The sequence below is a fragment of the Panulirus ornatus genome, chromosome 38 (assembly GCF_036320965.1).
Source record: "Panulirus ornatus isolate Po-2019 chromosome 38, ASM3632096v1, whole genome shotgun sequence".
Taxonomy (NCBI): Eukaryota; Metazoa; Arthropoda; class Malacostraca; order Decapoda; family Palinuridae; genus Panulirus; species Panulirus ornatus.
In genome coordinates, this window is record NC_092261.1 from 25,430,076 (window position 1) to 25,502,164 (window position 72,089).

Sequence of the window (72,089 nt, forward strand, 5' to 3'; positions counted from 1 at the left end):
GACAATCTACACAGGAGAACTGGGAAGAGCCATCGCTTGTCACAGACATTTAATTCTTTTATTTCTAAAACCAGTGACCGACGTTGGCTTACATGGGGAATAAGGCTTCTCCGCGTTGTACTTTGTTGTGAAGCTGCTTGTAGAGGTCTTTGTTGTGGCTGTTCAACGCTCGATTTCTCTGCTACATAAGTCGCTTGATGCAGTGGGTGATCCAGGGAGCGTCGGTCGCATGTAGTGTTACCTTCTTCTGGGGAGGAAAGTGTTGGTAGCCCTGGTTGTAGTGTTACCTTCTTCTGGGGAGGGAAGTGTTGGTAGTCCTGGTTGCAGGTCTCATGACGCTCCTCCCACATCGTCTTCATTGGTCACCTCCGTCCAGTGATGAGGAGTTGTCCAACAACCAAAAGTTCTGTTCATCAGGTCAGTAAGTGGCCAGCTTGTGCTGGGAGATGCTGAGGCCCAGGAGCGGGGGGCAGTAACATTGATAAATGAGGACTGTGTGTGTGTGTGTGTGTGTGTGTGTGTGTGTGTGTGTGTGCCCTGAATTTCTAACTTAATGTTATGATCATTCTCCACACACTTGTCAACCATAACACATATGTTCTACATGACGTATGCCTTAAACACTCTTCTTGACATGTGCAAAAATAGACATCAGCCCTGATATGTGTTTCTCTATTTGCACGTTGCATGTGCCCCCAGTATCTCTGCCATCACTACCTGCTTTAACAGTGACACATACATCCCACGCGCGAGGCAAGGATCGCTCAGCACCACACATCACTATAATTAGCCCACTTTACCAACTTCATCACTGCTCAACCATGCGTCATTATTTGGCTGTCACCATTGACAGGTACACCCAGACCTCTCATCATTAATCAGAAAATAATGAGTTGAATATTTACTGATGTCGAACTAGAGGGTTAACCACTTTATCGCTGGCACTCGTGTTACGCCGTCACAACTAGGGCGTCACATCAGTGCTTCCTGCTGTGGGTTGTTGGGACGTGACGTATGGGGAGGAAGGACAGAGCAGGTCAGATCAATTTGGGCTAAATTTCACGTATTATTTTGAATTAAGTAAGTAAGATAGTTCATGAAATATACAGGAGGAGGAGGAGGATGTGAGGGCAAGTTTTTATATCTTGTTCCTCATCTGTGAGGCATCACAGTGATCGGACACAGAAGGTTTGCTTACATAGTGTGTTGCTTGTGTACAAGTGAGGATATGATAATGCAAAAACATGATATTCAAGTCAATTCATTATATAAACAAGATACAATGTAAGATGTTTAGAATCATTAACAAGACGAGGAGGAATGGTAAGAAAAATATATGAAAACTATATCGTCCTCTATAGGTTGAAATATATGTGAAAAAAAAACTATGAGAGAATTATTTAGATCCATATCCTTCTCTGTGGGTTATATATATATATATATATATATATATATATATATATATATATATATATATATATATATATATATATATATATATTCTTATCTATTTATTTATTTATTTATTTTGCTTTGTCGCTGTCTCCTGCGTTAGGGAGGTAGCGCAAGGAAACAGACGAAAAAATGGCCCAACTCGCCCACATACACATGTATATACATACACGTCCACGCACGCAAATATACATACCTATACATCTCAACGTATACATATACACACACACACACAGACATATACATATATACACATGTACATAATTCATCCTGCCTGCCTTTATTCCTTCCCATCGCCACCTCGTCACACATGAAATAACAACCCCCTCCCCCCAAATGTGTGCGAGGTAGCACTAGGAAAAGACAACAAAGGCCACATTCGTTCACACTCAGTCTCTAGCTGTCATGAAATAATGCACCGAAACCACAGCTCCCTTTCCACATCCAGGCCCCACAGAACTTTCCATGGTTTACCCCAGACGCTTCACATGCCCTGGTTCCATCCACTGACAGCACGTCGACCCCGGTATACCACATCGTTCGTATTCACTCTACTCCTTGCACGCCTTTCACCCTTCTGCATGTTCAGGCCCCGATCACTCAAAATCTTTTTCACTCCATCTTTCCACCTCCAATTTGGTCTCCCACTTCTCCTCCTTTGACACATATATCCTCTTGGTCAATCTTTCCTCACTCATTCTCTCCATGTGACCAAACCATTTCAAAACACCCTCTTCTGCTCTCTCAACCACACTCTTTTTAATTCCTCACATCTATCTTACCCTATCATTACTTACTCGATCAAACCACCTCACACCACATATTGTCCTCAAACATCTCATTTCCAGCACATCCACCCTCCTCCGCACAACTCTATCCATAGCCCACGCCTCGCAACTATATAACATTGTTGGAACCACTATTCCTTCAAACATCCATTTTTGGTTTCCGAGATAATGTTCTCGACTTCCACACATTCTTCAACGCTCCCAGAATTTTCGCCCCCCTCCCCCACCCTATGATTCACTTCCGCTTCCATGGTTCCATCCGCTGCCAAATCCACTCCCAGATATCTAAAACACTTCACTTCCTCCAGTTTTTCTCCATTCAAACTCACCTCCCAATTGACTTGACCCTCAACCCTACTGTACCTAATAACCTTGCTCTTATTCACATTTTCTCTCAAGTTTCTTCTTTCACACACTTTACCAAACTCAGTCGCTAGCTTCTGCAGTTTCACACATGAATCAGCCACCAGCTCTGTATCATCAGCGAACAACAACTGACTCACTTCCCAAGCTCTCTCATCCACAACAGACTGCATACTTGCTCCTCTTTCCAAAACCCTTGCATTCACCTCCCTAACAACCCCATCCATAAACAAATTAAACAACCATGGAGACATTACACATCCCTGCCGCAGACCTACATTCACAGATAACCAAACACTTTCCTCTCCTCCTACACGTACACAAGCCTTACATCCTCGATAAAAGCTTTTCACCGCTTCTAACAACTTGCCTCCCACACCATATATTCTTAAAACCTTCCACAGAGCATCTCTATCAACTCTATCATATGCCTTCTCCAGATCCATAAAGCTACATACAAATCCATTTGCTTTTCTAAGCATTTCTCACATACACACACACATATATATATACATATATATATATATATATATATATATATATATATATATATATATATATATATATATATATATATATATATATATATATATATATATATATATATATATATATATATATATATATATGACATGACCCTCAACCCTACTGTACCTAATAATTGGGAGGTGAGTTTGAATGGAGAAAAACTGGAGGAAGTGAAGTGTTTTAGATATCTGGGAGTGGATCTGGCAGCGGATGGAACCATGGAAGCGGAAGTGGATCATAGGGTGGGGGAGGGGGCGAAAATTTTGGGAGTCTTGAAAAATGTGTGGAAGTCGAGAACATTATCTCGGAAAGCAAAAATGGGTATGTTTGAAGGAATAGTGGTTCCAACAATGTTGTATGGTTGCGAGGCGTGGGCTATGGATAGAGTTGTGCGCAGGAGGATGGATGTGCTGGAAATGAGATGTTTGAGGACAATGTGTGGTGTGAGGTGGTTTGATCGAGTAAGTAACGTAAGGGTAAGAGAGATGTGTGGAAATAAAAAGAGCGTGGTTGAGAGAGCAGAAGAGGGTGTTTTGAAATGGTTTGGGCACATGGAGAGAATGAGTGAGGAAAGATTGACCAAGAGGATATATGTGTCGGAGGTGGAGGGAACGAGGAGAAGAGGGAGACCAAATTGGAGGTGGAAAGATGGAGTGAAAAAGATTTTGTGTGATCGGGGCCTGAACATGCAGGAGGGTGAAAGGAGGGCAAGGAATAGAGTGAATTGGAGCGATGTGGTAAACAGGGGTTGACGTGCTGTCAGTGGATTGAGTCAAGGCATGTGAAGCGTCTGGGGTAAACCATGGAAAGCTGTGTAGGTATGTATATTTGCGTGTGTGGACGTGTGTATGTGCATGTGTATGGGGGGGGTTGGGCCATTTCTTTCGTCTGTTTCCTTGCGCTACCTCGCAAACGCGGGAGACAGCGACAAAGTATAAAAAAAAAAAAAAAAAAAAAAAAAAAAAAAAAATATATATATATATATAGTGGTCCTACATATAAATGCTCCACTAGGGTAATTACCAGACGCGACAGTGATCAAAATATTCTATATACGTAAACGTCCCACAATAAACTTCATTTTTTTTCCTAAGAGATTAATTACTCCTGCACAGGCTGTGTTGGTTGCATGATATACAGCTAGTGTTCTGGCTAATAATTAAAACTTCACAGTAAGTTTCAGAATAAAATTATTACGCAGCTCTTTTAATTTTCATTTATTGTGTCGAGTTCCATATTTACTTCTCGAACTGAATATCAAGAAAAGTGGTAAGTCTTTTTGGCACAAGGAACACAAATTCTTTAGGCTTGTGTTACTTGGATATATTCACAGTGGAGAGAGTATGTGTCACTGTTCCATGTTACCAGACACACAGTCTCCCGCCTGCAAACTCAACGTACCTGCTTGACGGATATCGTAGTCTCCAACAAGACCCAGCAAAATCCGTATTGCTTAAACCTACATCCAACATCACAGCTCAAACATCTTCCTGACGTCAGGCGATGTTTCACTGCATCTTCCAGGCTCCAGCATCATAAGAAATTGCGTGTCAGTCACTCCCTTGCTGGATTTTTGCTTTCATGACGAATTTATGAGTGGGAATCAGATTTTGAATTTAGATGAATGTCTTCAGAGTTCTGTTTACAGAGTGACGCTGCCGCCCTCTGCTTGTGATTTTAAGATTCAGAATCTTCGTCAAAAATACCTTCTCGGGTGTGGCACTCAGCACACACCACTATGTTGTCCTGGTCTTCAGTGGATGCTGTAGGCAGTAGACATTGCTCTACTGAAATTCCTCCTCCAACATCTTGCTTCACTCCAGGGAAGTCTCGGGAAATTTCCCAGAGGTCTGGCAATGACTTGCCAACATCAAAGAAGCATTTTGACTGCTTTTTCATGTTGGAAAATAACATACTCCTGCCCCACCTTCCCTCCCTCCTGTCGTGGTTCCCTCTGTGCCGTGGCTCGACTTGTATAACGACACCACACAACGTAGTGGATGCTCACTTTTTATGATGTACGATTACCTGCTAATTCCTGCTGACTCAGCAGATCTAGAGCAGGAACTGGGGTCAAAGTTGGGGGTTGAAATCGTGGGTTAAACGCTAGGATTTGAGGTCACTATGGAATACTGTAAGGGCGCCTTCACCCTGAGCCTCTCTCCCTACCGCCCCTCCCCTTCCCTGCTTTAGCATTCCCTCTTCAATCTGGAGCTGGGAGGTTGGGGGTATGGAGGGTTGGTTGGTGGGGGGTAGGCTGACGGGAGTAGTAGAGGTGTCTTTTAGCTGGTGGTGGTTCCCCTGAGCCTGGGATGGGGGAGGCCTTCCACCTCATCCAGGGATTATGGGGCCAAGAAGGTATCTGAAGCCTGGACCTTCCTCCCCCCTGGGACTACAGGTAGATTACCGAGCTGGGAGCTGTAGAGGTGGGCAGAGACCCTCCACCCATTACGGGATTATGGGTACGAGATGGAGGTGACAGAGGCTCTCTCCTTCCCTACATCGTGGGACCGCGTCGACGGAAGCTGTGGGGAACTAAGTCTTCGCTCCGCTCTGAGACAGCGGAACTGGAGGAGGACGAGGCCAGAGGGAATTCAAAGACCTCACTGTCATCCCAGGACTGTGAGGCTAGAGAAAGATGAGGGATATATAGTGTCTGGGGGGAGAAGGGTCTATTCATCACAGCTAATCTTGGAGTGCGAGGCCAGAATTGATGGGTTGGAGGTAGGAAGCATAGTCCTGGAAACCTTCCTCGGGGAGAAGTCCCCTCTCTCCCCATGGTTTCGAACACCATTAGATCCCGGATGTCCCCATCTCCATTTTATAAATTCATTACTGGGGAGGCGTATCCTCCCCACTTTGAGACTGTCAGGCTGGAGGGGGTATCTTCCCTCACCCTGGAACTGGGGAGTTCATTGGGGAGTAGAGGGTAGAAATGCTCGACCATATTTTGAGGCTTTACGTTCCATAAGAAACCCAACCTGTGGCCCGTCCTTGTAACGGCTGACTGCTGAGCAAGTGTGAGGCAAGACGATCAGGGAAACCCTCTCCATGTTAGTCGGGTCGATCCTAGTGTTGGTCTTCTGTCCCCCACAACACTTGGTTATGATCCCTGGCTGGTCTTTCTCTCCCCAGCCAAGACTCCTGACTCGCTTGTGGTGATGGTCAACGTGTTATCATATATATATATTGTTGCCAGTATGTTTATTATATACAACTAATGTTTAACTTGAGGCCTTTACAATAGGTTGTGTCATTGTTTCAAGCGATTAGTACATTCAGACACATCTGACCTGTGTTCCTGTATCGTACATGTATCAGCAGCGGTGCTCTGACCTCTCTGTTCTGAAAATCGTGCTGTCTGTCGCCATTCATGTATGATACAGGTGTAATGAAAGTGCTACCGAAAAATATTGGCTGCTGTGAAGCCTGCCATATCCTGGGAAATCTAACTGAAAAATCTTTCAGTTATTGACGACTCGTTCACCTGTGTCTCCCTGCGTATTCATCAGACTTAATCATTTTATTACACGTGACGCGTCTGTCACTTGTCAAGTGTAACGTCAAAATCACTTTTACAATATCTAAACATCCATGAAATACCACAAGTCACGTTATGTATTGTGTACCACGCCTAAACGAGCTGTAACTGTATCCTTGAAGGATTCTGTAGCAGTTTTACCGCATTTTGAAACTTCGGTATGAAAAGGCTATTCTGTTTATGGCATCAGAACACAATACATCCAAAATGATCAAAATCATACGTATTTCATCTGAAATATGATACTAAATGAAAAAAGTTATAAATTTCCAAATATTTTTAAAGTGAGATTTTTCATCTTCAGATTTCTGTCTTAACTGCTTTTCAATTTAATAGAAAACGCGTAAGTGGTGTGTACACTTGCGTCAGCTGTGTGACACAGGGTTGAGCCACCGGTATAAATAAGCGTGAATAAACGACCTTACCGCCTGTCGTCGTTGTTTCGCCATGCGTCATCATTTGCTTGCTATTATTGCCAGATACAACCAGACCTTTCATCATCAATCTCAAAATAATGATATGAAAATTTATTAACGTCGAATTTCTGGGTTATTACCACTGGCTATTGTCCTCTCTAGTTTGTGACGCCGTTAATAGCCCATCATATTTTGACACTGAGTAATAGTCAATAATGATCAATAATTACGATTACTCGTATGCCTCGATAATTGCTAATTACATTCAAGCGAGGTGTATTTACCGATGTAATTAGCGTAACGTATACGATGTAATTCATGGTGTTTTTTTTTGTAAAGCATTACATAAGTTTATGTGCCTTCTTTATGTACTTTTGAGGCTGGAGGACAGAAGGAAAATCAGAGAGAGAGAGAGAGAGAGAGAGAGAGAGAGAGAGAGAGAGAGAGAGAGAGAGAGAGAGAGAGAGAGAGAGAGAGAGAGAGAAAGTAAAATATGAAAAGTAGGAATAGAGAAGAGAGGAAAATGAGAGGAAAAGAGAGGAAAATGAGTAATATGAACTTACAGAAGAAGAAGCAGTGATGGCATGAGTGAACAGACCAGTGAAATAAAAGGGACAGAAACGAAAAGAGGAAGTGAGTAGATGAGAAGTGATATGAAGAATAAAAGATATGGAATAAGGCGAAAAACACAGTATGTCAAACAAGGATGGGAATGGAAGAAAGTGAGTGAGATAGATGGTTAGGTAGACAGGAGAGAGAGAGAGAGAGAGAGAGAGAGAGAGAGAGAGAGAGAGAGAGAGAGAGAGAGAGAGAGAGAGAGGCAGACAGACAGACAGACAGACAGACAGACAGACAGAGAGCAGTTGACAACTATATCAGGAATGTTAAACAATACCAGGATGTCGTTTGAAGAGATTAAACGAGTAAACAAGACGTGTTCATAACTCTCTCTGTACTTCAGTTAAGGTCCGGACTTGATGTGGACTCTTGTCTGTGACTGAAACCTTCATCATAAAGTAAAAAGTTAAGATGTAAAGAGAGAAAGGTAAGGAGAGGTTACGTGATTAAGAGAGTGGGAGATGGTATATTAGCTTTCCCTCACATGATCCTGAAACCCTTTCGTAACAAATAGGTTACCAGTTCTTTCATTAATCCCCAAAACTGAACATGTCTGCCCAAATACCAGCGAGCGGTCTGGAAACACTGCGGGTCATTTTGATAATTCCACCAGAATACTGTGAAATGCTTTACCCAATAACCAACCAATCATGAACTGAATATAGACAGACATTTCACTTAATATTTTGATTATTCTTTTTTATTATACCTAAACGCCGTCTCCCGCGTTAGCGAGGTAGCACAAGGAAACAGACGAAAGAATAGCCCAACCTACTCACATACACTTGTATATACATAAACCCCCACGCAAGCACATATATACACCTACATATTTCAACGTATACGTATATATACACACACAGACATATACATATATGCACATGTGCATATTCATACTTGCTGCTTTGATCCATTCCCGTAGCCACCCCGCCACACATAAAATAGCATCCACCCCCTCCCCCCCTCTGCGCGCGCGAGGTAGCGAGAACAAAAGACACTCAGGCTCTAACTGTCATGTGTAATGCGCCGAAACCACAGCTCCCTTTCCACATCCAGGCCCCACAAAACTTTCCATGCGTTACCCCAGATGCTTCACATGCCCTGGTTCAATCCACTGACATATATATATATATATATATATATATATATATATATATATATGTATATATATATATATATATATATATATATATATATATATATATATATATATATATATATATATATATATATATATATACATATATATATATATATATATATATATATATATATATATATATATATATATATATATTTTCTTTTCTTTCATACTATTCGCCATTTCCCGCATTAGCGAGGTAGCGTTGAGAACAGAGGACTAGGCCCTTGAGGGAATATCCTCACCTGGGCCCCTTCTCTGTTCCCTCTTTTGGAAAAAAAAAAAAAAAAAAAAAAAAAAAAAAAATATATATATATACATCTATATATATATATATATATATATATATATATATATATATATATATATATATATATATATATATATATACATAATATATGATATATATATGAGCGTAGAATTGAGAACGACAGCATATTTAGAGTTATTAATCTTTCTTATATTGTCTGATTTTATCAGTATTATTCCACCATTATTCAATCTTTCGTCTTCACGTAGGCATCATCAGGAATCTACAAAAAGAGAAAAACCTGCGTAACAAATCTTGTATATAATATGCATTACAAAAAAATATTAAAAACGCTCGGAATAAACACAGAACCTAGCACATAAAAGTAAAGGAAAACACTAAAAGCGAAACGAATTTATATCATGAAAGTTAGTATGAGTTACAATCTAAATACAACATATGGAAACAGGAATACAGAAAATCTTATATTTCTTTTCCATATGTTGTATTTAGATTGTAACTCATACTAACTTTCATGATATTGAAAATCTGGTTTGCTTCTAGTGTTTTTCCTTACATTTTTGTTCTGTGTTTTATCCGAGTGTTTTCTCCATTTTGTTTGCGTTATATATATATATATATATATATATATATATATATATATATATATATATATATATATATATATATATATATATTTTTTTTTTTTTTTTTTTTTTTTATACTTTGTCGCTGTCTCCCGCGTTTGCGAGGTAGCGCAAGGAAACAGACGAAAGAAATGGCCCAACCCCCCCCATACACATGTATATACATACGTCCACACACGCAAATATACATACCTACACAGCCTTCCATGGTTTTCCCCAGACGCTTCACATGCCTTGATTCAATCCACTGCCAGCACGTTAACCACGGTATACCACATCGCTCCAATTCACTCTATTCCTTGCCCTCCTTTCACCCTCCTGCATGTTCAGGCCCCGATCACACAAAATCTTTTTCACTCCATCTTTCCACCTCCAATTTGGTCTCCCTCTTCTCCTCGTTCCCTCCACCTCCGACACATATATCCTCTTGGTCAATCTTTCCTCACTCATTCTCTCCATGTGCCCAAACCACTTCAAAACACCCTCCTCTGCTCTCTCAACCACGCTCTTTTTATTTCCACACATTTCTCTTACCCTTACGTTACTCACTCGATCAAACCACCTCACACCACACATTGTCCTCAAACATCTCATTTCCAGCACATCCATCCCTCTGCGCACAACTCTATCCATAGCCCACGCCTCGCAACCATACAACATTGTTGGAACCACTATTCCTTCAAACATACCCATTTTTGCTTTCCGAGATAATGTTCTCGACTTCCACACATTCTTCAAGGCCCCCAGAATTTTCGCCCCCTCCCCCACCCTATGATCCACTTCCGCTTCCATGGTTCCATCCGCTGCCAGATCCACTCCCAGATATCTAAAACACTTCACTTCCTCCAGTTTTTCTCCATTCAAACTCACCTCCCAATTGACTTGACCCTCAACCCTACTGTACCTAATAACCTTGCTCTTATTCACATTTACTCTTAACTTTCTTCTTCCACACACTTTACCAAACTCAGTCACCAGCTTCTGCAGTTTCTCACATGAATCAGCCACCAGCGCTGTATCATCAGCGAACAACAACTGACTCACTTCCCAAGCTCTCTCATCCCCAACAGACTTCATACTTGCCCCTCTTTCCAAAACTCTTGCATTTACCTCCCTAACAACCCCATCCATAAACAAATTGAACAACCATGGAGACATCACACACCCCTGCCGCAAACCTACATTCACTGAGAACCAATCACTTTCCTCTCTTCCTACACGTACACATGCCTTACATCCTCGATAAAAACTTTTCACTGCTTCTAACAACTTGCCTCCCACACCATATATTCTTAATACCTTCCACAGAGCATCTCTATCAACTCTATCATATGCCTTCTCCAGATCCATAAATGCTACATACAAATCCATTTGCTTTTCTAAGTATTTCTCACATACATATATATATATATATATATATATATATATATATATTTTCTTATTTTTTTTTTTTTCTATTTTGCTTTGTCGCTGTCTCCCGCGTTTGCGAGGTAGGGCAAGGAAACAGACGAAAGAAATGGCCCAACCCACCCCCATACACATGTACACACATACACGTCCACACACGCAAATACACACACCTATACATCTCAATGTGCACATATATATACACACACAGACACACACATATACCCATGCACACAATTCACACTGTCTGCCTTTATTCATTCCCATCGCCACCTCGCCACACATGGAATACCATCCCCCTCCCCCCTCATATGTGCGAGGTAGCGCTAGGAAAAAACAACAAAGGCCCCATTCGTTCAAACTCAGTCTCTAGCTGTCATGCAATAATGCCCGAAAACCACAGCTCCCTTTCCACATCCAGGCCCCAAACTACTTTCCATGGTTTACCCCAGACGCTTCACATGCCTTGATTCAATCCACTGACAGCACGTCAACCCCGGTATACCACATCGAATCAATTCACTCTATTCCTTGCCCGCCTTTCACCCTCCTGCATGTTCAGGCCCCGATCACTCAAAATCTTTTTCACTCCATCTTTCCACCTCCAATTTGGTCTCCCACTTCTCCTCGTTCCCTCCACCTCCGACACATATATCCTCTTGGTCAATCTTTCCTCACTCATTCTCTCCATGTGCCCAAACCATTTCAAAACACCCTCTTCTGCACTCTCAACCACGCCCTTTTTATTTCCACACATCTCTCTTACCCTTACATTACTTACTCAATCAAACCACCTCACACCACACATTGTCCTCAAACATCTCATTTCCAGCGTATCAACCCTCCTGCGCACAACTCTATCCATAGCCCACGCCTCGTAACCATACAACATTGTTGGAACCACTATTCCTTCAAACATACCCATTTTTGCTTTCCGAGATAATGTTCTCGACATCCACACATTCTTCAAGGCTCCCAGGATTTTCGCCCCCTCCCCCAACCTATGATTCACTTCCGCTTCCATGGTGCCATCCGCTGCCAGATCCACTCCCAGATATCTAAAACACTTCACTTCCTTCAGTTTTTCTCCATTCAAACTTACCTCCCAATCGACTTGACCCTAAACCCTACTTTACCTAATAACCTTGCTCTTATTCACATTTACTCTCAACTTTCTTCTTTCACACACTTTACCAAACTCAGTCACCAGCTTCTGCAGTTTCTCACATGAATCAGCCACCAGCGCTGTATCATCAGCGAACAACAACTGACTCACTTCCCAAGCTCTCTCATTCACAACAGACTTCATACTTGCCCCTCTTTCCAAAACTCTTGCATTCACCTCCCTAACAACCCCATCCATAAACAAATTAAACAACCATGGAGACATCACACACCCCTGCCGCAAACCTACATTCACTGAGAACCAATCACTTTCCTCTCTTCCTACACGTACACATGCCTTACATCCTCGATAAAAACTTTTCACTGCTTCTAACAACTTGCCTCCCATACCATATATTCTTAATACCTTCCACAGAGCATCTCTATCAACTCTATCATATGCCTTTTCCAGATCCATAAATGCTGCATACAAATCCATTTGCTTTTCTAAGTATTTCTCCTTTCCAATATATATATATACATATATATATATATATATATATATATATATATATATATATATATATATATATATATATATATTTTTTTTTTTTTTTTATACTTTGTCGCTGTCTCCCGCGTTTGCGAGGTAGCGCAAGGAAACAGACGAAAGAAATGGCCCAACCCCCCCCCCCATACATATGTACATACACACGTCCACACACGCAAATATACATACCTACACAGCTTTCCATGGTTTACCCCAGACGCTTCACATGCCTTGATTCAATCCACTGACAGCACGTCAACCCCTGTATACCAAATCGCTCCAATTCACTCTATTCCTTGCCCTCCTTTCACCCTCCTGCATGTTCAGGCCCCGATCACACAAAATCTTTTTCACTCCATCTTTCCACCTCCAATTTGGTCTCCCTCTTCTCCTCGTTCCCTCCACCTCCGACACATATATCCTCTTGGTCAATCTTTCCTCACTCATTCTTTCCATGTGCCCAAACCATTTCAAAACACCCTCTTCTACTCTCTCAACCACGCTCTTTTTATTTCCACACATCTCTCTTACCCTTACGTTACTTACTCGATCAAACCACCTCACAGCACACATTTTCCTCAAACATCTCATTTCCAGCACATCCATCCTCCTGCGCACATCTCTATCCATAGCCCACGCCTCGCAACCATACAACATTGTTGGAACCACTATTCCTTCAAACATACCCATTTTTGCTTTCCGAGATAATGTTCTCGACTTCCACACATTTTTCAAGGCTCCCAAAATTTTCGCCCCCTCCCCCACCCTATGATCCACTTCCGCTTCCATGGTTCCATCCGCTGCCAGATCCACTCCCAGATATCTAAAACACTTCACTTCCTCCAGTTTTTCTCCATTCAAACTCACCTCCCAATTGACTTGACCCTCACCCCTACTGTACCTAATAACCTTGCTCTTATTCACATTTACTCTTAACTTTCTTCTTCCACACACTTTACCAAACTCAGTCACCAGCTTCTGCAGTTTCTCATATATATATATATATATATATATATATATATATATATATATATATATATATATATATATATATATATATATATATATATATATATATATATATATATATATATATCTTTTCTTTCTTTTCTTTTAAACTATTCGCCATTTCCCGCGTTAGCGAGGTAGCATTAAGAACAGAGGACTGGGCCTTTGAGGGAATACCCTCACCTGGCCCAATTCTCTGTTCCTTCTTTTGGAAAATTAAAAAAAAAAAAAAACGAGAGGGGAGGATTTCCAGCCCCCCGCTCCCTCCCCTTTTAGTCGCCTTCTACGACACGCAGGGAATACGTGGAAGTATTCTTAATCCCCTATCCCCAGGGATAATATATATATATATATATATATATATATATATATATATATATATATATATATATATATATATATATATATATATATATACTTAGAAAAGCAAATATATATATATGTATACATATATATTGGAAAGGATCACAATTTTGCGCGTGATCAAGATGTTCCTATGAGTCCATGGGGAAAATGAAACACAATAAGTTCCCAAGTGCACTTTCGTGTAATAATCACATCATCAGGGGAGACACAAGAGAGAAATATAAGTCAGTTGATATACATCGAAGAGACGAAGCTAGGACGCCATTTGGTAAACATGTGATTCGCCATTTCCCGCGCGTTAGCGAGGTAGCGTTAAGAACAGAGGACTGAGCCTTTGAGAGCATATCCTCTCTTAGCCCCCTTCTCTGTTTCTTCTTTTGGAAAATCAAAATCGAGAGGGGAGGATTTCTAGCCCCCCGCTCCCTTCCCTTTTAGTCGCCTTCTACGATACGCAGGGAATACGTGGAAAATATTCTTTCTCCCCTATCCCCAGGGATAATATGTATATATATATATATATATATATATATATATATATATATATATATATATATATATATATATATGTAAAGTATTAGAATAGTCTTTTCTCTATTAGGATGATCATATCCTAGCGGTAGCGCTCCCACCTGCTACGCAGGGGTCCCGGGATCGATCCTGCCTGTTGGAGGTATATATATATATATATATATATATATATATATATATAGTGAAACAGGTGAAATATTTTCTGCATTACATTGTTTGATGAAGGCAAGTTCATATCTAACATTAACCTTTTTTTTCATTTTTCTCCGCATTAGTTCATCACATAAAGTGTGAATCAAATGACATTTATTTCAAGTCCGGTGAAACAAGAGTTGAGGTGAGAGAACGATAATGTGTATACCAGGATGATCATATAGAGATACGTTGATAAGCACATAAATAGAATCAGTCTGAATTCTAGCTAGCCAATCCTTACTATAATATGACCAATCAGGCATTTCTATCTTGTGAGCACATTAAGTCATTTTTTTCTCGTGGGTCTGTTTACTATGGAGAGTAGTGGAGACAGGGGAGGTCCTTCTGTTTGGCTCTTCCCTTTCAACCATTTTGAGGTTTTTAGTATTGAGGACTAATTGCCTCGAACGACCCCTTGAGTCTTCGATATCAAAAGATATAAGTAATTCCGTGTAACAAATCCCCCTACAGCGCAGCCTATCCAAATATTCATGTGTAAGGGATCAAATGTCATGCATGTTTTTCAAGAAAGGTGACAGAGAAGACACACAGAGGTACCTGCTGGTATCCCTGACTTACATGGAAACATCACTTTGATCTTGATGTCTTTATTGTAACTTGCTTGTAAGATGATAACAGACGCCTGATACCCGGACTGGGAATATTGCCTTAAGGATCACCAACAATTATGTTCACCACACACATATGGCTCTCAGGATATTGCTCGTTTTCTATGAAACTATGAGTGAAAGGCTATTCATTTATTTACCAGTTTTTTATGGGATTTCTTTTTTATCTGAATTAGGTTTTTATATATAATATTTCAGTCTTCAATAAAATTCCGTCAGCAATTTTTGACAGTGAAGGAAATTGCTTAATCATATCGTTATTTCTGGGCACTGCGTCATTACCTCTGGTGAAAAATGATATATTTTTTACTGTAAGTTTTGATGGTATTTCCCTCTTTAAAAAGAATCCGTTTTCTTATTACAATTATGTATCATTGTTAATGGTTCAGTCTATATTTTTCCCCAGATTTAGTTAATGAAGTATAATACGTAATCAGCATAATGGTTGGGTTGTTCTAGATTCACAGTTAAGTGTTCTTCGTGTTCACCGGAGGTTTGTCCTGCTCAGCCCAGTGCAGCATGTCCTCTGATGTGCTCCAGTGAACGCCCTGGACTGGTCAGTATATTCTAAATATCATATTGTAAACATTTTGTGAATTTGTCATTTTCATCAAATGATGAATGTGATAAATCTCTTAAATGTTAAGAAAAACACTCAATGATGAAGCAACAGTCAAAATATTGCAAGTATACATTTGTCATCGTGTGAAGAACGTAATACTGAACAATAGACATTATATCATGTATAGATGGTGAATGTAGAATCGTCAGTGAATGATGAATGAGGAGCTGGTGATGAGAGATGACTGACAACCTCACACAAGAGAAACCAATAACCACATACCTCAGGCGTCCCTCTCTGTGTCCAGCCAACAAGCCATTTAGTTCTATATCAAATGTTACAGCCACCAGAGTACGACGCGACGGTACGACCCTTGGGCACGACGGCACGACCCTTGGGCACGGCGGTGCGACCCTTAAGCACGACGGTGCGAGTCTTAGGCACGACGGCACGACTCTTGGGCACAACGGTACGACCCTTGGGCACGGCGGTGCGACCCTTGAGCACGACGGTGCGAACCCTTGGGCACGACGGCACGACTCTTGGGCACAACGGTACGACCCTTGGGCAGGACGGTACGAGTCTTGGGCATGATCGCCTGACCTTAAGGGTCAGGTCATTGGACATCTTATCATCGTCAAGGGTCATCACGTCATCAAGAGGTTCAGGTGGTCACTGCAGGTCAGGTCGCAAGTCTGCCTGTGTGATCGATTCCTCATACATCTCATATTGTGGCCGGGAACCCAAGATGGAGTATCAGTCTCTCCGGGAAAATTGGGAAGATAAAATATACATAGAAGTATATATACACAGTTCCTCAGTTTGTGTATTCTTTGCTTCTTGCTTTATTAGTTATGTTAATTTCTATCTTATTCAGCGTAAAGACGTATCATAATGTGACTGTGAAGCCAGTAATATACTCTGCCAATATGAGGATAGTTAGGGAGAGAATCTTACCTCTTCCTAGGTCCTATCTGTACTTACTTGTCTTACCATTCTGAGATATGTTCAAGATATGAGTAGGCAGACGTAGACGTAAGTCATCCTTAGATGTAGAAGGGTGAATAGCTTCAAACAGGTTGTACTCACTCCATTTTGTGCAACTATGATTTATACACTACATGTACACGTACATGTACACATCATCGTATAATCTTTACCAACTGGAAAATAGAAAAAGGATAAAGGATATTAATTCTACTAAAAGCATCATCAGATCCTCCTTACACGAAGTAGCAAAACGCCAGAGAGGTTAAGTACGTTTGTGAGCGCCCGGGTTTGTCTTAAGCTATACATACAGACTTTCATGATCCCCTCACACACAACGACCTTTGGGTATGATGGTCTGGCCTTTGACCTGATCCTTCAAGATCAGGTCAAAAGCCAGGTCATCATACCCAAGGATCGGACCATCGTATTCAAGAAGGTAAATGTGCGTCTTATCTTATCATTGTCGAGGGATACCAACAATGGTAGTCATTTGTTTACTTTCTGGTCAATACACAAATGTTTGATCTATGATCTGACTTTCCGCGTTCACTGATAAAAGATTAATACTGATAACATTTAGATATTCTTGTTCAATATTTCCCCGGCTGGTGTATGGATGTTCAGGCAATTATACTGATAATTCTTGGCTTCAGTTGTGCCTTCGTCATTATGTAAATGTTTTGGAAACCTTGATATTAAGATATTTCGTTAATTTCACTCTTTATATAATTTTTGTATGAGGCTGTAACAACATCCTAACGTATTCCTACGCACGATTGTTAGTTGTTTGGTGAGGAAGTGTTAGGGAATGGGGATTTAGGTAAGGGTTGGGGAGGGGGAAAGAGAGCGGCAGGAGGTGTACGAGTTGGAGTCTGATTGTAGTTTCGGAGGAGGAGGAGGAGGAGGAGGAGGAGGAGGAGGAGGAGGCTAGGGTAGGGAAGGGGGAAATTCCCCCACGTAGCCTGGCAGGCCATTCCCGTGTGACCCCGGTAGAGTGACGGTCTTGGGGACATTTCCAGGGGGGAAAATGGGACGGCAATTTCTGGCGAGGATTACGCGGAAAATGTCAAATATTTGTGTAGTTGGCCGACCTTTGTTGGGAGGAGAGAGGGACAAATGCCCTTTGTTGGGGGGGAGAGGCTTGCTGGAGAGAGGCAGGAGGGTAAGAGTTGCGGGTCTTACGGAATGTTTAGTGGGGAGAGAGAGAGAGAGAGAGAGAGAGAGAGAGAGAGAGAGAGAGAGAGAGAGAGAGAGAGAGAGAGAGAGAGAGAGAGAGTGTACATTGATAACATGGAGTAGATAATATACAGCCATCTATCTTATAACGAGGTTGTCTGCTGAGGGAATTGTGGACATATATCTTGGTTTCTTCAGACATCTTTTGTTTCTACTGCAATAATGATGCTGGTAGACGGCCTACATACATCTCAGTGTTCACTGACGACCACGCTGTAAAGGTCTTTTTTTCTAACTTATCTGAGACGGCACGGACGGCTGAGGCCTTAATCAAGAAATGGTAGAGGATGTGTGGATCAGGTGTTTGCTTTGAAGAATGTATGTGAGAAATACTTAGAAAAACAAACGGATTTGTATGTAGCATTTATGGATCTGGAGAAGGCATTTGATAGAGTTGATAGAGATGCTCTGTGGAAGGTATTAAGAATATATGGTGTGGAAGGCAAGGTGCTTGCAGCAGTGAAAAGTTTTTATCGAGGATGTAAGGCATGTGTAAGAGTAGGAAGAGAGGAGAGTGATTGGTTCTCAGTGAATGTCGGTTTGCGGCAGGCGTGCGTGATGTCTCCATGGTTGTTTAATTTGTTTATGGATGGAGGTTGTTAGGGAGGTAAATGCAAGAGGTTTGGAAAGAGGGGCAGGTATGAAGTCTGTTGTGGATGAGAGGGCTTAGAAAGTGAGTCAGTTGTTGTTCGCTGATGATATATCGCTGGTGGATGATTCGGGTGAGAAACTGTAGAAATTGATGACTGAGTTTGGTAAAGTGTGTGAAAGAGGAAAGCTGAGAGTAAATGTGAATAAGAGCAGTTGTTAGGTACAGTAGGGTTGAAGGACAAGTCAATTGGGAGGTAAGTTTGAATGGAGAAAAAACTAGTAAGTGAAGTGTTTTAGATATCTGGGAATGGATTTGGCAGCGGATGGAACCATGGAAGCGGAAGTGAGTCACAGGGTGAGGGAGGGAGCGTAGAAAAATGGGTGGAAGGCGAGAACATTATTTCGGAGAGCAAAAATAGGTATGTTTGAATGAATAGTGGTTCCAAATCCACTCCCAGATATCTAAAACAATTCACTTCCTCCAGTTTTTCACCATTCAAACTTACCTCCCAATTGACTTGTCCCTCAACCCTACTGTACCTAACAACTTTGCTCTTATTTGCATTTACTCTCAGCGTCCTTCTTTCACACACGTTACCAAACTCAGTCACCAGCTTCTGCAGTTTCTCACCCGAATCAGCCACCAGCGTTGTATCATCAGCGAAGAGCAACTGACCTACTTCCCAAGCCCTCTCATCCACAACAGATTGCATACATGCCCCTCTCTCCAAAACTCTCGCATTCACCTCCCTAACTACCCCATCCGTAAACAAGTCAAACAACCATGGAGACATCACGCAATCCTGCCGCAAGCCGACATTTATTACGAACCAATTACTTTCTTCTCTTCCCACTAGTACACATCCCTTACATCCTCAATAGAAACTTTTCACAGCTTCCAGCAACTTGCCTCCCACACCATATACTCTTAATACCTACCACAGAGCTTCTATATCAACTCTATCATATGCCTTCTCCAGATCCATAAATGCTACACGGACGTTATAACTGTCCTCTAGCAGCAGACACCTCGCCCTAGACTGTTAGGGTCTCATGTCACTCAGCTCTCCCGTGCTCCCCTCCTTCAGTAGATAACTTCGTCACGGACCATGAAGCCGTATGTTATCTGTGATACACCAATCCTCACGTGATACACCAGGCCTCACGTAACACACCAGGCCTCACGTGATACACCAAGCCTCACGTGATACACCAGGCCTCACGTGATACAAGAGGCCTCACGTGATACACCAGGCCTCACGTGATACACCAGGCCTCACGTAACACACCAGGCCTCAGGCGATACACCAGTCCTCACGTGATACACCAAGCTTCACGTGATACACCAGGCTTCACATGATACACCAGGTCTCACGTGATACACCAGGCTTCACGTGATACACCAGGCCTCACGTGATACACCAAGCCTCACGTGATACACCAGGCTCACGTAATACACCAGGCCTCACGTGATACACCAGGCCTCACGTGATACACTAAGCCTCATGTGATACACCAGGCTTCACTTGATACACCAGGTCTCACGTGATACACCAGGCCTCACGTGATACACCAGGCCTCACGTGATACACCAAGCCTCACGTGATACACCAGGCCTCACGTGATACACCAGGTCTCACGTGATACATCAGGCCTCACGTGATACACCAGACCTCACGTGATACACCAGGCCTTACGTGATACACCAGGCCTCACGTGATACACCAGGCCTCACGTGATACACCAGGTCTCACGTGATACACCAGGCCTCACGTGATACACCAGGCTCACGTGATACACCAGGCCTCACGTGATACACCAGGCCTCACGTGATACACCAGGCCTCACGTGATACACCAGGTCTCACGTGATACACCAGGCCTCACGTGATACACCAGGTCTCACGTGATACACCAGGCCTCACGTGATACACCAGGCCTCACGTGATACACCAGGTCTCACGTGATACACCAGGCCTCACGTGATACACCAGGCCTCACGTGATACACCAGGCCTCACGTGATACACCAGGTCTCATGTGATACACCAGGCCTTACGTGATACACCAGGCCTCACGTGATACACCAGGCCTCACGTGATACACCAGGCCTCACGTGATACACCAGGCCTCACGTAAGGCGCAGATCCAGCAGACACAAGAGAGTGACGCCTGTCGTTCTGATCACTTCAGCAACGCCGCTAATGAGGTTTCCGGCTGGCCTGTTAAAGCCCAATTTACCCGGGCGTGTGTGTGTGTGTGTGTGTGTGTGTGTGTCCGCTGAAAATAGGCTGCCAGTGATTAAGAAGTTGGGGCTGCGCGTGGGAGTTAGCGCGGTAATTTCTCCCCCGCTTATAAACCATATCTCTCGTGACTCATAAAACAGCCTTGTCTCCTCATAATGCATGCAGACTCTAAGCGGCTGGAGAGCATATTTACATAATGGCCATTTCACGAGTCTCCCAGGCAGAGCCCAGTACAGCTAATGACCATCGGCAGACTTACGAAGGATGGGAAGGAAATTGTTTTACCAAGTTAACGGATGAGAACAAGACGAGGCCCAGCGCTCACCTGGCCTCTTGTGGACTCGTAAGAATAATCACTTTTGTTTCACTTACAAAAAATGTTATTATATATCAATAGATTCTTTGGAAATTTGGTGATTGAAATTGTAGATGAATAAAGACACGATTATCAAGAATGTGTCGAAGAAGATAATAAATGTCAAATTTGAAGAGTGATATAAAAGAAAAAGTTGATATCTTTAACTTCACATGAGTGATATATGAAATATGAGTAGCTCATTTGCATATCTGTACCAGTGTACGTTATGCATGCATGTGTAGATTAAGGTGAGATAAGAGACAGATAAGACTTCAGGCAAACACGTAAATAAAACAGACTTGACTACAATAGATGTGTGAACCCAGGCCAGGAACATATCATCCCCGAACCATAACATCAACCAGGCGAGAACCAGACGACCAGACACGACCATCATGACCAACACCTGACTCAGTGTGGTGCTACACTCACCACAGTGGTGGGTATGATCAGTGTGGTGCTACACTCACCACAGTGGTGGATATGTTCAGTGTGGTGCTACACTCACCACAGTGGTGGGTATGTTCAGTGTGGTGCTACACTCACAACAGTGGTGGATATGTTCAGTATGGTGCTACACTCACCACAGTGGTGGGTATGTTCAGTGTGGTGCTACACTCACCACAGTGGTGGATATGTTCAGTGTGGTGCTACACTCACCACAGTGGTGGGTATGTTCAGTGTAGTGCTACACTCACCACAGTGGTGGATATGTTCAGTGTGGTGCTACACTCACCACAGTGGTGGATATGTTCAGTGTGGTGCTACACTCACCACAGTGGTGGGTATGTTCAGTGTGGTGCTACACTCACCACAGTGGTGGATATGTTCAGTATGGTGCTACACTCACCACAGTGGTGGATATGTTCAGTGTGGTGCTACACTCACCACAGTGGTGGGTATGTTCAGTATGGTGCTACACTCACCACATTGGTGGATATGTTCAGTGTGGTGCTACACTCACCACAGTGGTGGATATGTTCAGTGTGGTGCTACACTCACCACAGTGGTGGGTATGTTCAGTGTGGTGCTACACTCACCACAGTGGTGGGTATGTTCAGTGTGGTGCTACACTCACCACAGTGGTGGATATGTTCAGTGTGGTGCTACACCTGCCACTGTGGTGGATATGTTCAGTGTGGTGCTACACTCACCACAGTGGTGGATATGTTCAGTGTGGTGCTACACTCACCACAGTGGTGGATATGTTCAGTGTGGTGCTACACCTGCCACTGTGGTGGATATGTTCAGTGTGGTGCTACACTCACCACAGTGGTGGATATGTTCAGTGTGGTGCTACACTCACCACAGTGGTGGATATGTTCAGTGTGGTGCTACACTCACCACAGTGGTGGATATGTTCAGTGTAGTGCTACACTCACCACAGTGGTGGATATGTTCAGTGTGGTGCTACACTCACCACAGTGGTGGATATGTTCAGTGTGGTGCTACACTCACCACAGTGGTGGGTATGTTCAGTGTGGTGCTACACTCACCACAGTGGTGGGTATGTTCAGTGTGGTGCTACACTCACCACAGTGGTGGATATGTTCAGTGTGGTGCTACACTCACCACAGTGGTGGATATGTTCAGTGTGGTGCTACACTCACCACAGTGGTGGATATGTTCAGTGTAGTGCTACACTCACCACAGTGGTGGATATGTTCAGTGTGGTGCTACACTCACCACAGTGGTGGATATGTTCAGTGTGGTGCTACACTCACCACAGTGGTGGATATGTTCAGTGTGGTGCTACACTCACCACAGTGGTGGGTATGTTCAGTGTGGTGCTACACTCACCACAGTGGTGGATATGTTCAGTGTGGTGCTACACTCACCACAGTGGTGGATATGTTCAGTGTGGTGCTACACTCACCACAGTGGTGGATATGTTCAGTGTGGTGCTACACTCACCACAGTGGTGGATATGTTCAGTGTGGTGCTACACTCACCACAGTGGTGGATATGTTCAGTGTGGTGCTACACTCACCACTGTGGTGGATATGTTCAGTGTGGTGCTACACTCACCACAGTGGTGGATATGTTCAGTGTGGTGCTACACTCACCACAGTGGTGGATATGTTCAGTGTGGTGCTACACCTGCCACTGTGGTGGAAATTTTAGATTCAATTTCATGAATTTTGAGTCATCTGTAGCAATTCTTGATATAGCAAAGGCAATTTTATATGTACTGTTTTCATTAGTGTTCAGTTATCCATCTTTGGTAAAGAAAATATTTTGAACAGATCAAAATGTTCAAATAATTGAACGTGATGTGCACATCTGTATAGTAGTATATACCCGCTTGCTTCTCAGTCAGCAACAATGTATAATACAGAAACTTTAGGTGAAGAATTACTTGTTCAATTGCAGACGCTGGACACAGAGAGCGATGTAAACTGAATTTGAAATACTACCTTTACTGTTTCACTGTAATTAACATTAACCCTTACTCTTTGACCACAGTACCTTCCCGTGTGTATATATAAAACCGCTCGAACATAATAATATGATAAACCAGACTGGCTAATTACGAAACCCACTGGTCTGTACACACAGAGGACATATGTACTTTTATGAACGTTATCTGTGTACATATTTGGTGCGTATCCACCACTGGATGTGTCGACCAGTTACTGACAGCGGAAAGATAACATTTGACTATGATAACCACAGGATCCGTTATCATGCCTCATAGTAAGATAGTTATCTTCTGTGAAGACAACAGAGTAACTCGAGAAAGATCAAGCATTTCATTGATACAGTGATACAGTGTTACAATTGTACGTTAATGCGGTTTTACCCTACCATACTGATGTAGAGTTACAGTAGTATACTGTTACAGTATTTCAATTGTACATTGTTACATAACTACAGTGTTTCAGTAGGACAACTAAGTACACTAACACAATATTACAGTATAACTCTGATACATTGTTACATTAATACAGTAATACAGTAATAAACTGAAACAGTTTTACGGTACTACGTTGTTACATTGTTACACAGTTACACTGATACAGTTTTACAATACTGTGTCAGTACTTTGTTACATAATTACACTGATGCAGTTATACACCACTACAATTTACCTTGTTATAGTATTAGATTGATTCATTGTTAAGATACTAATACAATAATGATACAATACCAATTTGATGCAATGATTATAATGATTAACCAAATATATGGCAGAAGATGTAAACACCACATCAAAGTCAGAGGTTCATTAACTTAGATTAATATGAGGAAATATATTAGAAGGTATATATAGATGACACTATACGTTACTGACCATCACATACTTGGAAAAATAAACTTACGATGTATCAAATATATAAAAAACATGGCGAAGAATAGAAACATAGAAATAATGTCTATAGGGACATAATATAAGAAAATGTGAGTCATTGAAACATAGACGAAAATGGTAAATTGATAATGAAAAGTTGGATTAAGAGAATGTCTCAATATACTTTCTTTAAACCTGAGTAAGATTAATGATAGTATTATGTTCCAGGGTAAACTAATTAAGGAACTAATACAGTAACGAAACCAAATGAGAATCATTGGTGTACATTATAAAGATAAACTATGAACGACGGGAAAAAAGACGTGAATTTCAGAAAGATGAGAAAAGATCAACTGCTAGAGAGAGAGAGAGAGAGAGAGAGAGAGAGAGAGAGAGAGAGAGAGAGAGAGAGAGAGAGAGAGAGAGAGGCAGACAGACAGACAGACAGAGATGACCTGCACAGAACCGTGAAACAGATAGTGTATTTGTTATTACTACAAAAATCAGTGCCACCCTTTTTATCTATCTATTATAGACAAAACACTTTTAAAAACAGAAAACTTTCTCTTTTCTGTAGACATCATCATCACATGCCGAATTCTTTTGTCATTTAAGAAGAACATTGTGACCTTCTATATCTCTGTGTCTAGCAAGACTCACTGCTTCATCTCGAGTCAGTCATAACTGTTAAATCATCAGACTCATTCTGCCTGGAATTAAACTACTGCCTGGCCCCAAAATGATAATACTGGATGCTGATGGCCTAACACAATGGAATCTAAAAAAGAATATATACATCTGAATTCTGAAACCTTATATTTTGTGGACTTTTGTGTGTGCTAATGTATAATTCACACTAATTTCTTGTAAAGATAAGATACGCATATTTGCTCAAATTTCACGGAATCTCTCTCTCTCTCTCTCTCTCTCTCTCTCTCTCTCTCTCTCTCTCTCTCTCTCTCTCTCTCTCTCTCTCTCTCTCTCTCTCTCTCACCCAGAAAAGACCCGTGGAAATATCGTCTACCATAAAGCTGCCTCGAACTACTGCCCGCATCACTCAGTTGGCAGACCAATAAAACAAAATGTTATTGAGTTTGGGGATTTTTCGTCACTCAAAAAAATATACGGACAATAAACTATGACCCGGAAGAGGGGAGGGAGGGTGGATGAGAGAGAGAGAGAGAGAGAGAGAGAGAGAGAGAGAGAGAGAGAGAGAGAGAGAGAGAGAGAGAGAGAGAGAGAGAGAGAGAGAGAGAGAGAGAGTTGCAATATAGGCTGTGTTTATGACGTCTTTAGATATATATTTCTTTCTCTCCCATTGTTCATCATCGTCGTTGCGTGTTGTTGACTCCCGACTGAATGAGGAACGCCATTAAACATTTGCATTTATGAATTTTGCTTATCATAGCCAATCCGGCGGCATAATTTTCATCTTTGCTTTTATGATGATGAAATGCGCCAAATATACCGCATCTGCTCTCCGCCCGAAGTCCTCCTCGTCCCAGCGTCTTTTATCATACTTTCTTTGCTTAGACAGAGTTTCTTGCTGTCTTTGTTCGTTTGTGTAGATCTTATCTTGTCTTGGCGTGTGTCTGTTCGTGCGACAATACAACGTCACTTGTTTTATTCTTCCTTTTCTTAGCTGTGTTGTGTCTTTCCTGTTGAGATTGCTTCTCTTTATTGTTTCCTTTGATCTTATGTTCTTGTTATCTTCTGTTCTTGTGTTGTATCTTTGTCTAGCGTGAAGCCACATTTACTCAGCTGCTGTAAAAAGACTACGTTTGTTTGTATGTATCTTCTGAACGTCTTTACAATCTGAAGTGTTTGAAGTATAACTTTTTTAATCAGTCTTTTCATGTGATGTATTACCTGACTTATGCTTTTGATCTATTGGATATTAGTCTCAATATAAGACCACGTATGTCTACCCTTTTTCTATGTTTTAATGATTTGATCTAAAGTTTGCTTCAAGAGAAGTTAGTCCTGAGTTCAGTAAAAGAGTTGACAGCTACTCTTGTTTTACTCCATGGGAATTAATCTGCCTCAAAGTTTCCCATCTGCCAGTGTTGACATGGGCCACTAGGGTGGAATAAAAGCTCAAATTACCCATGTATTTCATTTCATATAACTGTATATTCATAGGTTTTTATGTTTCCAGCTGCTGTACGTACAAAAGGAAACAGACAGGAACGAAACTGGACCAAAAAAAACATTTAAAACTTTCGACGTTATTTGTCAGTGCGGTACAAGCGCAACTCGATAGCCAGACAGGATATCACTGGACATATTGGCACACGCTATATTGCCACCAGCAAACTGTCAGGGAATAATGTGTCTCAGTACAAAGTGTCTCAAATAAATGCACGAGTTGCCATAGTGGTATACGTCCTTGTGCTACCGGCGATACGACGGTACGATCACTCAGCACGACGGTACGACCACTCAGCACGACGGTACGATCACTCAACACGACGGTACGACCACTCAACACGACGGTACGATCACTCAGCACAACGGTACGACCACTCAACACGACGGTACGACCACTCAGCACGACGGTACGATTACTCAGCACGACGGTACGACCACTCAGCACGACGGTACGATCACTCAGCACGACGGTACGACCACTCAGCACAACGGTACGACCACTCAACACGACGGTACGATCACTCAACACGACGGTACGACCACTCAGCACGACGGTACGACCACTCAGCACGACGGTACGATCACTCAGCACGACGGTACGACCACTCAGCACGACGGTACGATTACTCAGCACGACGGTACGACCACTCAGCACGACGTTACGATCACTCAGCACGACGGTACGACCACTCAGCACAACGGTACGATCACTCAGCACGACGGTACGACCACTCAGCACGACGGTACGATTACTCAGCACGACGGTACGATCACTCAGCACGACGTTACGATCACTCAGCACGACGGTACGACCACTCAGCACGACGGTACGATCACTCAGCACGACGGTACGACCACTCAGCACGACGGTACGATTACTCAGCACGACGGTACGACCACTCAGCACGACGTTACGATCACTCAGCACGACGGTACGACCACTCAGCACAACGGTACGATCACTCAGCACGACGGTACGACCACTCAGCACAACGGTACGATCACTCAGCACGGCGGTGCGACCATTGAGTATGTAAGCATCATCTATGACCCCATCTTTCAAGGTCAGGTCGAAAGTCACACCATCACTCCTATGGGTCGTACGAACATGCTTAAGGATTATAGTGTTATGCTCATCCGTTCTATTGTTATGATCATAAGTCGTATTGTTATGATCATAGTTCGTATTGTTATGATCATAGGTCGTATTGTTATGATCATAGTTCGTATTGTTATGATCATAAGTCGTATTGTTATGATCATAAGTCGTATTGTTATGATCATAGTTCGTATTGTTATGATCATAAGTCGTATTGTTATGATCATAGTTCGTATTGTTATGATCATAAGTCGTATTGTTATGATCATAAGTCGTATTGTTATGATCATAGTTCGTATTGTTATGATCATAAGTCGTATTGTTATGATCATAGTTCGTATTGTTATGATCATAAGTCGTATTGTTATGATCATAGTTCGTATTGTTATGATCATAAGTCGTATTGTTATGATCATAGGTCGTATTGTTATGATCATAAGTCGTATTGTTATGATCATAGGTCGTATTGTTATGATCATAGTTCGTATTGTTATGATCATAAGTCGTATTGTTATGATCATAGTTCGTATTGTTATGATCATAGTTCGTATTGTTATGATCATAAGTCGTATTGTTATGATCATAGGTCGTATTGTTATGATCATAGTTCGTATTGTTATGATCATAGTTCGTATTGTTATGATCATAAGTCGTATTGTTATGATCATAGGTCGTATTGTTATGATCATAGTTCGTATTGTTATGATCATAAGTCGTATTGTTATGATCATAGGTCGTACTGTTATGATCATAGGTCGTATTGTTATGATCATAGTTCGTATTGTTATGATCATAAGTCGTATTGTTATGATCATAGTTCGTATTGTTATGATCATAAGTCGTATTGTTATGATCATAGGTCGTATTGTTATGATCATAGGTCGTATTGTTATGATCATAGTTCGTATTGTTATGATCATAAGTCGTATTGTTATGATCATAGGTCGTATTGTTATGATCATAGTTCGTATTGTTATGATCATAAGTCGTATTGTTATGATCATAGGTCGTATTGTTATGATCATAGGTCGTATTGTTATGATCATAGTTCGTATTGTTATGATCATAGGTCGTATTGTTATGATCATAGGTCGTATTGTTATGATCATAGTTCGTATTGTTATGATCATAAGTCGTATTGTTATGATCATAGTTCGTATTGTTATGATCATAAGTCGTATTGTTATGATCATAGTTCGTATTGTTATGATCATAAGTCGTATTGTTATGATCATAGGTCGTATTGTTATGATCATAGTTCGTATTGTTATGATCATAAGTCGTATTGTTATGATCATAGTTCGTATTGTTATGATCATAGTTCGTATTGTTATGATCATAAGTCGTATTGTTATGATCATAGGTCGTATTGTTATGATCATAGTTCGTATTGTTATGATCATAGTTCGTATTGTTATGATCATAAGTCGTATTGTTATGATCATAGGTCGTATTGTTATGATCATAGTTCGTATTGTTATGATCATAAGTCGTATTGTTATGATCATAGGTCGTACTGTTATGATCATAGGTCGTATTGTTATGATCATAGTTCGTATTGTTATGATCATAAGTCGTATTGTTATGATCATAGTTCGTATTGTTATGATCATAAGTCGTATTGTTATGATCATAGGTCGTATTGTTATGATCATAGGTCGTATTGTTATGATCATAGTTCGTATTGTTATGATCATAAGTCGTATTGTTATGATCATAGGTCGTATTGTTATGATCATAGTTCGTATTGTTATGATCATAAGTCGTATTGTTATGATCATAGGTCGTATTGTTATGATCATAGTTCGTATTGTTATGATCATAAGTCGTATTGTTATGATCATAGGTCGTATTGTTATGATCATAGGTCGTATTGTTATGATCATAGTTCGTATTGTTATGATCATAAGTCGTATTGTTATGATCATAGGTCGTACTGTTATGATCATAGGTCGTGCTATCATACTCAGAAGTTATTTTCAGTCGCTCGATCATATCAAAAGTAACATCTTAATTGTATGACAGTTTCTTGTTCACAACTACAGTGTACACGCAACACTTCCTGACACGACAACACCACTCCACATTACAGTATCATACTGAGCAGATGCATTTGTAGTGGACTAATGCGTTCTGTATAGAGATCTAACATTACCACAACTGCCTCCATCAATTTTATCAGATTTGAATTAACTTCATACACGCGATTTCTATATAAACCAGAAATTGCTAATTGATAGATATTTTCTTGATATGTTTCGCTGCGTTGGGAAAACTTATGGCATATCGTTCTTATATATGAAACTGAGTCGAAGGAAAGTGTTCATATGTATTCGAGAATAATAGATATAGTTTATATTGTAAATGATCAGGGTAGAAATAAGGCATCTTGGTCTACCCAGATGTCCAAGTACCTCACACACACACACACACACACACACACACACACACACACACACACACACACACACACACACACACACACACACAAAGTACATAGAAAAGTGCAACTATTACTAGGTAAAACATATTCAAACAATTCTAGCCATAAGACAACACTGTCAGTTGATGTGATATACATTCTCCATATAAGACATATTATATGTGGGACCAAAAGCCACATTTCCATTATCATCATTAGTTTATGGGAACAGTCTAAGATCTTCACTACTGCTTGATCCAAGAAAATTGACGCACTCAAGGAAAGCAAGTAAATCAACCAGGGTTAGATCGACCTGCCATCATAGAAAGCGATACTGATGAAAGACTTTTCAGTATTGAACTGTATATTGATCAGGCATGAATTCCAGCAGTAGTGAACATCGAGATCAGTCAGTTGTGAGAGATCTACAACGGTGAGACAAGTGGAAGAAATTAAGGATGAATCACCAGAGAACAAAAGTCTAGAGATGTTATATGAAATTATGAAAAAATGAAATCAAAAGTTAATAGAACTCGAGAAAGAAACAATGAAACTGACGTATCTATAAATACATCATGAAAGGTGTCGTATGATGAGAGAGGACATCCAGGGATTAGCAATTAGAGCAAATTGGTATGAACACAGATTTGCGTCAGTTGAGGAGTTTCAGAAGATACAGAATCAAAGCAAAGAAAGTAGTACGATTAGAGAGCAGGAGAGCATCTGAGGGGGGTTATGTACATATCACAGAGGCTGTTGTATGGGGGGTAATGCCTCTAAACCAGAGTGGGGGAACCGCGATAATAGTGGGCAGGGAGGGAGGGAGGAGGAGCAGCTTCAGGGGTTGGTCAGGAGGCTGATGCAGTGGGCACAGGAACCTGGAGACGTTGTAAAAGAGGTCCCCAGGAGGGTGCGTGAATCACTGGATGGAATAACATGTACTGTTAAGGAAGGAAGAATCAAGAAAATTCATGGTCAGGTTGATGAAAAGTTTAGAGAAGCAAAGAGCATCCAATATCGGTGCTAGGCAGCAAAAATGGAGATTAGAAAGAAAGGCGGAGACATCAAAGCAGATAAATCAACACTGATGGACTAAGCCGTACAAGTAGATGGCATAACAGAATCAGAGAGATTAGAAAACCAGTAGGTTGATGGACTGGATGACGATCATACATCCGATGAAGGAGGAAGTGGAAAGATGGGAGAAATGCCCATTAACAGACTACTGATGGTGATAAGATTCTGTCATAAAAGATTAAGAACTAGTGGTTATAATCACGACATAAGAGAACGACCAGTTACTGTTATGACTGCTGTGGTTTCATCTTACCAAGAGATACTTGGGTAGGCTAGGGAACTTACAGACAAGATAGCAGTCAGCGAGATATTCAACAGCTTTGATAGACCGTGAAGAGAGTACAAAAATGTAAAGAATACAGTCGGACGGCAAACAACGGGAGACACCAAATTAGGCAAGAGACGGAACGCCACACCAACACCATACACACGACAAGAAGGTTAGATGATGATCATGTCAGACTCAAAGTTATGTATGCTAATGTTGAGTAATAGTAATGATAATAGTAATCGTAAATGGCAAAGCGCTGGAATTAAAGGATCATATAAGATAAAATGCACCTGATATTGTTGGAGTTGTAGAAACAAAGATTACTTAAAAGATAAGACCTCACCTTCTCTGTCCAGAAGTGTACATGATAGTAACGAGGGAGAAAGAAGAACAAATCAGTAGGGGAATTGACACTCCAAATGAAAGATGAACTTAAGTTTCAAGACTTAATTGTAGTATATGACCCAATCAGACAATATATAATGGGAAGAGATAACTGTTTGAAAGAAGTGTATGATGATGTTGATATTTTATGATCCTCCAAAAAATTCTAACGATCCAGAGCCAATCTACAGTGATAACAAGGAAAGAACATTGATGATGAGATATGAAGCAGTAAAACATACACCTCACAGAAAAGGTAAAGTACTGATGATGGGGAATTTTGATTACAAAGAGATACACTGGGGGAGTTTGGATTCGCGTGGTGACAGAGAATCATAGACACAAGATATTATAGTGAGTAAAGGAGAATTTCTGTAGAATGAGAGGTAGTTTTGCACCATTATTATCAGATCACAACATCACACGTACCAGCATGCATATTGAGACTATCATACATGAAACACCAAATGGAAAGTTATCGTGTAATGGTGAAGTTTGATAATGAGGTACTTGAGGAAGTTAATGAAGCACAAATGCGACAAGTCTTAATGAGAAGTGATCCTGAAAACTAAACTTTTTTTTAAAGTTAGCTGAGACGGCACGGGTAACTGAGGCCCTGATCAAGACCATCCCATTCACATTACATATACCCTAGCCTGAGCCAGATACCCATTTCATCGACCAACACCTAAGGTTGGATGAACAATAAGGTTGACTGTGGACCGACTACCGCAACCAGGATTCGAACCTATGCGCTCAACCCAGAGTGGCCCGTGAATGCTATCCACTACACCAAGGGAGTCCACAATACTTAATTTCCATTTTAACGCAAATTGGGAAATGGAGTTCGGTAGCCATGAAACCTCAGTATTGTTGTGGGTAGTTCTGTAAAATTTGCAATGATGGAGGAGGAAGGGGGCACTTTTTGCCTGACGTAAAGGGTAAGTTAAGAAAGAGGAATGATCCAGCAGAGGATTTGAAGAGGCAAAGGACCTTCGAGATGGGCTGCAACGAGACTATGGGTGGGGCTCAAGTTAACTAGCATTTGTAGGATGTTAGAGAGCAAGAAAAAAGTAGAGGGGGAGGAGAGAGAAGCAACAAAGAAACTTCAGAAGTATATTTTGAACAAGTTAAGATCAAATCCAAAACTTTTCCATAATGTCAGATGATAGAATAAGCGATTCAGATGGAAGAGTTATAGAGGAAAATGTAAGGATGTATGAAGTGCTGAATGACTAGTTCTATGGTGTTTTCACAAAGGAAAACACTGTAGCGCTAATAACTAATGATGTGGAATGAGAAGGTCTTTCAGAGCAATGAGATATCTAATAAAGACTTTGGAAGAACACTAATAATCTTGACTCAAACAAGGCTCATGGTTCTGATGAGATTTCACCCTATGTACTGTAAATGTGTACAGGTACACAAGACAGATCTATATAAGCACTGTCTAAGGTGTCGTGCGAGACAGACATATGGATAAGGGAGTGGAAATGGGCAGATGTCAAACCTGTATTAAAGAATGAACACAGGAAGAGACGCTGAAATGCAAACTGGTCTTACTAACGACTGTGATGTGTGATTCACTTGAAAAGATAGTCAGAGAGCAAATGGAGGAGAACTTACCTTAGTGAGAGACATCATGGTGTTCAGAGGTTTTCAGTCAATCTTATGACCTCACAGAGACACAACTCCAATCTGCAACGTCTCGTCACCTTACATGGTCAATTACACCTATCCAACAAAATACCAGCTATTCTGGACATCACGTTCGACACACACACGACAGTTATTCCCACACCACAATTATCAACATAAGAGCAAGAAAAAACTAAGTCCCTTAGAATATTAACTGGCACAAGGTTTGGACAAGACAGCGAATCTAAGTATCCTTAATAAGCAATTCATCCTCCCTACATTAAACTCCTTACCTGCGTTTTCACCAACCTTATCAAATGCAAGTACAACAAACTGCAAATCACACATAACAGAGCAATCACACAAAAACCAAAAGTAGTTGCCTCGTAACCACGAGCACTCAGCACCAAAACAACTAAACAAAAATCCTTCCTATTCAATCTCACTTCATTATGCTCGGCATTCAGTGCCTTGTAACAGTACTAAACCCTTCCCAAATAAACATTCTTAAACTAACCCCCAACCACAGTGTAGAAATTTAAAGGTTACCCCCACTCACACTTAAGCAATACTTACAGATCTCCTCCACCCCTAACAAACAAAACACTGGAAAAAATATAAAGACAAAGAAGTGACCAGATAAACACTAAACAAACGTCCTCCCATCTTAGTGTTGAACACCACCCAAGCAGTCAGTCGCTCACATTCACTTGTCATAAACTGTACATGTTATCTTAGACAGAGGGTTCAGTCCACAGTCAAGTCCCAAAGACGTTTTCATAGTTTCTCTTCACTACTTCAGATCCCTTTGTTCAGCGCCTTGTAGCACATCACCTCCTGCATTTAACATCGCACACACACATTCGCACACACGACGCGCGTACGCAAACACACACACACACACACACACACACACACACACGACGCTCGCGCGCGCACACACACACACACACACACACACACACACACTACGCACGCACACACACACACACATAACACACACACACACACACAACGCGCACACATACACACACACCATTTCTTTCTATCCCACATGTTCAAGGCCCGACAGTTCAAAGCCTTATTTACTTCATATTTCCATCTTCTCGGTCTCCCCTCTCTCTTGCTTTCTCCTCTTCTGATACATACATCCTCTTAATCAGTCACCCTTCCTTCATCCTTTCCATATGGCCAAACCATTTCAGCATACAATTTTCAATTTTCTCCGTCATTCTTGCTTATTACTACACTTCTTTATTTCATTTCCTTACTCGATCAAACCCCCCCTCATCCCACAAATTGTCATCACCTATTTCGTTTCCAACACATCCACTGTCTTTCGTTTACTGGATTGGCATTAAAGGCTCACGACTCTTCTGTATCACAATTTTGGACCTCAGCTACCACCCACCCAGCCCCCATCCGGAATGTACCGAAATCAGAGTTCCCAGTACACGACCAGGCCCCACAGACCTTTCCATAGTTTACTCTGGACACTTCAAATGCCCTGATTCAATCCATTGAGAGCAAGTCAACTTGAGTATACCACATTGTTCCAATTCGCTGTATCCCGTGCGCACCTTTCACCCTCCTGCATGTTCAGGTCCCGATCGCTCAAAATCTTTTCACTCCATCCTTCAATCTCCTAATTTGTCTCCCAGGTCTTTCTCCCTATTTTTCTGACATGTATTTCCTATTTGTCAACCTAACCTCACTTATTCTCTCCATGCCTCGCATCCAAATGATATTACTGGGACTAGTATACCTTCAGACATGCCCATTTCTGCCCTTCCAGATAATGTTTTCTCTTTCCACACATTTTTCATCGCTCCCGAAACCTAAGCCCCTCATCCCACCTTTTGCACACTTCAGCATACATGGTTCCTCTCGCTGCCATTGTCACTCGCAGATATCTAAAACACTTCACCTCCTCCATGGGCATGTGAAACGCCTAGGGTAAACAATGAAGAGGTCTGTGGGGTCCTGGATGTGGTGAGGAAGTTGTGGTTTCGGTGCATTACACATGACAGCTAGAGACTGAGTGTGAAAGAATGTGGCCTTTGTTATTTGATTTCCTGGCGCTACCTCGCTGAAGGAGAGGGTAGCGATGCTGTTTCCTGTGGGGCGGGGTGGCGCCAGGAATGGATGAAGGAGAACAAGTATGAATATGTACATGTGTATATAAGTATATGTCTATGTATGTGTATGTATATGTATGTGTATGTGTCCATACTGATGTGTATATGTATGTATATGTACGTGTATGGGAGTATATATGAATGAATGGGCCTTTCTTTGTCTGTTTCCTGGCGCTACCTCGTTCACGCGGAAAACAGCGGTTAAGTATAATAACGATATATATATGTATATATATATATATATATATATATATATATATATATATATATATATATATATATATATATATATATATATATATATATATATATATATATATTTTTTTTTTTTTTTTTTTGCTTTGTCGCTGTCTCCCGCGTTTGCGAGGTAGCGCAGGGAAACAGAAATGGCCCAACCCACCCCCATACACATGTATATACATACGTCCACACACGCAAATATACATACCTACACAGCTTTCCATGGTTTACCCAAGACGCTTCACATGCCCTGATTCAACCCACTGACAGCACGTCAACCCCGGTATACCACATCGATCCAATTCACTCTATTCCTTGCCCTCCTTTCACCCTCTAGCATGTTCAGGCCCCGATCACACAAAATCTTTTTCACTCCATCTTTCCACCTCCAATTTGGTCTCCCTCTTCTCCTCGTTCACTCCACCTCCGACACATATATCCTCTTGGTCAATCTTTCCTCACTCATTCTCTCCATGTGCCCAAACCATTTCAAAACACCCTCTTCTACTCTCTCAACCACGCTCTTTTTATTTCCACACATCTCTCTTTCCCTTACGTTACTTACTCGATCAAACTACCTCACACCACACATTGTCCTCAAACATCTCATTTCTAGCACATCCATCCTCCTGCGCACAACTCTATCCATAGCCCACGCCTCGCAACCATACAACATTGTTGGAACCACTATTCCTTCAAACATACCCATTTTTGCTTTCCGAGATAATGCTCTCGACTTCCACACATTCTTCAAGGCTCCCAGAATTTTCGCTCCCTCCCCCACCCTATGATCCACTTCCGCTTCCATGGTTCCATCCGCTGCCAGATCCACTCCCAGATATCTGAAACACTTTACTTCCTCCAGTTTTTCTCCATTCAAACTTACCTCCCAATTGACTTGACCCTCAACCCTACTGTACCTAATAACCTTGCTCTTATTCACATTTACGCTTAACTTTCTTCTTTCACACACTTTACCAAACTCAGTCACCAGCTTCAGCAGTTTCTCACATGAATCAGCCACCAGCACTGTATCATCAGCGAACAACAGCTGACTCATATATATATATATATATATATATATATATATATATATATATATATATATATATATATATATATATATATATATATATATATATATATATATATATATATATATACATATATATATATATATGTATATATATATATATATATATATATATATATATATATATATATATATATATATATATATATATATATATATATATATATATATATATATATATATATATATACATATATATATATATATGTATATATATATATATATATATATATATATATATATATATATATATATATATATATATATATATAAATATATATATAAATATATAAATATATATATATATATATATATATATATATTTATATATCATACTTTGTCGCCGTCTTCCGCGTTAGCGAGGTAGCGCAAGGAAACAGAAGAAGAAAATGGCCCAACCCACCCACATACACATGTATATAGATACACTTCCACACACGCACATATACATACCTATACATTTCAACCTATACATACATATACATTCACAGACATATACATATACAACCATGTTAATGTTCATACTTGCTGCCTCTATCCGTTCTCGTCGCCACCCCGCCACACAAAACAGCATCCCCTCCCCCCGAGCGCGCGCACGAGGTAGCGTTAGGAAAAGACAACAAAGGCCACATTCGTTCATACTCTGTCTCTAACTGTCATGTGTGATGCACCGAAACCACAGCTCCCTTTCCACAACCAGGCCCCACAAAACTTTTCATGGTTTACCCCATACCCTTCACATGCCCTGGTTCAATCCAATTACAGCACGTCGACCACGGTATACCACATCGTCCCAATTCACTCTATTCCTTGCACGCCTTTCACCCTCCAGCATGTTCAGGCCCCGATCACTCATAATCTTTTTCACTCCATTCTTTTACCTCCAATATGGTCTCCCACTTCTCGTTTCCTCCACCTCTGACACATATATCCTCTGCCAATCTTTCCTCACTCATTCTCTCCATGTGACCAAACTGTTTCAATACACCCTCTTCTGCTCTCTCAACCACACTCTTTATTACCACACATCTCTCTTACCCTTTCATTACTTATTTGATCAAACCACCTCACACCACATATTGTCACCAAACATCTCATTTCCGACACATCCACCCTCCTCCACACAACTTTTTCTATATCCCATGCCTCGCAACCATATAACATTGTTGGAACCACTATTCCTTCAAACATACCCATTTTTGCTCTCCGAGATAACGTTCTCGCCTTCCACACATTCTTCAACGTTCCCAGAGCCCTACCCTATGATTCACTTCCGCTTCCATCCAAAACACTTTACTTTATATATTTTTTTTTTTTTCATACTATTCGCCATTTCCCGCATTAGCGAGGTAGCGTTGAGAACAGAGGACTGGGCCCTTGAGGGAATATCCTCACCTGGGCCCCTTCTCTGTTCCCTCTTTTGGTTATATATATGGTTTGATCGAGTAAGTAATAATAGAGTAAGAGAGATGTGTGGTAATAAAAAGAGTGTGGTTGAGAGAACAGATGAGGGTGTTTTGAAATGGTTTGGTCGCATGGAGAGAATGAGTGAGGAAAGATTGACCAAGAGGATATGTGTGTCAGAGGTGGAGGGAACGAGAAGTGGGAGACCAAATTGGGGGTGGAAAGATGAAGTGAAAAAGATTTTAAGTGATCGGGGCCTGAACATGCAGGAGGGTGAAAGGCGTGCAAGGAATAGAGTGAATTGGAACGATGTGGTATGCCTGGGTCGACGTGCTGTCAATGGATTGAACCAGGGCAGGTGAAGCGTCTGGGGTAAACCATGGAAAGTCTGTGGGGCCTGGATGTGGAAAAGGAGCTGTGGTTTCAGTGCATTACTACATGGCAGCTAGAGACTGAGTGTGAACGAATGGGGCCTTTGTTGTCTTTTCCAGGCGCTACCCCGCACACATGAGGGGGTAGGGTGTTTTTATTCCATGTGTAACGGGGTGGCGATGGGAATGAATAGAGGCAGTCAGTATGAATTATGTACATGGGTATATATGTATATGTCTGTGTGGGTATATATATGTATACGATGAGATGTATAGGTATGTATATGTATATGCATATGTATGTATATGTGTATGTATATGTATATGTATGTGCTGTGTGTGGACGTGTATGTATATACATGTTTACGTGGGTCGGTTGGGCCATTCTCGCATCCGTTTCCTTGCGCTACCTCGCTAACGCGGGAGACAGCGGCAAAGTATAATATATAATAGAATAGAATATATATATATATATATATATATATATATATATATATATATATATATATATATATATATTTCAATTTGTGTATTGAAGTTTACGTTTTGGGCATAATGAGGGAAGAAAGTGTTTTATACAATCTTACTTAATTAACTGAAAACTACTCAGATTTAAAAAGGAAAAAATATATTTTTTTCTCAATTTTGTTTTTATCTCAAAAACAAAACTTAGCTTAAAATCATGTGTAAATTTACTTGAACAGCGGTAACGTATCTGTACAATGACGGTTCTGCAACACAGGGTGGGACGGACGCTGACCCTAACGCCGACACGGAGGCAGACGTACGTACGTACGGACGACGGGGACGTACAGGGGTCGTAACTGTTCTCACAGTTGTCAAGGTAAGAAGGAGAGCATCTTCCATGTCGTACCTTGTGGTGTATGTTTCCTCGGTGGCTATAGAGTGAGGGACTGCAGACCAGCCTGTGAGAGACGTATGTTACTACTGTATTGTGTTAACAAGGATAATGTGAATGAAATTTAGATATTGATGAAGGACGGAGTTCATAGGAACTTAGAGTGAGAAATATGGAAGGAATTTGTGAGGAGTATTTATCATATTGATGTTTACAAGATGAAGGCCAGGGGAGGGCGTAACGTGTGAGTGGGCGGGTCTAGGGCAACACGAGGCGCCAGATTGAGTACAACTTTAAATATTGAATATGACCGCTGCTCCAGCCACCTGTTGCTGCCTGGCCCTGGTCTTCTGGCAACACACTTACCATGAAGGAGTTTAAAGTAAGGTTATCACAGGTTGTAGTCATACGATGAGCCCCAGCAGCAAGTGTCGTTAAGTTTGGAATGAACAGAAAAGCAACAAGTGTTGTAACAAGTTGTCTAATGTTCATTATGTTGTTTAAAAGAATCGTCCTTCGTTGTGAATTTAAAGCAGCGTTGTCATATGGTGTAGAGATGCTCTGTGTAAATGTTAAAGAAGAGTTGTCTTTGGTCTTAAAGTCAGAACATTGGTCTATGTTTTGCCGAATGAGGTTATAAAGGAATGGTCATTGCCACTAAAACTATAGATAGTGAAGCTGAGTCTGGCTCACCAATTTATTTGTGTATTATAACCATTGAGTTGTCACAACGTGTGAACCATCATCCATACCTGTGTTGGTCAGTACATCAGGAGTTTCCATGCACGTATTACTGCAGAGTTGCTGTGATTTCATCACTGCAATATAGCCATGAAAGCATCACAACATATCCGTCATTTACGACTGAAAACTCAATGATTAATGGAAAATTACCATGAACCATTATTACAGACCTGACACGAGAGTATCATTGTAGGATTGAAAGGGTTGAGCCAAACGTTGTTACTATTCATGGAATTTGTAGAGTTATTGAGACTTTGTTGCTCTGTATGTGGCATAACTCATTTACCAGAGTTTCACCACATTTGACAGACTATTGATAACTGAAGTTCAAACTCATTTATTTCACAAAGATATGATGTTTCTTCTTCCTGATCCCATCTCTCTGGTCAACAGAACAATAAGATTATTCTGTAACAACCTGATGTATGACTGAGGCAAATGAATTTGTTTTTCCATTGATTGATTTATTGATCTGTTCATCTGAATGATGGACAGAGCACACCATACATGTATGTAGTCTGCCTCTAAGTTGTAAACGTCCAAAATGATGCCCAATTATAAGCTTTTGTGCCAAACGTATTACTTGTGATCAAAGGTCCTTCAAGACAAAGTAAACTCATGTTGCAGTTTGCTCACGTATCATAACTTGTTGGAAAGAGGAAAACTAATCTAGTGTAACACACGTAAATGACCATGAAATGCCCCATGGTTAAGGTAGGTAAATACAAAAAAAATAGCAGATCATCTCTGTATCAAACGTACGAATGAGAGAGACGTTTTCTAGCACAACACACACGAACGACCACGAATGACCTCCATGTCTCATGCTGGTCATTGTCCTGTTGCCTCAATGATCAGTAATACCAGAGTGAGTCTGTGTGAGCAGCATGATGGCTGCTCTTAACGTCTGTATTACACTCCATATCATGACACACTGGTTCGATACCCAGGCTGGAGGTCACTCAAGAGCACATGTGAAATTCCCTCATGACGGAGTTGTGATTAGCCTCTTGAACACGAGGGAACGACCCTTAGATATGATTGCCTCTGACCTGATCTTTGAGAGCTAGGTTAAAGGTCAGGCCATCGTGCCCAAAGGTCGTACGTTCGTGTTCAAGGATCGTACCATCATTCAAGAAGGGGTTAAGGTTATTAGAGTTGTAACTGTTTGCTTAAGGTTACGATTGGTAGTTGTGCCTCAGGCTATACAAGAGCTCAGCTGACTACCTACACACCTTTATTATTTGTCCAAACAAGTCACTTGACAGCTCAAGCGTCACGCGATACGTGCGTTCGTTTTCTGAACGTTCTTAGCGACGGTAAAACCTGTGTTTATGATCGCCACAAAGATGCCGGGTCTCTGATTCCTGGCTTGTGATCTTGGCCAGTGTGGTGGTCTTGGTCTGTTTGTCGTATCTGAGTGTCGTTTTGGTTGTTTTGTGGCTACGTCGCTTTGTGGTCGTGTTTTGACTGTGGTCTTGATCTTGTGGTGTTTGGTAGTTTGTGATCTTGGTCAGCGTGAGCCTAGCCTATGTGTGACGTTAGTGTGTTTGTGATGATGATGTTGGTGTGTTGTCTGGTGTATGTTGGTGGGTGCGTGAGGCACATCCTGGTCGGCTCCTGATGCTGGTCCATCTGTGATCCTTGTGAGCATGAGCGATGCCAGAGAAGGTCGTCAGGACACACTAACGACCACCAGCTCCTTCAGATGGTTTACTTCATTGCTCTTCATCCTTTACGTCCTGGCTGACCACACTGGTCCCTCCACCCAGTATGAGGTAATTTTATATGATTTTTGATCAGAGTCGTTAAGGCCCGCCATTGTATCACTTGATAATAACATCTGGCGCTCTATAATTTTTGCCAACTTTCACAATGATTTGATATTTTTTCCGACCAAGATGGAAGGAATTATCTGATTTTTTCCCCAGAGTTTTGACTGATGTCGCTGTAAAAACTTTTCTACTTTTGCAGACGATTTTACAAATGAAATAGAAAAGAAATATCAATTACCTGCGTCCAGGATTCTGGTGTAAACATCTGTGTTGGTGGAACACAGCGTCCCAACACGGGTCCAGCCAGCAGGGCACTGGTGAAGCTGGTCAGCGTTCCCACCTGTACAGCTGGTGGGGGCAGGTGGTCAGTGTTATGTACCTGTGATCGTATGTCGTGCAATACACGATGAAATTGTTGATTACAGAGTGTTGTGAGCTTACATCACAGCACTGCTGTAAGAAGGTAGCTTCTCAACTTTCATTTGAAATATATTCTCAAAATGACAAGTGGGTTTTTACGTCTATCATTTCTCTATCTACTTCTGTCTGTCGGGTAAATGATTTAGGAGTTCACTCCTCCGTCAGGATCAATAAGCTACGCTCTTGAGCACAACGATACGACACTTGACCACAACAGTACGAACTCTGGCGGTACGACGCTTCATTGCGAAGGCACGACCCGTCACCATAGCGTTACGACCTTTGATCGCAGAGATACGCGACCTTCATTACGACCCAAGCACAACCCTTGGGCATGAACATACGACCCTTACATATGATCACGTGATACATCTATCGTCGTGATCAACACTCGCACCGTCGTGATCAACACGCGCACTGTCGTGATCAACACTCGCACCGTCATGATCAACACTCGCACAGCCGTGATCAACACTCGCACCGTCATGATCAACACTCGCACAGCCGTGATCAACACTCGTACCGTCGTGCTCAACACTTGCTCCGTCGTGCTCAAAACTCGCACCGTCGTGATCAACACTCGCACCGTCGTGGTCATCACTCGTATCGTCGTGCTCAACACTCGCACCGTCGTGATCAACACTCGCACCGTCGTGATCAACACTCGCACCGTCGTGGTCATCACTCGTATCGTCGTGATCAACACTCGCACCGTCGTGATCAACACTCGCACCGTCGTGATCAACACTCGCACCGTCGTGATCAACACTCGCACCGTCGTGGTCATCACTCGTATCGTCGTGATCAACACTCGTACCGTCGTGCTCAACACTCGCACCGTCGTGATCAACACTCGCACCGTCGTGATCAACACTCGCACCGTCGTGGTCATCACTCGTATCGTCGTGCTCAACACTCGCACCGTCGTGATCAACACTCGCACCGTCGTGATCAACACTCGCACCGTCGTGATCAACACTCGTACCATAGTGCACAAATGATTAAAGGATTCGAACCCATCTGAGGAAACAGAACACGTCCACCTCCAGTCCAAGGACGGAGGCGCCTCTCAGGCTCCCAGGGAGTGTGTGTACGTACGTACGTGACGTCATGTGTGTCATATCAAGAGTTAATTCATCCTTGTGTGGAATTTTCATTAGCGTAATGACCTCCAACGTTTCCTCTCATTTACGTAAAATGAGCATTTAGCTGTACAGTCACTAATGGGATTAATCTACGAACTCAACATTTAGTCATATATATAAAGATGTTTATGGTTTTTATGGAGGAAATTAACATTAACATTTTTACCTCATATGTCAAGGTAATGTACACATGCCATGATATTTATCTCTATATATTTACTCCAAATGTGAGTCGTCCAGCGTCAGGAATGATGAACTAAAAATGCGGTCCTGACATAAGAATGATACGTGCACATCTTACGTCAATGAAGTTTTATGTCTTATGAAAACAACAGTGCACAAGAACTGGGTTATGCATCTAGTATCCTGGAGACACATGTCTCGTGCAAACGCTGTGTTCCCGCTACTGAAGTCTGTGCTGTAAATAAAACTTGACACGACCAATCATCACATGAGTCACGTGGAAGGTCAGGACGCGTGAGTGAGGAAGACAAGGTGAGTGTACACGAGGAATCAAGAAGATAAATAAGCATATAAAGGAAAATGAGGAGGGTGTACGAGGAAGATCAAAAACCAAGAACGAATGAGAGATTCAAGAAAAAAGAAAAGGAATTATAGGAACATGTTTGGCAAGATAATAAAAAGGAGTGAGTGAAGAGAGATGGAAGGGAATGTGGTAAGAAACATGCCTGAAGCCGAACCAGCAGGATGCAGAAGGTGAGGACATGTGAGCAAGGAGGATGATGAAGGACGGAGAGCGAGAGAGAGACACGAACACACGACCAACTAATGAAGAAAACGAACATGAAGAGTGGAGTCATGGTAGAAAATAGGGAAATAGGAACAGAGAACGAAGAGAAGAAAGAATAAATGTTGAGAATGGAGGTGAAAGAGAGAAAGAATACGTGAGAAATATAAGGGATGGAAGAAAACACGAGAAACAGAGAGAGAGAGAGAGAGAGATGGAACCTGGTGCCACAGGAAGAGACCAAGATGAGATACAAGGGAGCGGATGAAAGAGTAAACCTGGTGGCTGAGCCGGGGGGAGCGTACCCAGGATCCGGCAGGAGAGACAAGACCAATAGAAGGAGAGCGACAGAGTCGTTGACGAAGTGGGAACTCCTCCAGGAAACGACCCTCAATAAACCCAAGAAAACCAGAAAATATATGTAGACAACTTTACCCCAGCGTCTCTGGTATATACTTACAATATCATGATTCTGAAGACTTTCTTTACAGATGAAGATCCGAGTCTCTATATGTCGAGGCCATCTTGCTTCAAGGTATATTTACACGAATATCTTGCTCTAGGATTCAATTTTTCATACTCTTCAAGTCATTCATACTAAGCTGTCAAAATTAAAGCTTATATATATATATATATATATATATATATATATATATATATATATATATATATATATATATATATATATATATATATATATATATATATATGTATATATATATATATATTCCTATGAGTCCGCGGGGAAAATGAAACACGAAAAGTTCCCAAGTGCACTTTCGTGTAATAATCACATCATCTGGGGAGACACAAAAGAGAAATATAACAGTCATTTGATATACATCGATGAGACGAAGCTAGGACGCCATTTGGTAAACATGTGATTGTCCAAAACATACAACGAGCGTTCATAAACTTATCATTTTACAAATTTTATCAACAATAAAGTTATCTAATTTGTATAGACATTCACTAATATTAAGATTATAATTCTTTGTGTATTCAATAATAGAAGATTCAATGATATTTCTCTTTGTAATAGAGTTGGAGTTAATAACTGAGATGGCGTTACTCCAGTCAATATAATGATCATAGTTTTTAACGTGATTAAACAAGGCATTTGATTATTGTCCCGTTCTTATACTATATTTATGTTGCTTAAGTCTAACAGAAAGATCCTTATCAGTCTGATCAACATAAAATTTATCACAGTTTCCACAAGGCACTTTATACATGCATCCAAGAGAATTTTGTGGTGAATTCCTGATCAAGATATTCTTTATAGTATTATTGTTGCTAAAGGCAACATTTACATTAAAGGATTTAAGCAACATGGGAAGCAAAGTGAAATTATTATCAAAATGGAGAACTAAAAGATTCTTGGTGTCAATAGGTGGTTTGGGCTCAACTCTATAAAATGATTTCTTTGCTAACTTAAGGGATTTATCAATGAAAGATCTAGGGTACTTTAACTTAGATCCAATAGAATATATCTTCTCAAACTCATCATCAATAAACTCTGGACTGCAAATACGTAATGCCCTAAGGAACATAGATTGAAATGATGATAACTTAACTCTGTCATGTTGAGATGAGTAATAATGGATATATGAGTATACATTGGTGGGTTTTCTGTATATGCTAAACTTAAACTCGTTTCCTTGTCTATGGATCATGCAATCTAAAAATGGTAGCATACCATTATTTTCATTTTCTACAGTAAATTTGATGGAAGGTACTAAATTGTTAAGTAAAGGGAGAAATATTTGTAAATTTACATTTGTTGGCCAAACACAAAGAGCATCATCTACATACCTAAACCAAATTGTATTAGAAGGTAAGATATCCTTTTGTAATCTTGTTTCAAAAAATTCCATATAAAGATTACCTGTAATAAGTAATCTTTAGAATATATATATATACATGTGTATATATCTTTTTTTATACTATTCCCCATTTCCAGCGTTAGCGAGGTAGCGCTAAGAACAGAGAACTGAGCCTTTGAAGGAATATCCTCACTTGGTCCCCTTCTCTGTTGCTTCGCTTGGAAAATTAAAAACGGCAAGGGAGGACTTCCAGCCTCCCGCTCCCTCCCCTTTTAGTCGCCTTCAAAGACACACAGCGAATACGTTGGAAGTATTCTTTCTCCCCATCCCCAGGGATGATATATATATACATATGTATATATATATGTATATATATATATATATATATATATATATATATATATATATATATATATATATATATATATATATATATATATATATATATGTATATATATATATATATATATATATATATATATATATATATATATATATATATATATATATATATATATATATATATATATATATATATATATGAGTGAGGAAAGATTGGCCAAGAGGATATATGTGTCGGAGGTGGAGGGAACGAGGAGAAGAGGGAGACCAAATTGGAGGTGGAAAGATGGAGTGAAAAAGATTTTGTGTGATCGGGGCCTGAACATGCAGGAGGGTGAAAGGAGGGCAAGGTATAGAGTGAATTGGAGCGATGTGGCATACCGGGGTTGACGTGCTGTCAGTGGATTGAATCAAGGCATGTGTATGGGGGTGGGTTGGGCCATTTCTTTCGTCTGTTTCCTTGCGCTACCTCGCAAACGCGGGAGACAGCGACAAAGCAAAAATATATATATATATATATATATATATATATATATATATATATATATATATATATATATATATATATATATATATATATATATATATATATATATATATATGGATTTGTATGTAGCATTTATGGATCTGGAGAAGGCATATGATAGAGTTGATAGAGATGCTCTGTGGAAGGTATTAAGAATATATGGTGTGGGAGGAAAGTTGTTAGGAGCAGTGAAAAGTTTTTATCGAGGATGTAAGGCATGTGTACTTGTAGGAAGAGAGGAAAGTGATTGGTTCTCAGTGAATGTAGGTTTGCGGCAGGGGTGTGTGATGTCTCCATGGTTGTTTAATTTGTTTATGGATGGGGTTGTTAGGGAGGTAAATGCAAGAGTTTTGGAAAGAGGGGCAAGTATGAAGTCTGTTGGGGATGAGAGAGCTTGGGAAGTGAGTCAGTTGTTGTTCGCTGATGATACAGCGCTGATGGCTGATTCATGTGAGAAACTGCAGAAGCTGGTGACTGAGTTTGGAAAAGTGTGTGGAAGAAGAAAGTTAAGAGTAAATGTGAATAAGAGCAAGGTTATTAGGTACAGTAGGGTTGAGGGTCAAGTCAATTGGGAGGTGAGTTTGAATGGAGAAAAACTGGAGGAAGTGAAGTGTTTTAGACATCTGGGAGTGGATCTGGCAGCGGATGGAACCATGGAAGCGGAGGTGGATCATAGGGTGGGGGAGGGGGCGAAAATCCTGGGGGCCTTGAAGAATGTGTGGAAGTCGAGAACATTATCTCGGAAAGCAAAAATGGGTATGTTTGAAGGAATAGTAGTTCCAACAATGTTGTATGGTTGCGAGGCGTGGGCTATGGATAGAGTTGTGCGCAGGAGGATGGATGTGCTGGAAATGAGATGTTTGAGGACAATGTGTGGTGTGAGGTGGTTTGATCGAGTGAGCAACGTAAGGGTAAGAGAGATGTGTGGAAATAAAAAGAGCGTGGTTGAGAGAGCAGAAGAGGGTGTTTTGAAGTGGTTTGAGCATATGGAGAGGATGAGTGAGGAAAAATTGACCAAGAGGATATATGTGTCGGAGGTGGAGGGAACAAGGAGAAGAGGGAGACCAAATTGGAGGTGGAAAGATTGAGTGAAAAAGATTTTGTGTGATCGGGGCCTGAACATGCAGGAGGGTGAAAGGAGGGCAAGGAATAGAGTGAATTGGAGCGATGTGGTATACCGGGGTTGACGTGCTGGCAGTGGATTGAATCAAGGCATGTGAAGCGTCTGGGGTAAACCATGGAAAGCTGTGTAGGTATGTATATTTGCGTGTGTGGGCGTATGTATATACATGTGTATGGGGTGGGGTTGGGCCATTTCTTTCGTCTGTTTCCTTGCGCTACCTCGCAAACGCGGGAGACAGCGACAAAGTATAATAAAAAAAAAAAATATATATATATATATATATATATATATATATATATATATATATATATATATATTTTTTTTTTTTTTTTTTATACTTTGTCGCTGTCTCCCGCGTTTGCGAGGTAGCGCAAGGAAACAGACGAAAGAAATGGCCCAACCCCCCCCCCATACACATGTACATACACACGTCCACACACGCAAATATACATACCTACACAGCTTTCCATGGTTTACCCCAGACGCTTCACATGCCTTGATTCAATCCACTGACAGCACGTCAACCCCTGTACACCACATCGCTCCAATTCACTCTACTCCTTGCCCTCCTTTCACCCTCCTGCATGTTCAGGCCCCGATCACACAAAATCTTTTTCACTCCATCTTTCCACCTCCAATTTGGTCTCCCTCTTCTCCTCGTTCCCTCCACCTCCGACACATATATCCTCTTGGTCAATCTTTCCTCACTCATTCTCTCCATGTGCCCAAACCATTTCAAAACACCCTCTTCTGCTCTCTCAACCACGCTCTTTTTATTTCCACACATCTCTCTTACCCTTACGTTACTTACTCGATCAAACCACCTCACACCACACATTGTCCTCAAACATCTCATTTCCAGCACATCCATCCTCCTGCGCACAACTCTATCCATAGCCCACGCCTCGCAACCATACAACATTGTTGGAACCACTATTCCTTCAAACATACCCATTTTTGCTTTCCGGGATAATGTTCTCGACTTCCACACATTTTTCAAGGCTCCCAAAATTTTCGCCCCCTCCCCCACCCTATGATCCACTTCCGCTTCCATGGTTCCATCCGCTGCCAGATCCACTCCCAGATATCTAAAACACTTCACTTCCTCCAGTTTTTCTCCATTCAAACTCACCTCCCAATTGACTTGACCCTCAACCCTACTGTACCTAATAACCTTGCTCTTATTCACATTTACTCTTAACTTTCTTCTTCCACACACTTTACCAAACTCAGTCACCAGCTTCTGCAGTTTCTCACATGAATCAGCCACCAGCGCTGTATCATCAGCGAACAACAACTGACTCACTTCCCAAGCTCTCTCATCCCCAACAGACTTCATACTTGCCCCTCTTTCCAGGACTCTTGCATTTACCTCCCTAACAACCCCATCCATAAACAAATTAAACAACCATGGAGACATCACACACCCCTGCCGCAAACCTACATTCACTGAGAACCAATCACTTTCCTCTCTTCCTACACGTACACATGCCTTACATCCTCGATAAAAACTTTTCACTGCTTCTAACAACTTGCCTCCCACACCATATATTCTTAATACCTTCCACAGAGCATCTCTATCAACTCTATCATATGCCTTCTCCAGATCCATAAATGCTACATACAAATCCATTTGCTTTTCTAAGTATTTCTCACATACATTCTTCAAAGCAAACACCTGATCCACACATCCTCTACCACTTCTGAAACCGCACTGCTCTTCCCCAATCTGATGCTCTGTACATGCCTTCACCCTCTCAATCAATACCCTCCCATATAATTTACCAGGAATACTCAACAAACTTATACCTCTGTAATTTGAGCACTCACTCTTATCCCCTTTGCCTTTGTACAATGGCACTATGCACGCATTCCGCCAATCCTCAGGCACCTCACCATGAGTCATACATACATTAAATAACCTTACCAACCAGTCAACAATACAGTCACCCCCTTTTTTAATAAATTCCACTGCAATACCATCCAAACCTGCTGCCTTGCCGGCTTTCATCTTCCGCAAAGCTTTTACTACCTCTTCTCTGTTTACCAAATCATTTTCCCTAACCCTCTCACTTTGCACACCACCTCGACCAAAACACCCTATATCTGCCACTCTGTCATTAGACACATTCAACAAACCTTCAAAATACTCATTCCATCTCCTTCTCACATCACCACTACTTGTTATCACCTCCCCATTTACGCCCTTCACTGAAGTTCCCATTTGCTCCCTTACTGTCTCCCGCGTTTGCGAGGTAGCGCAAGGAAACAGACGAAAGAAATGGCCCAACCCCCCCCATACACATGTACATACACACGTCCACACACGCAAATATACATACCTACACAGCTTTCCTTGGTTTACCCCGGACGCTTCACATGCCTTGATTCAATCCACTGATAGCACGTCAACCCCTGTATACCACATCGCTCCAATTCCCTCTATTTCTTGCCCTCCTTTCACCCTCCTGCATGTTCAGGCCCCGATCACACAAAATCCTTTTCACTCCATCTTTCCACCTCCAATTTGGTCTCCCTCTTCTCCTCGTTCCCTCCACCTCCGACACATATATCCTCTTGGTCAATCTTTCCTCACTCATTCTCTCCATGTGCCCAAACCATTTCAAAACACCCTCTTCTGCTCTCTCAACCACGCTCTTTTTATTTCCACACATCTCTCTTACCCTTACGTTACTTACTCGATCAAACCACCTCACACCACACATTGTCCTCAAACATCTCATTTCCAGCACATCCATCCTCCTGCGCACAACTTTATCCACAGCCCACGCCTCGCAACCATACAACATTGTTGGAACTACTATTCCTTCAAACATACCCATTTTTGCTTTCCGGGATAATGTTCTCGACTTCCACACATTTTTCAAGGCTCCCAAAATTTTCGCCCCCTCCCCCACCCTATGATCCACTTCCGCTTCCATGGTTCCATCCGCTGACAGATCCACTCCCAGATATCTAAAACACTTCACTTCCTCCAGTTTTTCTCCATTCAAACTCACCTCCCAATTGACTTGACCCTCAACCCTACTGTACCTAATAACCTTGCTCTTATTCACATTCACTCTTAACTTTCTTCTTCCACACACTTTACCAAACTCCGTCACCAGCTTCTGCAGTTTCTCACATGAATCCGCCACCAGCGCTGTATCATCAGCGAACAACAACTGACTCACTTCCCAAGCTCTCTCATCCCCAACAGACTTCATACTTGCCCCTCTTTCCAAGACTCTTGCATTTACCTCCCTAACAACCCCATCCATAAACAAATTAAACAACCATGGAGACATCACACACCCCTGCCGCAAACCTACATTCACTGAGAACCAATCACTTTCCTCTCTTCCTACACGTACACATGCCTCACATCCTCGATAAAAACTTTTCACTGCTTCTAACAACTTTCCTCCCACACCATATATTCTTAATACCTTCCACAGAGCATCTCTATCAACTCTATCATATGCCTTCTCCAGATCCATAAATGCTACATACAAATCCATTTGCTTTTCTAAGTATTTCTCACATACATTCTTCAAAGCAAACACCTGATCCACACATCCTCTACCACTTCTGAAACCACACTGCTCTTCCCCAATCTGATGCTCTGTACATGCCTTCACCCTCTCAATCAATACCCTCCCATATATATATATATATATATATATATATATATATATATATATATATATATATATATATATATATATATATATATATATATATATATATCACATACACGTAATGTACATATATGCGCACATACATATATATATATATAAACATGTACATATTCTAATTTTTCAATTTCCCTATATTCGTGTATGTATTTCTCTATGTGTTTGTGTGTGTGTGTGTGTGTGTGTGTGTGTGTGTGTGTGTGTGTGTATACAAGCTTAATTTTGTTCGTGTTCTTCTTGGTGCGCCCAGAAAATATCAATTCTAGCATTTTTGTATTCAGCTGTTCACAGGTCTTATATCAAAGCTGATCTGTCTGATTTGTCTTCTTGTTAAACAGTTTATATATTAGATGATTCTTTTAAGGAAACTCTTCTACACTAAAATTTGTATTGTGTTATATTTTGATTAATAATTTCCTTTATAAATTCATATCAAATGTGGATAGAACAAAGGTTTTGTATCTATTATTATCCCTTTCTATAGCTACATTTTCGAGCACGAACTGATCGATTATAAACATGAATTATGACAGTGAAGCAGTTGTAAAAACTGGACAGAAAAATGCGGGAAAAAGAAAATTACAACGATAATGATTGAAAATACGAATAAATCAACATGGCTCGCAGCAGCAGGAATACATAGTCCCTGATATCAAACGACATTTCCAGAAAACAGAAACCTAAGTTTCAAATTAATGGAAAAAAGAAATGTGTCATTTGGTTCTAGATGTAAAGGCTGTGTTATTTTTCTCGCAACACTGAATATTATTCTAAGGAAGATCATGTGTGTCTGCAGGAGAAATATACACTCTGGAATGAAACCTACATTGCTCGTGAACAGGTTTTATAAATGGTACATTTGTTCATCTTAACGCAATATCAATGAACATGTTCATTCACTAGTTAACTTAGTAGACAAGAACAGTTGTTTATAGCCCACGTCATAGATTGCTCTGCAGCCTGATGTATAGAAATTACGTACAAAGTATATTATCAAAAATGGAAGACATTCCAGCACGAATTACCAGAGTTCACGAGAAAGCATCTAAACTTTTATTTAGGACACCTGAACACACTGAGTACCAGACATAGATAACCAATAGATAATAATCATAGATCTTCGGGTATATAGACGGCAGATGCTAATTAAATTGCTTTCACGATACAAAGATTAGGACAAATAGACAATATTGCGCCATGTAAACACCCATCTTCTCCAGACCAAACTGTGCGACGGGGAAAATTGCTTCGATATGCATTAAAGGATTCGAAGAAATTCCCGATCAATTGACGTTCGGTCAGTAGAAGGGAGAGGTGTGGGAGGGAAAGGTGTGGGAGGGAGAGGTGTGGGAGGGAGAGTTGTGGGAGGGAAAGGTGTGGGAGGGAGAGGCGTGGGAGGGAAAGGTGTGGGAGGAGAGGTGTGGGAGGAAAAGGTGTGGGAGGGAGAGGTGTGGGAGGAAGAACTTGGAATGGTAGAGGGAGAGGGTTGGAGGTAGTAAAGGGGAGAGAAGACAGGTACCAGCTGGAGGATAAGGCCGCTGCTGGATGAACCCGGGAGATCTGCCTGCCTCTTTAAGATTACATTTCTGGTCTGGCCACCGTAGTGAAGAATTATATTGTGACGTTAATGCTCTCTCTCTCTCTCTCTCTCTCTCTCTCTCTCTCTCTCTCTCTCTCTCTCTCTCTCTCTCTCTCTCTCTCTCTCTCTCTCTCGTGCACCTTCCCCCTCTCCCCTTGATTCTTCTAATTACATTAGTATCTTCTTTTTACGACCAGACAGGAGAAACCATTCAGCGGGTTGGTCACATTACGTGACTTCGACGTGTTCAGTAGCACAGCTAGTGTGACCCTGATCTGTACAGTATAGCTAGTGTGACCCTGATCTGTACAGCATAGCTAGTGTGACCCTGATCTGTACAGCATAGCTAGTGTGACCCTGATCTTTAAAGTACAGCTAGTGTGACCCTATGATGTACAGTACAGGTTGTGTGACCCTGTGATGTACAGTACGTGTAGTGTGACCCTGTGATGTACAGTACGTGTAGTGTGACCCTGTGATGTACAGTACGTGTAGTGTGACCCTCAGATGTACAGTACGTGTAGTGTGACCCTCAGATGTACAGTACGTGTAGTGTGACCCTGGGTGTGTAGTGTTCCATACATGTGTGGTTAACATTGCTGGAGTCGTTACCAGTGGATGATAATGAGACGGAGGAAAACACCAGCTCATGGTGCTACAAGGTACAGTAATGCGGTACACGTGGTGGATGGTACACGCTGGCGGTACACATGGTGGTGCACGCTGACGGTGCACGTGGTGGATGGTGCACGCTGACGGTACATGTGGTGGTACTGGCTGACGGTACACATGGTGGTACACACTGACGGTACACGTGGTGGTACTGGCTGATTGCACATGTGGTGGTACTGGCTGACGGTGCACGTGGTGGTACTGGCTGACGGTACACGTGGTGGTACTGGCTGACGGTACACGTGGTGGTACTGGCTGATAGCACATGTGGTGGTACTGGCTGACGGTACACGTGGTGGTACTGGCTGACGGTACACGTGGTGGTACTGGCTGACGGTACACGTGGTGGTACTGGCTGATGGCACATGTGGTGGTACTGGCTGACGGTACATGTGGTGGTACTGGCTGACGGTACATGTGGTGGTACTGGCTGACGGTACATGTGGTGGTACTGGCTGACGGTACACGTGGTGGTACTGGCTGACGGTACACGTAGTGGTACTGGCTGACGGTGCACGTGGTGGTACTGGCTGACGGTACACGTGGTGGTACTGGCTGATGGCACATGTGGTGGCACACGCTGACGGTACACGTGGTGGTACTGGCTGACGGTACGCGTGGTGGTACTGGCTGACGGTACGCGTGGTGGTACTGGCTGACGGTACACGTGGTGGTACTGGCTGACGGTACACGTGGTGGTACTGGCTGATGGCACATGTGGTGGTACACTCTGACGGTACACTTTTCAAACTCTATAGAGTTACACCATGATTTTTGCTTTATGTGTTGATTTCAAGAGAAAATAAAAAGATAACTTTACATTACAATGAATCAAATATTGCATGTTTTTGTTTGTTTATTTGTTTGCTTGTAGTTGTGTATGAGGGACACAAACATGGGCTTGCCAGCATCGAGGTCACACAGGAGATGCAGCGCCTGAGCAACACTACACACGTTCTGGGTCACATACGTGGCAGGGCAAAATGAGTCGTCGTGCAGCGAGGAGAGAGAGAGAGAGAGAGAGAGAGAGAGAGAGAGAGAGAGAGAGAGAGAGAGAGAGAGAGAGAGAGAGAGAGAGAGAGAGAGAGAGAGAGACAGAGAGAGACATCCTCCTCCTGCAGCAGTTTATGAGGCATGCATGAGAGATAACACAGGAAACCCATGAGTCTCGTATTTACGAGTAACACGTCCCATAACAACAAGCTTTGTCGTAAGCAACGAGACGAACATAATATAACATTACGTATGATGACAAACTGGCCATTAGGGTCTGCTGGACCTTTAATACTTATGTCAGGTTAGGCAGTCGTCCAGCAGTGGTGTGTGTGTGTGTGTGTGACGTCTGCCACACTACCAGGAAACCATACTAAGTCACGTTAATGACAGACATTTTGAATGTTTCTTAACTTATAGCAGAGGATGCTATACTTATAGCACTGACCGCTATATTCATAGAAGAATGTATCTTTCGTAAGTACTAGGGTTATGTGGAGGGAATGAGTGATAGAGTGAAATGGGAAGATGATGTGAGTTGAAAACGCTCAGGATAGAACTATAGTAAGTGGAAACGTATGATTAAGATGATGAAAACGGGAGGTGTCGCTACCATTCTCACAGCAATATAGCTTCCTAAGGGAAGGTAGATAAATGTAGATGATAGAATGTTGCTGAACGACGGTAGATGAGGCAACAGAAGACATTGTGAGAGACAATTTCATTCTCAAGTAAAGTTTCCTTCACACACAAGGTTATTTATAGTCATCTTCATCATATACTCCAGGGTTCCTACAAGGGTTAGAACAGCTTCAAGTCTGCTCTGCAATCAGTAGCAGAGAAAGGGTGGACTTCCCTCGAGTGATAACTTACCAGACGAGACTGTACAGCGATGCTACAACCTCACAGACGAGATTGTACAGCGATGGTACAACCTCACAAACGAGACTGTACAGCGATGGTACAACCTCACAAACGAGACTGTACAGCGATGGTACAACCTCACAAACGAGACTGTACAGCGATGGTACAACCTCACAAACGAGACTGTACAGCGATGGTACAACCTCACAGACGAGATAGTACAGCGATGGTACAACCTCACAGACGAGATTGTACAGCGATGGTACAACCTCACAGACGAGACTGTACAGCGATAATACAACCTTACAGACGAGGCTGTACACTGGTACAACCTCACAGACGAATTATGAAGTTAAATGAAGTCAGAACCAAGGCAGTGAGGGCAGTACTCATAGTCAACAATAACATTCCCTCTTGTTGTGACCTCAGTGTTCGTATTTATGTACGTGAAAACATGATGATAATTGTTGCTTGTAAAGTGGAGATAGAAGAGACAGACTGATACACGTAGAGAGAGAGAGAGAGAGACACGGAGAAGAAATGGAACATAGGAAACTGAAGATAAACAGTCAGAGAGAGAGAGAGAGAGAGAGAGAGAGAGAGAGAGAGAGAGAGAGAGAGAGAGAGAGAGAGACCCCGCCACCGTGCACTAACCAGTCTGTATATCGGTCGGGGAACACGGCCAGAATGAGAACATTTCCCCGAGTGTTTACATGCTTCGTGACAACTTAATTGCGTCTTACGGTGGTCACACGAACACTAAGAAGTTCTCACATTTTGTCCTTTTATAATGTTGACTCTTTGAATTTCTATTACCTTTCCCTGCATGTAACGTGGGAGGGGGGGGGGGGGGGGAAATGGTGGGGGTGAAGGGGATGAATGAAGGGGGTTAGCGGTGGGGGAGGTAGGGGGAGTCATTGTTGGGGTGGTGGTATGGGGTTAGGATGGATTTTGGAGGTTTTGGATCGTTTTTGGAACCTGCTCGAGTCGATACTTTTGGAGGTCGAGGCTTACCATCTTCAGAGAGAGAGAGAGAGAGAGAGAGAGAGAGAGAGAGAGAGAGAGAGAGAGAGAGAGAGAGAGAGAGAGTGGACAGGGATGGAGTGATATGTTAGGGGTGGCGTGGGTTGGGGGCACACCAACCTCAGTAATGGGTCAGTATTGCCCATAACAACACATGACTCATTCCTGGTGGGCGGGGCGGGATGGGGGCTGGCCACACCCCCTGTCATCGTACGCTAATTGGATGGTTGTAGTCATCGCTTGTGTGACTTTATTTGTGCAGCAGAGGAGAGGGAGCTCCCCCTCCCTCCCTCCCTCACTGTTGTATCATATAACCACAGTATCGTTGTTAGCTAAACATTTGACTAAACCTGTTGTTAGCTAACACCTCGAGCAAACGTGATGATGTTTTCATGTTGAGAAATAGCAAATAGTGTCATGAGGTTGCGACACTTCCCTAGTGGTGTGAGCATCAGACACACTACACGACCCTTACTGTGAGCTCATGACGCATCATCATGATCTTTATCATTGTAATCAGTGACACAATCATACCAGGGAAGTAGAGACATATCATCATCACTCAGTCATGTCATGATATCAAGAACAAAGCAGAGTGGTTCAGCGATGGCAGGGGCACACACTGTAGAAGTGGTTCAGCGATGGCACGTGTACACCTTATGGAAGTGGTACCCCTGATGGCACGTGTACACCAGGGTTGTTATATGAACTTATAACAGCAGAATCTTTTCCGGTGTTACCTCAGAGCTTAAGATCATACCTGCCCGCCCGCGGGATGTCACCCACACTGCTGGAAAGTTGCATCACATGAAAGATGGGAAATGGTGAGAAAATATCACTTTAATCTCTCTCTCTCTCTCTCTCTCTCTCTCTCTCTCTCTCTCTCTCTCTCTCTCTCTCTCTCTCTCTCTCTCGCTCATCACATATCCGGTTCTTCTGATCAATAACCTTCCCCCCACACTATCACCTCTGTTATCAGGAGGTGAGTTTGTGCAACTTTCAGTATCACTTTATGTTTATGGTCTCTCGTGTGTTTACCTCCCCCTCACCCCACTTCATCAGCCTCAGTCAGGCATGTATTCCTCATCCACAATTGTACTGCTGTGTATACTGATTAAGAATACTTTGAGTCAGTTTACTAATGATTGATATGTATACATCACATCCTTGTGAATACCTTATGAAGTGAAATAATTCATACAATGTACATAACAGTACAATGTAAATAATGTTAAACTTGATTATCATTCATCTTCTCCACTGTGGTTACCTGATTTCCTTAAGTAATTAGTTTGATCATGTCTTGAGGATTGTGGTCATAAGGGATGATCATTTCCTTTGCAGAAACCTTTTCATTTGAAGTTTACGAAGAAAACATATCGGTCATGTTTCTCGTTTTCTCTTGCCTATCATATGTTATCACAATGTTGTCCAGCCTGTCTACATGTTAAACTATTTGAATTACTATCTATAACACTTATCTCAAACGAGGCATATAAATCCAAAGACTATTTTCGTTTATTTACATATATATATGTATATCAACATATGAAGTGTCATCATATGATAACCCAAGCGAGCTAGAACCAAACTTTCGTCGTCCTGCTGGTGGTAAGTACACTCCAGGCTGGACCAACAGACTGGTCTTGTTCGTGGCCAGTAATAAACGCAGTTCGTCACGGTAATTCAGGATTTACCTGAGCACCAAAGACCATCAACTGATCCCGGCAGTGATGGGTGGCCAGCCATCCTGGGTGATGTGTGCAGGGGTAGCAGTGCCGCCTCCAACTCTTATTGTACTTTTACAATCTCTCTTACCGAGGACATAGACCGTTCTTGCTTGGGATGTGTTTCCCTTGCCTAGTCCACTTGCTTGGGTTCTCAAGTGACACTTTGTTCTCTACATAAGGTCACACATGGTTCTCTAGATCTCAGCTTCATAATTCCTCCTCAACCTCACATCACTGGCATAACACCCTCGCCGTAGATGGCGTACCTAATCTGCATTGGCTCATGAACAGAAGAAAATTGTAGTAACCTTTGCCAGGTCGATAGGGACAGATGTGTGGGTGTACGGAGGAGTGCAGCAGATGTGTGGGTGTACGGAGGAGTGCAGCAGATGTGTGGGTGTACGGAGGAGTGGAGCAGATGGGTGTGTACGGAGGAGTGCAGCAGATGGATGTGTACGGAGGTGTGCAGCAGATAGGTGTGTACGGACAGAATGGATCAATATGACAAACATATCTAAGGATGGAGCTGGGAGACGATCTTATGTCCCTCATGAATGTGCCGCTCATCATGCATATCTTCGTTACAGGTTGTAATGGTCGTGTATATACGTAATGGTATCACGTGAGTAATGTGGCCATGATATCATCACTTACATCGTTACATACTGGGCATTTAATCTAATTTTCCAACCATTACCTTCGATACGTATATCCATTAACTTCGCTTGATGGTTATAGTGTTGCCTACATTTAATCTCCGGTCTATTAACCAGTTATCTATTATTTCCTTTCCTTTCAGTGACACATATCCATTACTTGATTTAGCCGTTAGTATATATATATATATATATATATATATATATATATATATATATATATATATATATATATATATATATATATATATATATATATATATATATATATTTATATATATATATATATATATATATATATATATATATATATATATATATTTTTTTTTTTTTCTTTTTTTTTGTCGCTGTCTCCCGCGTTTGCGAGGTAGCGCAAGGAAACAGACGAAAGAAATGGCCCAAACCACCCCCATACACATGTATATACATACGTCCACACACGCAAATATACATACCTACACAGCTTTCCATGGTTTACCCCAGACGCTTCACATGCCTTGATTCAATCCATTGACAGCACGTCAACCCCGGTATACCACATCGCTCCAATTCACTCTATTCCCTGCCCTCCTTTCACCCTCCTGTATGTTCAGGCCCCGATCACACAAAATCTTTTTCACTCCATCTTTCCACCTCCAATTTGGTCTCCCTCTTCTTCTCGTTCCCTCCACCTCCGACACATATATCCTCTTGGTCAATCTATCCTCACTCATTCTCTCCATGTGCCCAAACCATTTCAAAACACCTTCTTCTGCTCTCTCAACCACGCTCTTTTTATTTCCACACATCTCTCTTACCCTTACGTTACTTACTCCATCAAATCACCTCACACCACACATTGTCCTCAAACATCTCATTTCCAGCACATCCATCCTCCTGCGCACAACTCTATCCATAGCCCACGCCTCGCAACCTTACAACATTGTTGGAACCACTATTCCTTCAAACATACCCATTTTTGCTTTCCGAGATAATGTTCTCGACTTCCACACATTCTTCAAGGCTCCCAGAATTTTCGCCCCCTCCCCCACCCTATGGTCCACTTCCGCTTCCATGGTTCCATCCGCTGCCAGATCCACTCCCAGATATCTAAAACACTTCACTTCCTCCAGTTTTTCTCCATTCAAACTCACCTCCCAATTGACTTGACCCTCAACCCTACTGTACCTAATAACCTTGCTCTTATTCACATTTACTCTTAACTTTCTTCTTCCACACACTTTACCAAACTCAGTCACCAGCTTCTGCAGTTTCTCACATGAATCAGCCACCAGCGCTGTATCATCAGCGAACAACAACTGACTCACTTCCCAAGCTCTCTAATCCCCAACAGACTTCATACTTGCCCCTTTTTCCAAAACTCTTGCATTCACCTCCCTAACAACCCCATCCATAAACAAATTAAACAACCATGGAGACATCACACACCCCTGCCGCAAACCTACATTCAATGAGAACCAGTCACTTTCCTCTCTTCCTACACGTACACATGCCTTACATCCTCGATAAAAACTTTTCACTGCTTCTAACAACTTGCCTCCCACACCATATATTCTTAATACCTTCCACAGAGCATCTCTATCAACTCTATCATATGCCTTCTCCAGATCCATAAATGCTACATACAAATCCATTTGCTTTTCTAAGTATTTCTCACATACATTCTTCAAAGCAAACACCTGATCCACACACCCTCTACCACTTCTGAAACCACACTGCTCTTCCCCAGTCTGATACTCTGTATTTGCCTTCACCCTCTCAATCAATACCCTCCCATATAATTTACCAGGAATACTCAACAAACTTATACCTCTGTAATTTGAGCACTCACAGTTATCCCCTTTGCCTTTGTACAATGGCACTATATATATATATATATATATATATATATTCTTGTAAGTTAGTTCTTCATTCTCAGGTTGGTGTACTTGTTATTACGCAGGATTTCTCAGTCTCACACCTTGATACACAGATGTTGTTAGTCTTGATGTCTCCTCTGTATTTAGTTCAGTTTTGTTTTCACACTGCATCTTACCATGCTCTCTCTCTCTCTCTCTCTCTCTCTCTCTCTCTCTCTCTCTCTCTCTCTCTCTCTCTCTCTCTCTCTCTCTCTCTCTCTCCTTCATCACACAGTCACGTGGCTTGACTGCGTTGTGTATATTCCTGCACCACAATTCCGGCCTCGGACGCCGAAGGTCTAAGATAAGATCATCTCCCTGCGAGTGTGACGTCACTTCGTTAAGTCTGACCAATGAGCTACGGAGTACGACGTCGGACCGCTGTTGTAACGAGGCCATAGCTGGGTTTCAACCACCATCACAACGAACATTCGCCTCTCTAATACCCATCCGTTCGGCGGCTTCTGACTTCAAATGATGTTCCGAATTACAGAAGCTGTTGCCCTTAACCTTAGTTGTATTTTTCCCCACAGGTTAGGATCGAGAGTGCGAAGAATTGAGGGTATTTGAACCCTTAGCTTGGTACTGCGTTATAACCATGGCGCCAACGACCAACTTATGCCGAAATTGCGCCCGGCCATTCGCCTCAGAAATGGCTCGTTTAAAGTCTTACGACCTTTAATTTTTGCTGTTATTGTGTATTCTTACCGTTGCGTTTTTTTCCTCGTCTAGAAGCAGAAGTTTAATTTCATTACCAGGCAAACTGTAGTTGATGGTTCACTTCACGAACGTTGAGCAAGAAGTTTGATCATTGCTTCCCTGCAGGAAGTTAACCTCTGATCAGCGGCGTTGTCCACCACCTACCATGCAGGAGTCCCAGCTTCCACATCGTGTAAGAAGGACGTGAGTTTCAAATCACTTGTCATACCAGAGGACTAAACCAGACTCATCCTGTAGTGCGAACTGAGACTCTCTTATTCACCCTGTGGCAGGGAGAGAGCTATGGTGACAATATCATCCTCTGAACACGTCAGCACAACCCTTGAGCACAACCTTTGAACACGTCAGCACAACCCTTGAGCACAACCTTTGAACACGTCAGCACAACCCTTGAGCTCAACCCTTGAACACGTCAGCACAACCCTTGAGCACAACCTTTGAACACATCAGCACAACCCTTGAGCACAACCTTTGAACACGTCAGCACAACCCTTGAGCACAACCCTTGAACACGGCTGCTCAACCCTTGAGCACAACCGTGCTACCCTTTGGCGTGAGGGCTTTAACCTTTGACCAAGCCCTTGCGGGTCAAGGCAATGGCCAAGCCTTCATACCCAAGGGTCGTATCACAGAGGTCAAAAGGTTAAGTATCATCTCAATGTCGATTTAATGGACATCCGCGGCTTAATACAGATGATGCTGATGTCATTAGTGGTAATTACATTTAGATTGTCTTACGTCATAATATGAGGTTAGGACGACGGAGACACAGGGAAGAAAAGTTGGGAAGGCTGTACACAGAGACGTGAGGATGTATATCTTCAGCGACAGAGTCGTGGACACGTCGAACATGGTAGCCGTAGAGGATACAGATGCGAGTGCCGCTGAAATATTCACAAAGCTGTATGATTGAAGTGTCAGACAGGTAAGGGGGAACCGCGTCTGATGGGTCAGGCAAAGCCCCAGGGACCTGAGAATAATGGACCTGGTACTGACGGACGACCCTGGAGACCTGTAACACATGCACCTTGCCTTTCCACGCGAAACATGGATGTTTTCTCCACGGCAGACTGAGGCGCTAAGCTGATATGTGATGATCTAACATCATGTGACGTAAGAAAGCTAAGACTCGCTCCACTAACAGAAATCTGGAGAATTACTTCAGATGATCGATTATTAACAGACTTATCAATACCAGGATATAGTTATCAGTAAAGATCATGACCACAATAAAAATGGAACTGGTCTGGTCTCGAAAAAAGAAATAGAATAAATGGCTGTGGAGAATTAAATGTGGTTGTATGCGACGTCATTTATATGATCTGATAAATAAAACATTCAAAATTATTTCTGAGGTTGTACATAGACACATACTATGTACTAACCTCGATATCACTTTATACAAAGAACTTACGTAAATAGTTGATAATAAGATATCATCTGTTGATATTAACAGCGTCAGCAGTAAGCGAGATCTCTTGACACATGACCACTATATCAACAGACTAATCTATGTGATTACAGACTGTCACTCAAAACTATTGATCTGAGATCCACTGTGAGATTATCTGGGACCCACTGAAAGAGGATCTGGAACCCACTGAGAGATGATCTGGGACCCACAGAGAGGCAGGAACATTTTAGATTTAATGATATCCACAAAAAAGACATCTAATTAGCTTCTGCTAGGCCAATGATCGTGACATTATCTAATTCAAAGTAAACTCTCTTTTCTATTTCGAAGATAACCACATCATGCCACTAAATCCTAGATTAGAAGACCATGATGAAATGCGTTAGGACACTAGTAATGTAAACTGGATTAGGCTCATAGTCGTAGGTACAGTTGACTGAATGTGACTCTAAAAGTGAAATACTTCCCATGAGGACGACAGTGTCGCTAGCTAGATGGGAAGTAGTGAAAGGATAACAAAGATTCCAGTAATGTACCTTAGCAAGGAAGAAATGCATGTGGGATATCCACTTCCATTTTTCTATATGCTGTCATGTCTACTGCCATATATATATATATATATATATATATATATATATATATATATATATATATATATATATGTGTGTCTGATGACAGAGTGGCAGATATAGGGTGTTTTGGTCGAGGTGGTGTGCAAAGTGAGAGGGTTAGGGAAAATGATTTGGTAAACAGAGAAGAGGTAGTAAAAGCTTTGCGGAAGATGAAAGCCGGCAAGGCAGCAGGTTTGGATGGTATTGCAGTGGAATTTATTAAAAAAGGGGGTGACTGTATTGTTGACTGGTTGGTAAGGTTATTTAATGTATGTATGACTCATGGTGAGGTGCCTGAGGATTGGCGGAATGCGTGCATAGTGCCATTGTACAAAGGCAAAGGGGATAAGAGTGAGTGCTCAAATTACAGAGGTATAAGTTTGTTGAGTATTCCTGGTAAATTATATGGGAGGGTATTGATCGAGAGGGTGAAGGCATGTACAGAGCATCAGATTGGGGAAGAGCAGTGCGGTTTCAGAAGTGGTAGAGGATGTGTGGATCAGGTGTTTGCTTTGAAGAATGTATGTGAGAAATACTTAGAAAAGCAAATGGATTTGTATGTAGCATTTATGGATCTGGAGAAGGCATATGATAGAGTTGATAGAGATGCTCTGTGGAAGGTATTAAGAATATATGGTGTGGGAGGCAAGTTGTTAGAAGCAGTGAAAAGTTTTTATCGAGGATGTAAGGCATGTGTACGTGTAGGAAGAGAGGAAAGTGATTGGTTCTCAGTGAATGTAGGTTTGCGGCAGGGGTGTGTGATGTCTCCATGGTTGTTTAATTTGTTTATGGATGGGGTTGTAAGGGAGGTAAATGCAAGAGTCCTGGAAAGAGGGGCAAGTATGAAGTCTGTTGGGGATGAGAGAGCTTGGGAAGTGAGTCAGTTGTTGTTCGCTGATGATACAGCGCTGGTGGCTGATTCATGTGAGAAACTGCAGAAGCTGGTGACTGAGTTTGGTAAAGTGTGTGGAAGAAGAAAGTTGAGAGTAAATGTGAATAAGAGCAAGGTTATTAGGTACAGTAGGGGTGAGGGTCAAGTCAATTGGGAGGTGAGTTTGAATGGAGAAAAACTGGAGGAAGTGAAGTGTTTTAGATATCTGGGAGTGGATCTGTCAGCGGATGGAACCATGGAAGCGGAAGTGGATCATAGGGTGGGGGAGGGGGCGAAAATTTTGGGAGCCTTGAAAAATGTGTGGAAGTCGAGAACATTATCTCGGAAAGCGAAAATGGGTATGTTTGAGGGAATAGTGGTTCCAACAATGTTGTATGGTTGCGAGGCGTGGGCTATGGATAGAGATGTGCGCAGGAGGATGGATGTGCTGGAAATGAGATGTTTGAGGACAATGTGTGGTGTGAGGTGGTTTGATCGAGTAAGTAACGTAAGGGTAAGAGAGATGTGTGGAAATAAAAAGAGCGTGGTTGAGAGAGCAGAAGAGGGTGTTTTGAAATGGTTTGGGCACATGGAGAGAATGAGTGAGGAGAGATTGACCAAGAGGATATATGTGTCGGAGGTGGAGGGAACGAGGAGAAGAGGGAGACCAAATTGGAGGTGGAAAGATGGAGTGAAAAAGATTTTGTGTGATCGGGGCCTGAACATGCAGGAGGGTGAAAGGAGGGCAAGGAATAGAGTGAATTGGAGTCATGTGGTATACAGGGGTTGACGTGCTGTCAGTGGATTGAATCAAGGCATGTGAAGCGTCTGGGGTAAACCATGGAAAGCTGTGTAGGTATGTATATTTGCGTGTGTGGACGTGTGTATGTACATGTGTATGGGGGGGGGGGGGTTGGGCCACTTCTTTCGTCTGTTTCCTTGCGCTACCTCGCAAACGCGGGAGACAGCGACAAAGTATAAAAAAAAAAAAAAAAAAAAAAAAAAATATATATATATATACATATATATATATATATATATATATATATATATATATATATATATACACATATATATAAATATACATATATATATACGAATAAAGTGCATATGAACGCGCACCTTCATAGAACATACAAACCTCCAACAGCCAGGATCGAACCCGGGACCCCTGTGCAAGAGGCAGGCATGCTAACCGCTAAGCTATGGACCAGGCCCATAGCCTAGCAGTTAGCATGCCTGCCTCTTGCACAGGGGTCCCGGGTTCGATCCTGGCTGTTGGAGGTTTGTATGTTCTATGAAGATATATATATATATATATATATATATATATATATATATATATATATATACATAAGTGTGTGTGTGTGCAGAAATCACTTCACTTCCTCCAGATTCTATAAATTCGAACTCACGTCTCATCTAACTTGTCCCTCGATCCTGCTGAACCTAATAACCTTACTTTTATATACATTTGCTCTCAACTTTCTCCATTCACACTCTCCCAAACTTTGTCACCAACTTCTGCAGTTTCTCACTCGAATCAGCCACTAGACCTGTAGCATCGGCGAACAACAACTGACTCACTTCCCAGGCCCTCTCATCCCTCACAGACTGCATACTCTCCCCTCTCTCTGAGACTCGCATTTCCCTACCTCAACATCGCATCTATAAACAAATTGGACAACTATGGTGACAAAACACATCTTTGCCGCAAAACAACCTTCACTTGGAAACAATCACTCCTCTCTTCCTACTCGTACACATGCCTTACACCTTTGATAAACACTTCTCACTGCTTCAAGCAGCATTCCTCCCACACTGTAATCCTCTTTAGAATTTCCACAAAGCATCTCTATCATCACTATCATATGCTTTTTTCCAGATTCATACATACCACACACAAATCCATCTGCTTCTCTATTTCTCACACTCATTCTTTACAGCAAGCACCTGATCTACGCACCCTATACCACTTTCTGAAACCACGATGCTCCTCCTCAGTCTGATGCTCTGTACATGCCTCCACCTTGTCAATCAGTAAGTTAACAGGTGCACTCAACTTATACTTCTGTACTTTGAACGCTCACCTTTATCCCCCTTGCCTTTATTCAGTGACACTTTACATGAGCTCCACCAATATTCAAGCACCTCACCATGATCCATACATACATTGAAAATTCTAACTAACCAATCAACAACAAAATCACCCACTTTTTCAATAAATTCAACTACAGTACTATCCGCTCCAGCCACCTTGCCACATTTTATCCTTCGTAAAGCTTTTACCACCTCCTCTTTTTTTACCAAACCACTCTCCGCAATTTCTCACTTCGCATACCACCCCGACCTCAGCACCCTACATATGCCACCCTATCATGAAATGCATTCAACAGTTCTTCAAGATACTCATTGCACCTCCCTCTTACTTCATCACTACCTGTTATCACTTCCTCTTAAGAATGCCTCCTTCACCGATGTTCTAGCTTGTTCTCTTGTTTTTCGCACACCACTTACCTCCTTCCAAACATCGTTTTCTCTCTAAAGGTTACTAATACTCGCTCAACCAGACTCATCTGCCCACTTTTTCAAACCCTTCACCATCCTTTTGACCTCATGCTGTTTTCACTTATATATCCCCCAGTCATTTGCACTTTTTCATTATAAGTACCGCCCAAATCCCTCTCTTTTCTCTTTCGCTAGCAATTTTACTTCTTCATCCCACCACTCACTACCCTTTCTAATCTGCCCACCACAACTTTCACATGCCACATGTATCTCTTGCATGTGGCTTTCCTGAGTACCTCTCATTCCTCAGGCACTCTTCGTGTTTCATCTACTCACTCCTTTAGCCACTCTACGCTCGACACCAGTTATTTCTTTACACAGGTCTTATTCAAGATCACTTACTCTCACCTCTCTCTTCTCACCGATACTGTTTTCTCTTTTCTGTAAATATATACAAACCTACACTCTTGCCTCTACAAGATAATGCTCAGACATCTCACCAGCTGCCCCTCTCAACCCATCTACGTCCAAACGTCTCTCCTGAACACCTCAATCAATTGATATGAAATCTAATGATGCCCACTGACTATCTCTCCTGCACATATACGTATACTTGTGTGTGTCTTTCTTTTTAAGCCAGGTATTCCAAATCACCAGTCCATTTTCAGCACACAACCCCACAAGCTCTTTACCATTCCATTCACAGCATTGAATACCCTATGCCAACAAATTTACCTTTAACTGCCATATTACTCACCTTCGTATTCAAATCACCCATCACTAACGTCCTGTTTCTTGCATCAAAGCTGCTGACACTCACTCACCTACCCTTAAAACACTTACCACTCAAGATCCTTCCTCTCATGGTCTGGTACATAAGCACTGACAGTCACCCATCTCTTGCCATCCACTTTCATTTTTACCTATATCAGTCTGGAACTTTCTTCCTTACACTCTGTCACACACTTCCACAACTCCTGTTTCAGGAGTAGTGCTACTCCTTCCTTAGGTCTAACCCTCTCACCAACCCCTTACTTTACTTCCAATACGTATCCAAATCATTCTTCTTTTTTATCCTTGAGCTTTGTTTCACTCAGAGCCAGAACATCCAGGTTTCTTTCCTCAAACATACTACCTATATCCCCTATCTTCTCATCTTGGTTACATCCACACATATTTAGACACACCGGCTTGAGCCAGAGAGAGAGAGAGAGAGAGAGAGAGAGAGAGAGAGAGAGAGAGAGAGAGAGAGAGAGAGAGAGAGAGAGAGAGGGAGAGACTCGCATGTATTGTATTACTGTTAAAATTTACTTATTTTCCAAGTGTCATCATCAGGTAACACTTACTGCGACTGTAATGAACTATGTACAAAGGAGAATGATAATTACCGTATCTACTCGTGTTATGTTTTCATTTCAGCCAACTGGGTTTCTGTATGTCGGTCTGTCGTTGCTGGGATCTCATCGCCTTAACTAGAATGAAGAGAGGAAAACACCAAGATAGAAAAAAAAATATTGCCCTTTATTAAAGTGAATTTTTACCTTCATTAACCTACTGAAAGCAAAATATTGGAGCACTGCAGTCACGTAAAACCTTGCATATAACTGTCTGCTCGATATGAAAATGGAGGAAGTTGCACAAAAAAAGAAATTGTAACAAAACAAAAGGAATAGGGAAGAGAAGATATACTTGCTCGTAAAAGAGAGATTGAGCGAAATTACTGAGAAGAATATGACAACTGTTACTAATGTTTCCAGTTAGGTGTAGCAGGAAGATGAAACAAGAATGTTTGAGGAGATCATATCTTCTTCAATCTCCAAAACATGGCCAGTCTTCGATATAGTTTCAACGGATCATTCATTTCAGGCCACAATGTCAGAAGCAAGTCTGGGTCTGCTTTAATGGAATTTCTCTTTTAATGACAACATAAACTTCGTCCATAAAGCTAAACCTTCACTACCAATCGACTGAGAGCAGCAACTTCCGCAGTGAAGACCATCAGGCACCGCTGGAAGTCGTACCACACTGGAAGAGGATACAGCAAGTTCCCACGCTCGTGAGAGGATGCAAATGAGGGAAGCTTGTGATACTAGGGGGGAGACCAGTCACGGAACGTGTACAGGACGTGGGCTGGAGACGAGCAATCACTTGTGACTTTGAAACAACGTCGACGTGCGAAGATAAGGATGTCATGGAGTAGTCAGTGCATGTCGCATACCACTACGGTCTTCATCTCGACCGTAGATGTTGTTAGACTGTAAGAGTCCCACCAGATTCGACTGCATCTCACGAGTTTAGATTCTGACATCATGTTCCAGGTGGTCATCACCCGAGCACGACCTGGCGATGCTGTACACAATGTAGTCTCTTGATGTCTCGTTAGCCTCCGCCATCCTCAGACCGTTCGTACGTTGACCCCAGCTTGACCTGTACACTTGCTTACGACATCTGACCCAGTGTTGTACATCGTCTTGTGCTCCCGCTGCTCTCACACACTAGCCTGGCGTCTGAATGATACCCGGGACCTTACTCTGCCCGGAAAGAGGAAGGAGCTAACCCTCTGAACACGACAGTACGACTCTAGACCACAACGAAATGACCTTGAGCACGACGCTTGAAGGTAACGTCTCGATGTGGTCAGTGGTCGTGCCGCCGTGCTCCAGGGCCGTACTGTAGTGTTTACGGGGTTGAGGGGAAGCGTCCTCAGCAGTAGTGTAGCAAACGTTTCATGCTTTCAGACTCCTAGATCGTCATCCCTTCCGTAAACGTTTCACTCAAGAGCAGCTAAGTTATCACATCAAGTAGCAGATGGCCACATCATCATTCTAATATACACTTTTTGTAACTTAACATCGCATCATTCGTCTTATTACAATAATTTTGATGTTGGTAAATGATAATAACATTACTCACAGTAATGACAGTTATAGTAATAACTCTTACGTTGATGATTATGGTAACTTGAAGAAGAAACGTTTTATGTACACGTAAGAGATATTTTCCGTGACCTTCCTACAGTGTCAGTACAAGGGAGACTTGTGGACAGTGTACGGGGGAAGACCATCCACAAAACTGAAAGAATGAAAGAAAACTCCATGGCTATCTTAACTTTCAATTACCACATTTTATGACAGTTTGGGAAGAGCGAGAAAAATATAGAGTTTGATTTTTCAGTGACGAACGAAAGGGTTAACCTAAATATCCCCCCAGAGGCGCCACCTGGGGTAGGGAGAGTGAGAGAGAGAGAGAGAGAGAGAGAGAGAGAGAGAGAGAGAGAGAGAGAGAGAGAGAGAGAGAGATCTGAGTAATAAGACCACCATCCTAACGACCGTACGTCAACTGTTAACTTTCGTTCCAAAATTCCGACGATCGACAACAGCTCTCGTTGTACCGTCTTCGTAATCCGTCTGTAAGACTTGCTGGGATTCGTCAAACAATATCTTGTACATGTTCTGCTGCCATGCAACATTTACAACTATGTATGGTGTCCTCATGTAGTACCATGTCTTCATTCATTTCCTCCTATTCATCCATCTTAACTACAATGTACTTCACATCTTTTCTTACAACTTTCTTGGTTAGTTTCATGTTATATTCCCTGGTTACTTTACCCCTGTATGTGTGATTACTGTTTCTAATTACCATTTGTGAGTTAAGGGGAGAGAGTCTGACACTCGTGTCGCCCAGTTTCTTAACCGTGTATAAATGTACCACGTCTTTACTCCTGTGTACACACACACACACACACACACACACACACACACACACACACACACACACACACATGGGCCTCCGTGGTGGAGTTCTGCTGCTGGTGCCGTCTTTGGTGCCGTCTTACACTGCTGACGCAAGACTCTGTGTGAACATAGATCAGATCAAGTTGATAATCTGGACACTTGCGGTGATACGTCTAAGACGATATACGTTGAAAGAGACGTCCATCCGGCTGTGAGAGAGGAATGGCCGAGGTTCGTCAACATAGAGAAGGAACGTGTGGGGGAATGTCTGGTGTGTCATCCATCTGACGACCAGCGGGAGTTAACTATATAGTGACGGTAATGTTACCGACACATGGAACCCACAGGTGTTCTGAATCGTCCACAGGTGTTCTCAATCACCCACAGGTGTTCTCAATCACCCATGGGTGTTCTTAGTCACCCAGAGGTGTTATGAATCACCCACAGTTGTTATGAATTACCCACAGTTGTTCTGAATCACCCATAGGTGTTCTTAATCACCCAAAGGTGTAATG